We start from the raw sequence: 56,499 nt of genomic DNA on the forward strand, positions 1-56,499 counted from the left end.
AAAAAATAAACAGGAAATATATAACATGCAAAAGAAAAATAACATTGAAAAAAATTGAGAAAAAGCACTAAGGAAAAAATAATGTGTTTAAATATCATTGAATAAGTTAGACTCTTTTAGAAAAATGAACAATTTCTGGCACAGATTTTCATCATCAGCTTTCAGATGAGCATATTTAAAGTCACTGCCTAATATATTTTCTACTTTTGATTTGTATAGTATGCATGAGTCCAGTATATGTTGAATGGTTACATCTGTATCACAAGTTGGGCATTTTTTCAGAGATTTTTCTGAGAAGAGTGAGCTGTGTGTAAATGTCAGGGCTTCAAACCCGTACCCGTACCCGTACCCAAATACCCGAATACCCGAATACCCGAACAAAAATCCAACAATTTCTGTACCCAAACCCGTACCCGTACCCGAAAAATGAAATGAGGAATACCCGAACCTGTACCAGTACCCGATAGAGACTATTCTGAACCCAAATACCCGAAAATACCTGATAGATCGGGTACAGTTCGGGTATTTCGCCTAAAATACCCGAACCCATACCTGTACCCGAACGTTTAAAATTTTCATACCCGTACCCGATACCCGTACCCGATTCTCTGAGAAATAAATCTGTACCCGTACCCGATACCCGTACCCGAAAACGTTCCGGTTTGAAGCCCTGGTAAATGTGGTGTGGCCTATGCGGATTCTAGCTAAAATTACTTCTTCTCTCCTGCTTAAGCGATATGAGGTGACTGGATTTGGTGGTATGATGTTTTTGTACGATTGAGTTTTTTCTTTGATAGCATTCAAGTTGGCAGAATCAATAATTTTTAATTATATAGATTGTTAAGACTTGCGTATCAATTGGCCTCTAAATTAGGAAATTCCAAATTGTATTTTGGAGCTCTCGTGTCTTCCAAACTATGAAAAATCTTATTAATTTTTGGAGCTTTCGTGACCTTTGAATTTACATAACTTCCAATTTGATTTTTGGAGCTTGCAGGGCCTCCAAATTATGAAATTTAAAATTTATTTTTGGAGCTTGCATTTCTTCCAAATTGAAAAATTTTGAATCATTTTTCAGACATCGCATTGCCTTTAGAATATGTATGATGAATTCAAATGAATTTTTGGAGCCGGTAGGGTCTCATATCACAAAATTTCAATTTGCATTTTGCAGTTTTGCGAAGCCAGACAAGCGGGCAAACGACATTGAGAGGCTCGATAGGCAGACAGACGACATCAGAATACTAGACAGGTAGGTCAATGACCTCGAGAGTTCAAACAGCCAGAAGACCTTGAGAGACCAAAAAGTCAGGTCGATGACCTACAGTGGACAGATCATCCTTGAGAAGCCGAGCAGATGGGTCAATGATCTTGAGAGGTCAAACACGCGGGTCAGTGACCTTATGATGCCGTGACAGGTAGACAGACGACCTTGGAAAGCGAGACAGGTACGTTTCAAACTTCCTCGAAAGGACAGACTACATCGGGGGAGTAGATAGGTAGGTCAGTGACCTTAAGAGGCCAGACACGCAGGTCAATGACCTTAAGAGTCAAAACAAACAGACAGACAAACAATCGGTTCATAATATACTGTTGTTTTTTTTTAATATTTCATTTTTCAAAAATTTAAAAATTTGGTCAAAAATTCCTCTTCAAACTCGTACCCCTGGTATTTCGTGGTAACCACCTCAAACGGTTGTAAGGGTATTTAATGAACCTCAACTCAAGTTTTAGGCCCTATAATCCATATTTTGGCCTTTCCAGAGTGATTCGAAGTTTTTTTCGAAAATTGGAAAACTCGCTGGAGGAATTATGGTTAAAAAAAATAGTAATTGCTCATTAGTGAGAATTGAAATTGAAAGAATTATTTACGTAGCTTGTCTTTGCTCGAGAAAATTTTCGTTTTATGAAAAGTGTTGAAAATCGCCCTTAAAATGGTTTTTTATTTTTTATTTTTCGCATTTTCAAAAATTTGTCAAGAATTCAAAAATGACTTGTTTAAATTGAAAGTGCCAGTTCAAAACATTCCCTGATTATTAGGTTCAGAGATCAGAGATGGTAATACAATTATTTTAGATGTTTCAATTTTTAAGAATTCTTTCAGGTTTTTTTCTTTCAATTTAGCGCCAATCTTGAGAATAATTTTCAAAATTCAATCTTTTTAGAAGGAAAAAATAAATAAGAAGTTTTATTGATTAAAAAAAAATATAGAAATAATCAAATATGTACCTACAAAATTTCAAAAAAATAAAAAAAATACACAGCATAGAAAAGTTGGGAAGAAGCAGCATTTTTGGGAGCATATTTTTTCAAATATTTCACGTTTTGAGAGTTTTTTTCAAATAAAAATTTTTTAGGCTGAAATATTTCAATTTTTATGAAGGATGAATAAATACAAATTTTAAAGTTCAATTAAAAAACTGTGGGATGCAGCACCTTCCTCAACCAACATCCTGTATGACAATTTCAGCGAAATTAGACATTTTCGATTATTTTTTTTCAGCTTCAAGCTTGTTGTGGGTACATTTTTCCAAGTTGAAAAATTATAAAAATAGGTAGATTAGGTACCTCTATTTTTTGACGTGCTGAGTCACTAAAGGTGATTGTAAGTCACACTGGAATTCTTATCGATGTTTTAAAAATTCTAATTCTTTAAAAATTTTCTAAAATCCATAATTTTTTTTAAAAATTTACAATTAAGCTATTTTTAGAGAAAAGGTCCAAAAATTGACCAACAAACTCAATTTTCACATACCTTACATACTTTTTTCAGGATATTAAAAAAAATAGGCATGTCTAATTTCGCTGAAATTTCAATATAATATAGAAATAGATATGATGTCTTATTCGAGATTTTTCGAGTTAATATTAGTCTAGACATGAATATTTTAGACGCATAAATTCGACTTGATGTTAATTAAATTGCCTAAACTTGGAACTCGAAGGCAGTATCTTATCTATTGAAAATTTTCAACGTATTTTCAATTTCTAAATTAGTGTATGTCGATGAAATTGCCTGCGTAAACTTGATTTTTTGAATAATTTTTTTTTCGAAAATAAGAAATACTTTTTATGACTCTTTTTTCGACTAATTTAAGATCGACTCTCTCAAACCAGGCACCAAATTTGGATTCACTGGACTGCAACTTTGTGCACTCTTCTTAATCTCTACACATTTCGATATTGAGACACATTATGTAATCACAATCACAGATTGATAAGAGAAGCAATAATGACGTCATTTTTTCGCTGCAAGGTTGTTTTGTTTTGCATCCATTCAACGTGTTATTCATTGTCAGTGATGTTTCATTTGTCGATTATGACTTGGAGGGAAATTTCGTTACATGCACTTTATTCATTTCGTGATTCATTTAATTACATATTTAAAGAAAAACAGCGATGGGAAAAAAATGTATCAATATTGTAAAAATTTTCCATGAAATTTGTAAACATAAAGAGGTATCTGGTAAACACTTATGAGAAATTATTTTTTAGAAATTTACCTACATCTAAATAGGTACCAAATCGCTAATAAAAGACGTACGAGGAGTACGTATAAACCATTAGTAGTAAAAAAATGAGAAAATCTAAATACACAAAACTCTGTTTCTTATAAAAATAAATTACTGTACAATACGAGTACATCAGAATTCAAAACTATTAGATTAAATCTAACGCTTGACATAAGCAAGTACCTATATACCTATTATGTATTACAAATATCACAAAAATAAAATAAAATTCTTAAAAAACGTATAAAAATTACACCTAGATGCTCGATCAACAGAGCGAATAAAATTTACAGCGTAAAAATAGGAACCAGTCGATTTAAAGTAAATTATGGTATCGTACTCGTAGTTTTCGTTTCTTCTTTACAATCGATGGCAATATCGTTATCATCAACATCGACATTTTGTCTTCTTAATTTCGACGGTACCAAAGCGTTAATCAAGGAACCTATTAGCAGTACACCAGCCATCGTTGAAGTGACATTAATATCAGAAAAATTCGCGTCCGTCATGTATCTGAATGCATTTGTGAATATTATTCCACAAACGTGTGATGCCAGAAGCAGGCACGAAGATGATATGCATTCGGAAACTGGATATGTGATTTCTATTCCCAGCTGTACAGCTACACAGTAGTAACCAATTTGAGAAAATCTGTGGGATGAAAAAGAGCAAAAAATTAGCATATCTTACTCGCACAATAGTCAATAGATCAAGAAATGGAAAATAAGTTAGTACTTAATGTTAACTTGAAAGTTTATGGGTCGAAATATCTTCATAATTTTACTTCAAACCATCTTCCCTCTTTTCCTCAAAAAACAGAGTTCAAAATTTTTTTGGTCAATTTTTGTACGTTTCCTCTAAATTTTTGAAATATCGCCGAAAACTCCAGTATGACTTGAATTCACATCTAGTCGACTCAGCACATCAAAAAAAAGGAGGCAAATCTGATTTTAGCTTTGCAATTTGATTGAACAAAATTTTGTTTAAATTGTAATTCTCCAAACTTTTCTAAAGGCTCCAATAAAACTGCTGAGAATGACTTGAAATCACTTTCAATCCATTTGGAATGTCAAAAATAGGGCTCATCAAATTCCGTCTTTCTAGCTTAATCGCGTAAAATTTCAATTTTTGTCACCCTAGTTCCAAAGTTTGATTTTTAAAAATTCTTAAAACCGAAAAAATTGAACTGCAGCACCTACAATTTTGACTGGTGGAATATTTTGTAGAATTTAGCTTCATTTGGACCAAACTTTTGGTGGTGGTGGAGGGAGGGAGGTGATTCACAGGAAATTGTTTGAGAAAAAAAACTGACACTTGATCGAACTAAGCGTCTCAAAATGAGTAAAAATACAAAACGTCATTATTCACTTGTTTTTTTTTATTTTTAATTTTTTCATTCTAATCAAAATTTGAGATCAATGTGCCCTTCAGAGATGTTGAGATCCTATTTTAAAAAATTGGCAATGTGATTTTTTCAAATTTTTAAATGTTAGGTTACAAGGGAACCTTTCAAGATGTGCGTCTTCAATTTGAATGGGACCTCTATCTTTAAACAGAACATAATTTGAAATCCCACAATTAAGATTTCAGTAGCCCAAATTAATTTTTCGATTTCTGACAAATTTTTAAAAATCCAAAATTGACTATTTTTGACCATTTATGCTTTTTTTTTAAATGTGCACATTTATTCAGTAAAAATGATGAAAATTAGTCCATGAATTAATTTCAACTCCCATCGAACCAATTCTCACCATTTCTTACCATTCTCGAGCCTCCAGCACAATTTTTAATTTTTCCAGAATTTTTGAAATTCTCCATTGGCTTAAATGTGGATGAACTCGTTGAACAGGTCGAGAATAGGTTACAATGGCTCGATTTTTAGTAACCGGAGAAATTTAAAATTTCGCTGGAGACTCCAGAATTGTTGAAAATGGTAAAATTTGGTTTGGAGGAGTTGATATACTTGTATTTGTTCCAAGACTAAATTTTATTATTTTTTCTGAATTAATTTACCAAGTAAGTAATATTAAAAAAAAAAAAAACAAATTGTTAAAAATCGCCAATTTTTGATTTTCAAAAACCCACCAAAAAAATCGAAAAATCGAAAAATCAAATTTGAATTGCTGAAATTTTGATTGAAGGGGAGGGGGAGGGGTTCAGACCATGCTCTAGCCAAAAATTCCGATTCCGTTTAAATCAGGGGTAGATTTCTCGAAAGGTCAGTTCATTTGGTCTTGAAAGTTCAGGGTTGAGCTCAGATTTTAATTACCCACCTATGCATTGATTTTGAACACTTTTTTCCATGTTATTTTGTAAACTCCTCTTCTCTGAGAGATTTGCTGTGAGTTCAACACGTTCAATGGTTAGAGCTTTCAAATTTGAGCAGTTTTACAAGAAATTCGAAATTTTTAAAAATTACTAGAACGACCATAACTCTTTGAAGGATTAGGATGGAACTGGGATGTTATTCTATTGGAATTTTGATTTTTGAGAGAATATAGAAGGACTTGACTTGATTTTTGGTTTGGAATCTGTTCGAAGCAGGGCTATTTTTAGCTTATTTTATTTTTAATAGGTACTTTTAGAAGTGAAATTATTTTTTTTAAAAGGCTTATTGCATCAAAAAATTATGCTACGGTCACATTGATTGAAATGTTTTCAAGAGAAATTTTTCGTCGTTCGCAAAAAATTTAGGAAAAATTAAAAAAATTATTTTTTCGTGTTCTTTTCTATTTTTTGAAAAAATCGCAGAAAGGAGAATTGGTTTGGAAGATTTTTTCGAACCAGAAATATCCACATATTGAATCCATTAGGTATCACTAAATATTTATATCACTTTTTTTTAGATTATTTTACTAGGTAGGTACATAATGTGTAATTTTTTTCTGTACTTCGTAGCTTGACTTCAATTTCAGTTCATTTCAAAAGAGATTTTTTCTCGTCTTTAAGCAGGTTTCAATTTAGTATGAAATCCAACTTGATTTTTTTATATTTTCTGTATTTTTTTCAAGCGAAGTTTTTCAATTTTTGTACACTTGGTAGTATGCAATTGTTAACTAACGTGAGGTAGATAACCTCTGATATCAATGATATCATAGGACATGGTATTTTTGGTAAGGTACTTACCCAATTAAAATACACGAAACGTAAACGAGGGCCAAGCTACCCGATCGAAGTGTGAAAATGAACGAGATCATGGAAACGATAGCCATGAAGTAAATTCCCAAAGTTGTTTCTCTGTGAAAAACAAACAATATAACAATTAACAAGTTAATATTGCGACTAATCAGGTAGGTAAATCAAATTTTTTTTTGCAAATCAAACAAATCATAAGTTTGTCAACTTACTTGTACTTATGGCTTCTGTCTAAGTAATATCCTGCCGTAACTGACCCAACGATACCACTGAGCATGATGAGGAATCCGAGACTACCCACGTGGTACTCTTGGCCCTATTAAAAAATCATAATTTTTAATTAAATGGAACAATTTTGAATTAAAATGCAGTTTCACAGCCACTCACCGGAAAATAAATCAAGAATCTCGAATTGAACAATGTCATGAACGTATTGAAAGCGCCGTTATTTATTCCATATGCAATCATCATTAAAATGAATCCTTTTTTTCGGAACAGGATCCTTAGATCGTTGATGATGTTACTTTGTTCGCTAGCTTTTTGTTGCATGGCGTCAGCAGCACTTGGTGGAGTCTTAGGTCGTTCTTTAAAGTCTGTAATGAGTTAAATAGGTGTAATGTATAGGCACACGTGAAGTAGATAAAAATATAAACGCTTCGAGAGTTGTATTAAGATAAGTAATTCTGTTATCTATACTCACATACTAATACTGATAACATAATGAGAGATGCAGTTCCAGCTATGATAGCGTTGAGTAAAATTAATCTACTACGAATACGAGGGATTGTAGTATTCTCTACTAATAACGCCGGAAGATAGAATCCCACAGCAGATCCAAACTATAAATAAAAATGAAAACATATTATAATGTTCGTAAGGTGTTCATCCTCAAACCTTCATCTTGACAAAATATAAATAAGTACCTGATCACCAAAAACAGCCAAGGAACAAGCAAAAGACACCTCATTAGGACCGAACCATACACCGGTCACTCTGGCAGCCAGACCAAAGGCTAATACTTGAGATACAGCTCCAACCGATTGACCAAATAATGCGAAAGCAAATCTATCCTGGGCAAATGATGCGTATAGCTTGATCCATGATCCTAGACATAGACCAGCGCTCGTCAGCACCATGCTTTTTCTGATACCCTGTGGGAAAAGATGAATAGGTAATTAAAATTGACAATGAAGAAAAATTTTTCATAATCTGTAATCTGGCTATTTGCTGATACCAATTAAAGGTCGTGATTTTGTTTTATTACATAATTTACTCGGTATAAGTATCTATAATTAACTTATAAAATGTAGCCAAGTATCCAATTGAGCGTTCTTACAACGAGTCATTTGTAAATGAGCATATCAAAAGGTTATCAATGAGACGTCGAATAATAAATGTCTCGTATACTTGGAAAAAGTGATACGATGCATGGTTAAAACACCTGTCGTTTTATTCAGCAAAATTGGTATTTTTTTTCATTCAGTCAACAAATAACAAATTTTTGGTTGCACCTCCTTCCCCCCTAAAAAATTTTAATACTTGATTTTTTTTTTGGTTGAAAAATCCACTCGTACTAAGTTCAAAGTATAAAATGATGTAACTTCCGTATTATAGGTACCTATACACATTTGAAATTTGTTCTATATTTTTTTTTATCGATGATGAATAATTTCATCGCATTATTTAAAATACCTACACAGCGTATCTAATTAGAAAATTTGCGTTTTTGTACAAACGTGTATAGGTATGTATACCTAAGTCACGTGATTATTTCTAGGTAAGTATGGATTAAAATGAATGCCAAAATTAACTAATTGATGTAAGTTAATCTATATTATTTTAATTTTTTAGAGACAATTTAATCAATTCCTGCACTATGAACAGTCCGCATTTCCGTTGATAAAAATTCGCGTCCGCGTAGATCAAAAGAAAATAATTCTTAATGAGCGGGTTTGTTTTGAACTTCAGGTGCCAAAAAGTTGAGAGGGTTATTGATGAACCTTTTCATTCATTGTATAGTTTTGGCTGACTCTTGATATTTTTTTTCCTTCAAGGTTGCTTATACTAATTTATCTAATATTATGACGGACGATTGATAAATAGGATTCACCTGATCAAAAATTTAAATGATGAAATTTTGATTCGATTTTTTGAATGAAAATGTAGCAGAAAACGTTTGAATCAAATTTGAAAATGTTTCTTAAAACGAATCATAGTTTTTCCCCCTCATCGTGAATCGTGAATATAATATGCACATTTTGAATTTGTTTTGGCTTGGTGGAAGAAATGAACAGTTTTTTCCCAAGGGATGAAACCATGATACAAAGACGTTGAAAAAATAACCAAGTAGATAGGTAGCAATTGTGCTCCTGATGATCATCTCCCTCCTCGTTTTATTATTCCCTTCAATCTGGCCATAAATTGAATGTACATATTATAATGTTCTTGAAATTCAACCTTTCCGCTCTACAATGATTTTTTTGCGGAAGGGGAAAGAGAGTTGATCAACTCCAATTGAGGAGAAAGTCAGAGAAAAGATGCCCACAAATCATAAATAAACTTATATTGGCTTTACAAAATTTTTAGAAATTTGGAAAAATCATAAATTTAGAGTTTAATTTTCAAAAGCTATACCCATCTGACGAAATATCTGCTTGATTTTATGAACAAAAAATAGATAGGTACCTACCTTGGTGCCTGTTTTGATTTTTTTAAAACAACTAACGAATGACAGAAACTTGACAAGGAAACTTTTTGAACTGCATGGCACCCCCTTCCCCCTTGAAACGAAACCAACTAAAGAGAAAGAGCATCTTTCAAATGTTCCAAAACCTCAATATGTAACCAAGATTTTATGACCTAGAGTTTATTTTTGGATTTTTGAGTTTTTTAACGAATTTTTGAACATTTAGAAAATTTAAAAAAGCTGTTTCTTATGGTGATTTTTAAACTTTTTCCTGAAATGAAAATATTCTAACGCAATAAGCGAACCAATGTGAATAATTTTGGGCCATTCTGAAGCGTTCATAGACTTTTCAGTATTTTTTACAGAAATTTCAGATCACTCTGAAGGGTCACAAATGAACTTTGGAACCGATAACTTTGGCAGGTGCTTATTGGGCGCCTACTGGAAAGTTTTAGTCGGTCACCTTCCCGAAAAAGTGAAAAAAATCATGTAAATTTTCCAAGAAGATTTGAACTGTCTTGTGAGTTGAGTTGAATTGAAGAAATTATTCGTATTGGTTCATTTTTCTCAAAAAAATATTTTTATATACATATATATTATGAAAAATGTTGAAAATCATTTTTAAATATTTTCAATTTATCAATTTTTCAAAATTTTCCAAATATTCAAAAATCAACTTTAGCGCCTGAAATTTTGGTCAAGGGTCGTGTTCATTTTCAACTAGCTTGGTTTCGTTCAAATCAGAGAATGCAGGTTCAAAAGGTTCTCTTGCGAGTTGAAAATTTGTAAAAAAATAATAGATAATAATAATAGGTAGGTAATGATAATTATTCCTAAGTCAGAAACTCAAAATTTTTAAAAAGATAGCATTTAAAATTTTAAAAAATCACTAACGTTTCAAATGTGACCATTTTTTGGAAAATTCATTTTCAGAAGCTATTCATATTTGACCCCCCCCCCCTTCCTCCTCTTCCCCTCACAACCAGTAATATTTCGAATTTGAGCTAAATAGGTATGGGTATGTAAGCTTGTACTTGAAGCTAAATCGAAAGTGCATGAAAAAATACATCACCAGCCAGAAACAGTGTAAACTAATTTCAATACGCTAGGGAGTCGACTGTAAGTACATTTCAAGTCGTTTCGGAGCATCCAGCGACTTTTTGGAAATTACTGGAGCCCCCAGCAGATATTTCAATGCTTGAAATTTCCATAAAAATTTACCAAACAGAGTTGGAAATCCAAAATTGACTGTGTACTCCAATTTCAATACGCTATATCAAGTCGACTGCAGGTTGGTTCAAGTCATTTTGGAGCCTCAGGTATCCTTTTGAAAATCACTAGAGCCTCCAACAGATTTTAGAAACTTAAAATTTCATTAAAGGAAGTTGGAAAGCAAAAATTCACTCTATAAACTAATTTCAGTACCTATGCTATGAAGTTGACTACCGGTAGATTTCAAGACGTTTTGAAGCCTCCAGCGACTTTTTGGAAATTACAGGAGCCTCCGGCAGATATTTCAATGCTTGAAATTTCCATAAAATTTCACCAAACAGAGACACCTTATTTTTGACATTATTCTGAGGTGAATCGCAGGCAGTTTCAATCCGTTTTAGAGTGTACAACAGATTTTTAGAAACTTATGTTTTTCAAAAAATGCCACAAAATCTATTCCTTTTTATGAAATTTTGCAGAAATTACACTTTTCAAAAATTTACTGGAGGCTCCCGTAATTTACGAAAACTCGCTGAAGGCTCCAAAACGACTTGAAATGTACTTACAGTCGACTCCCTAGCGTATTGAAATTAGTTTACAGAATAAATTTTAGCTTTCCAACTGTTTTTAATGAAATTTTGTGGAAATTTCAAGTTTCAAAAATCTACTGGAGGCTCCAAGAATTTTCAAAAAGTCGCTGGTGGCCACAAAATGACTCAAACCTACCAGCAGTTGACTTAAAAGCGTGTTTAAATTAGATTGCAGCGTGAATTTCCACATTCCAACTTCATTTGATGAAATTTTGTGGAAATTTAAAGTTTCAAAAATCTACTGGAGGCTCCAGAACTGCTCAAAGCGGTTTGAAATTGTTTCCAATCGATTTGGCAGGTCGAAAATGAGGTATGTCCCAAATTTCAGCTTTATAGCTCAATTTGGTAAAATTTTGTTTTTTGTTCTCATTTTTGGCCTCAATTTGATTTTCAAAAATTCACCAAAAATCGAAAAATATATTTCAACTGAACTGGCCATCCTTATAAGAAATTTGACGTAGAATAATTTTAGTGCAATCACTTTTTTCCCTCCGACCCTTCATTTCGGCGATATAGCCAAAACACGTAGATTGACAAAGGTTAATGACCTTTTGCGGGGGTTGCAGACAAGTTGCAGAGTGCAACTTTGGTCAAAATATTTTCGAGTCTACCGTGAATCGAGTTCACGTTTTAAAACGCCGATTTTCATTTTTAAAACAATTTTCATAAAATTGACAACTTTACCCCCTCCTCAGTAAGGGTGAAATCGCCATTTTGGGAAAAGCTGGACTGATCATGCTGATAGGAAATTTAGCGTAGAACAATTTTTGTTCGAACATTTTTCCTCTCGGACCCTTCATTTTGGCGATACAGCTGAAAACCCTGTATCGGCAAAGGTTAATGACCTCTTGCGGGGGTAGCACTCAAGTTGCGGGGTGCAACTTTTGATGGGTTGTTTTAGAGACCAATCTGAACAAATAATGTGAAGTTCAGCTTGCCCCCAATTTTTTCGAGGTTCGACTAAAAATTTTGCTAAAATGACTGTACTTACTATTAGGTGAATTTTTGATATTTTTTTTCATTTTGATTATCAAAAATTTACCAGAAACCAAAAAATCCACTTCAGCACCTGAAATTTCTGGATGGTGATGTGATATATTTAAGCCCTTTTTGGAGCCTCCGCCCATATTTGGAAACTTCGGGGGTTTTCAGATTTTCAAATAAAACATGTAATAAATGCGAGAACCTAAATTTAATTTGGGCGGTTTTTATGGTTTGTTTTTTTTTGTTGTTTTTTTTTTTTTTTTTTGAAAATCTAGACCTTTCAAAATACAACTAAAGGCTCCAGAAAGGACATAAACCCACCTTCAATCGACTAATCATTGTTATAATTAGGGTATACAAAAAATTTCAACTTCTCAACTCCATTGGGGTGAAATTTTATGAAAATCTCAACTTTCAAAAATCTGCTCGAGGCTCCAGAATTACTCGAAATGGTTCTAGAAATCACTTTCAATCATATAGAGCGTCGAAAATGAGGTAACATATCAAATTTCAGCTTTCTAGACCATTTCGAGATTTTTTTCATGTTAGCTAAAAAATCTAAAAATTTTCAAAAATTGAAAAATGCACTTCAGTTCCTGAAATTTTGGTTGATGAAGTATTTTTGCATGCTCTAGTCAATTTAGCATCGTCCAGATCGAAATTTTTTCATACCTCGCTTATTTGTATACCTACTTCTTCTACTTACACCAACAATGGCACATTCAACTAAAACGTGATAATGATTCATTTTTATCAACTCTTACAAACTCTTCAAAATTTTTAACAGAACTTTCATTGTTTGTAATCAAAACAACGCTCGTCTTTGTCAATATCTGAAACATTACTTTAGTGTATGACCCAATCTATTCGAATACCTTGTCTTTAGGCACCTAGCAAACAGGAAATTGTGTATTTTTGGACCCGTCTGAAAGGGAATCTCAATCTCATTCACTAAGTTCATTAAAAAAGGTACCTACCTACTTAGTTTTGTTCCTACTTTTGTTCTAGAAGAATAAATAGCTAACTATACTTACATCACCCTTTAATCAATAAAATGATTCTCAGAATTCACGCAAATGTATAAGTAATTATACGTTTGAGTACGTAGATATCTCTTACTCGAGACAGGAATTCTGATTATTTACATAGGTACCTATCTCTTGCACGATGTACCTACGATTCGCAGATTTTCAATATTTAATCTACATATTTCACATTATACCTATTATTTGTCATTTATGAAAATTTCATAATCAATTTATCGACAGTTATTTAATAGTTTTGAAGAGATATAATTATATTAAACCACTTTATCTTTTCTATGTATAATTACGTTGTTCTTTCTTTTTGCGTATAGGTATGTAATATCACTTTCTTATTCACCTATATTACGCGTTATTACCGTCGAAATTCGTAATGAGAATGGTCACTGTGTTAAATGTAGCCTATCGTTTATTTTTATTTTATCTATGTACTCAATTTTTTTTTTTTTTTGGTAAGCATCACGCGATGAATTGAAAGAAACATCTAATTGCCAAATTGGTTTTTTATGAATTACTAAAATATGTACCTACGATAAAAAAAATCAAAAATGTACTCACTATTTTTTCCAATAGCCATAAAGCTGGAAACACCAAAGGTAGATAGGCCACCATGTAAACGGTCATCGTCCAATCAACGGCGCTGGGTTCGATATCATAGTATTTTACTACGACGTTGTTAATTATCACGTATTGACCCCATTGGAACGAATTCGAGAACGTATACAGGATGAAAATGCTCAAAATTAGCCATCTAATCTTGTACAATTTGTACTCGGCGATGAAAGTCTTCGCTTCGCATTTGGTCGCTGGTGCATTTTTCATATCAGTCATCGTGATGATTGGTGCAACTATTCAAATATGACGAGTTATGCGGTACAATTGTAGGTAGGTAGGTAAATACACGACGATCGAATCGGTATGGTAGTTGCGTAGGTAATAAAATTCGAATTTAACGAGCTGATTGAATATTCGTCGTACTGCTTGTGTTGATCCCAATATACGTTAAATACTCATTACATTATTTCGTGGTAGAATCTGAAAAATTAAAACTCGATTAGTATATTATCAACGTGTTAATACGATTAAGCTTTTCAGAGGGGTATTAAAATGCGAAATAATGTCGCTCAAGTTGTACCTACGAGTACTTATCGAAAAGAATGCAACTTATTTTTGTAGGTACCTATGTATATAGGGTACTCGTAAATTATATTACCTATGAAATGTGAGAAATTAATATTGTAGGGTTTTCGAACTTTTTCCAAATACCTGTTTGGCAATTTATGGATATTTTTTGATCGAATTCGGTTAGATTAAGTAAAAAGCAAGGTTGGTTCAAAAATATTTATTTTGAGTACTCCTAAAAACATGACAGTTCAGTAACTAAAAGAAAATCTCCTGTTAGAACTCGACATTGTTAAAAAATTTGAACTTGTACAAGTAATTCATTGTCATTTCAGAAGAACCTGTCGAGATTGATTACATTAAATGTGTAAGTACTCGTACCTACTTAGTAGATAACATCAAATTTTCAACCAGGTTTAAATCTGATTCGAACATTAGATAGGTAGTTAATATTATAATGATGTAATTGTTGTTTGATTTAAAAAAAGTGTAGCAACCATCTCAAAAGGATTAATATTCTCATTGTTTTGGACTCGTATGTGTTTTTTAAACATTGTTTTCGAGTAGTGTTTTTTACAAATCGTACTTACAGGTGATAAAAAATACGTCAGTGTCATGATTTTTATCGAAGTGATTAGATTTTGAGGATAGGTAGGTAAATTCCCCCTCCCCATTGCGTATCAGGATGGCTTATTGAAACTACTTCAATAAAATCCTAATTTTTTTTAGATTTTTTTTTAGAATTGAAACTTTTTGACATGAAAATGTTTTTTTGCTGGATGTCCAAAATTTTATATGTATCACCTACTTTTTTACAAAGCTATTAAACTTCTTTTCAGTTTTTAACATTTTTTCATTAGGAGTTTTTAAATACCATCTTCATCTTCAATATTGCCCATTTTTTTGCAAGGATTTTTTTCATTTTCTTGAAAATATTTTCTGTTTTTTTCAAGTTTTGAAAATCAGTGTTTCATATATTGTTCAATTGGGTATTTCAATTTTTAATGTTATGATTATGAATCTTTCACACTTTTTTTTTTATTGTAGCTCACTTTTCAACTTTTTAGATTTTTTTGCTCGAGCTTTTCATGATATTTTTTTCAAAATTTTATGTTTTATTTTATTTAATTTTTTTTTGAGAATTATTGTAAATTCGCAGACGTTCGTTTTAGTTAATTTGGATTCGTTTAAATTTTTTTTCATACATTTTTTCATTCTATTTTAGTTGTGAAATTTTTTGCTCGAGTTTTTATCGTCATCTTTTTTGGAAAATTTCTTCTTTTTGGTGATTGAACTTTTGAAAATTCTTTTCCCAACATCTTTTAGAAAATTCTCTATTTTTGATTGCTTTCAATTTTGTTTTGGAATTCTTTTCAAATATTAGCCCAGTTTTTCAGTTTCTTTGATGGCTCTTCATGTTCTCGAATTTTAACAATATCAAGTATTTTTTTCGACTTATTTTTTTAGTTTTTCAAACATTTCTTGTTATCTTTGAGACTGACTTTCCAAGTTCTATTTTTTTTAAATTTTGTTTCTGTTGCCTCTTTCAAAAAACATTTGTATTATTTTCGCTCTTTTTTCATCATACATAGACTACTTTTTTGATGACTCATTTCATTCAAAAGCAAATCCTCCAAGTTTCTGAATTTTTTATTTATCCTCACGTCGTCTTTTTTTTTTAATTTTTCATTTAAAGTTTTTTTTTGATTTTTTCCACTATTTTCCTATTTAAGTATTTTTTTATTTTTTCACCTGTTTTTTCATTTTTGTTTTTTAAAGTGTTATTTTTCGAGCTTTTTCATTATTTTTTTTTTGTAGTTTGGGTACAACCTTTCAATTTTTCTGTTTTTCAACATTTTTTTCAGCAAACTGTCTACAGTTCTTAAGTCTGAAAAATTTATCATCTGTAGAGTCTAAATTTTCTTCACTACTTGTGTCAATCATTCCCTCAATTTCTTGGAATTGACGTTTCTTAATTTACGTAGGTAGGTACCTATTCTTTTTTTTGTATGAGTTTTCAATGTCTTTATTCAATATCTGATTTCTTTCATTTTTAAGAATTATCTTCAATAATACCGCAGGCAATGAACATATTTTTTCATTCTTTCAATTTTTCAGTTTTTTTTTCAAAAATTAACTTTCAAGTCTTCTTTAAATTATTGGATTTTTGCGAAATCATTTTGGTTTAGTTTTGTTTGGTTGACTTGTCGTGTTCTTGTTTTTACTCGGTTTTCCTTTCAATTCTTGACATTTCCTGAGTTCGTTTTGAATTTTTTTTTTTTTGGAGCAAAGTGAACGAATGCGAATGATTTCTTCAATTCTACTCCCTACATCCACAACTACTAGTTTTGGCCCATTCTGGAGCCTCCAGCAATTTTTTTTAATGAGAGGGTGTTTCGAAAATATGTTGTCTTGTGTGTCTACTTGAAAACAAACGCAATTTGACTTTTTTTTGGAGCCTCTAGCGAGTTTTCAAATTTCTCCAGGAATTTAAAATTGCTCTTGGAAGGTCCAAAATGTCTTAAAAACGGTTGTTTTCAAGTCGGGTGGTTATTTTTGAGTTTGTTTTTAACGTTTCCACAAAAATTTGAAGTTTTTGGAGGAACTGGAAAAATCGCTAGAGACTCCAGAAGTGGACCAAAATTAATATTTACGAGTATGATGTCTGCTTGTTGATACATGGGAGTTGAATTGAAGAAATTGAGTATATACATAGGCTCACATTAGGTACCTAAATAAAAGATTTCCTCTTTGAAACTGGTTTTTTTTTTCAATTCAAAAATAATTCGCCAAAATAATGAACTTCACTTAGGACCTGAAATTTCAGTTGCAGAGGTTTTATGACATGTGTCTCGTATGAACCATATTTTTTGGAAGGGGGTGGGAACGTGAAAAATCCATTTTTGGAGATATCTTACCCCTTCCCTTCTCGTTGAATTCCCACATTTAAAAAAAGTTCAACAATTAAGCTTTTTTAAAGGGTAGGTATAAAACATAAAAAAAGTTGTGTAAAATATCACTTGGACTAGTTTTGGTACCTACATAGGTTACTCATTATTTGTTATCGTCGAATATCTACGTATTTTGTATGTACCTATTAATTGAATAAAAATTAACTGTGTCATTGCACAAACCTTTTTGTCAAAAAAAAAAAAACAGGAAACACATTTGAAATAATTTGAATGGTTTAGAAAGGAATTTTTAACCATTCAACCACATTTCCAGCTTCACCACCGATTTAAACCAATAGCCCGACTAACAAAACCACCTATCAGTCGTCTTACAGAATTTCAATTTAATGAACCATATTTCGAACTTATGACCCTGCAGAATTCAAATTATTTCTATATTCAACGTGTAGTACCATTTGCGATATATAATTGGTGTACGTCTAGGTAGTAATATTTTCTGGAAATTAAATGTAATTAAAATTAGGTACCTATTTTTTTTTTTTTTTTTTTTTTTTTTTTAATTTATCAAACGATATCTTTTTTGTCCTGTTTTTTAAACGCAGGTTTCTGATTTTGTTAAAATAAATTTGTATTTATTGAATACGAACCCCTTTTCTAATATGAAGATAAATATTTTTTATTTCAATTATTAAAGTGGATCGTTACCATTGTCGATTTTTTTCATCCATACTTCACAACAAAATGTCCATTTCTTAACAATTATCGAGAAAAAAAAATATGTATTGTATCTGCCGATATTTAGCTGTACGTACACGGTTTAAAAGTATATGTAGGTAACGCTAGGTACTTTTCCCATTCGAAAATAGGATGAATTCGTCGCGAGTATACTTAGTTTGCCTTCCTGGAGAAGCATTTTTTCCCTTTAGATTCCATAAATTCCTCGGTATGCGGTTCGTCATTTAATTCAAGTTCTTTAAGCACTTTATATACTCCTATCACGATCGTTATGGAATTTTTATTTAGGTATCGTTAAAAAAAAAAAAATTCATTCGCTTTACAGAATTTTTCAACTATGCCAAAATGTTAGAAGATATCAATCGATTATTTGCAATCTCGAATTACGAATTGACAAAAAAATAATAATACGTACTAAATGCACCAATTACTTACTAACCTAGTTACTGTAATTTATATTCGAATTATCTGTGAGCTAATTTTCCTGCAAAGATGTAGGTATCTCTATATACCTACATTGAAATTTCGTGCAATTGTAATCCTCACAAGTTTAATTTCTAACAACGATGATTGACATTCTTATAGTATGTCAGTTTTGTAAATCAATACAGGAGGATCGGGGTTTACACTGTATGAATAAGATTTATGAGTGTGTAGTCCCCCAAATCGTATGTAATTTGATACTGGATGACTGCAGCGAGTATATTTCGAGAAACATTCGCAAAATACGGTGGGAGGCGATTAATTTTGTCTTAGCGAGCTTCGAAATGTTTTCTCATTTTTTCCAAATGCAAATACGTAAAATAAAACATTTGTATTTTGTAGGTATATCGATTTATTTTCGAACAAAAATCTAAATTATTTTCTTCTGGGTTCTCCTCCTATTTAAATAAATAGGTAAGTAAGTATTTTGTCGAAGACAATGTAGGTACTATTTACCTACTCGTACCAAAATTTTGAATTTCTCAAAATCATTTACATAAAATAGGTACCTAGTCTGCAAATGCCAGTGTCAAATACATACCTTCATCAATTCCTAACCTTATCTAATACTCGTTTTTCGCGAAATTAACACTCCTAAAATTTACTCCCACAAGTACACAATTATATTAAATACATAATTTGAAAATCATTTTGTAGAGGGCTCCGAAGCCTTCAAACCTTCATAACATGGGTTAGTATTTTATATCGACCTATGTATAAGTATATGGACTAGATATGAAATACTAGCCTTTTTCTGGTGGGTTGATTATTAATGTTTGACATTCCTTCACGCATTCATATCACTATATACGCGTTTGTCTTTTATGACCTATTTGCATGATGATTTCATCCTACAGTGTACTTGGTGGGTATTTTTTGGGTTTTCTATCTTCGTTCTAATTTTTTAAATTTCAGCTTTTTTTTGATAATAATTTATAAACAGGTGATTTAAGAATGAATATCTGATTGGAAAATTGCAGAAAGGGCTGGGAGACAAAAAATCAAGAGTAAAGTGTGTAGTAAGTCGTTAATTATTCATAATCCGCGGTATCAATTTTGATAAGATATAAGCTAGGTGAGTACTGAAATACACGCCTGAGATAAAAATGTACGTAAAACCACAGCATGATAATTGAACAATGTTGTCAATTTGAAACCGTCTGGCTCACACTTTTACTTTGTTCCAGTGAAGCTAGATTCCTCCTCATTTTGATTTTAAAATAAAAAGAAACTGAAAAGTTGAGGAAAAAGCTACAAAAAAAAGGTAAGATAACTGATTTGTAAATTTTCAACCGCTCAGTAGACTCCCAAAAGTGCAGGCTATTTTCCCAAAAACAGGTTAGGTAGGAGCTAAAACGAAAAAACATGGAGTTTTTCGGAAATGTCCTCTCTTTGAGGACCCATTTCTTCCCCTTAGGGACACCTTCGGAGCTAAAACTTTCTCTAACAAGGGAACCTCTTGAGATGTCCGCCTCCGATTTGAACGGGACCACGATTTTTGGAAATAGCATGTTCTAGAACCCCCAAAAACAAATTTTCAGCAGCCCAAGTTCATTTTTCGATTTTTGGCGAATTTTTAAAATTCCAAAATTGACTATTTTGGTGATTTATGCTTTTTTTTAAAAAAGTACGTACTTGATCAATAAAAATGTTCAAAATAAATCCTAAAACTGATATTAACCCCCCCAAATCCAAATTTCGCCATTTCCAGCCATTCTGGAGCCTCCAGTGCAATTTTTCAATTTCTCCAGAATTTTCAATTTGCTCCAGAAGGCGTGAATATGAAGTTGGGCAGCTAAAAATCGAGTTGTATGTTATACTCGACCTGTTTAACGAATTTATCCACATTTGAGCCGATTCTGGAGCGGACACCTCAAGAGTGGTTTTTTGACCAGCTTTTTTTCAAAATAAAAATATTCAAAAATCAAAAATTTCTCGTTTGCGAGAAAATTTTCGAAATTTGCGCGAATCGCAGTACTTTGTCATGAACTAATCCCACGAGGACAAATTTCGCCATTTCCAGCCATTCTGGAGGCTCCAGCGCGATTTTTCAATTTCTCCAGAATCTTCAATTTACTCCAGAAGACGTAAATATGAAGTTGGGCAGCTAAAAATCGAGTTGTGTGTTATACTCGAACTGTTTAACGAATTTATTCACATTTGAACCGATTCTGGAACGGACATCTCAAGAGTGGTTTTTTGACCAGCTTTTTTCATAATAAAAATATCCAAAAATTAAAGGGAGGCCCAAGAAAGGCTGGAAATGGCGAAATTCGCTCTCGTGTGGTTAATTAAAGACGAAATACAGCGACTCGCGCAAATTTCAAAAATTTTCTCACAAACGGGAAATTTTTGATATTTGAATATTTTTATTTTGAATAAAAGCCTGGTCAAAAAACCACTCTTGAGGTGTCCGCTCCAGAATCGGCTCAAATGTGGATAAATTCGTTAAACATGTCGAGTATAACTCACAACTCGATTTTTAGCTGCCCAACTTCATATTCACGCCTTCTGGAGTGAATTGAAGATTCTGGAGAAATTGAAAAATCATCGCGCTGGAGCCTCCAGAATGGCTGGAAATGGCGAAATTTGCCCTCGTGGGATTAGTTCATGATAAAATACTGCGATTCGCGCAAATTTCGAAAATTTTCTCGCAAAAGAGAAATTTTTGATTTTTGAATATTTTTATTTTGAATAAAACCCTGGTCAAAAAACCACTCTTGAGATGTCCGCTCCAGAATCGGCTCAAATGTGGATAAATTCGTTAAACATGTCGAGTATAACTCACAGCTCGATTTTTAGCTGCCCAACTTCATATTCACGTCTTCTGGAGCAAATTGAAAATTCTGGAGAAATTGAAAAATCACGCTGGAGCCTCCAGAATAGCTGGAAATGGCGTAATTCGCCCTCGTGGGCTTAGTTTATAACAAAATACTGCAATTCGCGCAAATTTCAAAAATTTTCTCGCAAACGAAAAATTTTTGATTTTTGAATATTTTTATTTTGAAAAAAAGCTGGTCAAAAACCCACTCTTGAGGTGTCTGCTCCAGAATCGGCTCAAATGTGGATAAATTCGTTAAATATGTTGAGTATAACTCACAACTCGATTTTTAGCTGCCCAACTTCATATTCACGCCTTCTAGCTGGAGCAAATTCAAAATTCTGCAGAAATTGAAAAATAGCACTGGACGCTCCAGAATGGCTGGAAATGGTGAAATTTGGATTTGAGGTGTTAATATCAGTTTTTGGACTTATTTTGAACATTTTTTTCTGATCAAGTACGTACTTTTTTTAAAAAAAAGCATAAATCACCAAAGTAGTCAATTTTGGATTTTCAAAAATTCGCCAAAAATCGAAAAATGAACTTGGGCAGCTGAAAATTTGGATTTGTAGGTTTTAGAACATGCTCTTTCCAAAAATTGCGGTCCCGTTCAAATCGGAAGTGGACACCTCAAGAGATTCCCTTGTTAGAATTTAAGAAAAATCGTCATTTAAATTCTAAAATTTTGAAACCAAAAAAATCAAACTCTTCACGTAAAAACATTATGTTTTCACCTATCAAAATACGAATTTTTGAAAGCTTTTCCCTCGCAATAAATTTGGGCTAATTTGTTTCTTTTTTACAAAACAAAAAATTCCAAGTTTGAGGCTTCTAAAAATTGTGCATGGAAAACGAAAAATTTTTTAAAGTTGTGATAGGCTATAATAGGACCTACCTATAATTTCAACTGGCAGAATTGTTTTCTCATCTTTCGTATTATTCGCCAAAATTGGTATTTTTTTCTCACATCAGTCGACAAATTTTCGGTCACACCCCCCTCCCCCTTAAATAAAACCTTCAGTTTCATCTCATGGTCTGAAAAATCGAACACTGCACATTTTTCTGATAGGTACTTACCTACACATTTTAATAGTAATCTTCACTCGAATACTTGAGATAAAAAATATGCATAGGTACTTGTTAAAGGTGAAAACGAGCCTTACTTATCTTCAAATCGTACTATACAAGGTATAAATATTTAATATAAAAATTAATAGCTCATAATCGTCACGAAAACTGTCGAGACTATGCTTTGTACAGATATCATTGCGCAAGGCGAACGTGCATCTTTGAAAAGAAAGGGCGATATTGGGCACGAAATTCCTTATTTCTTAAATTTCTCGACCCATCATTCATAACGACTCTCATTTCTGGATGTTGCTTTACAGTAGTGATTATCGTTACAGGCTGAAATTGCTGTAATTTATTAATTGTTTACTTATTGTTATAATTTTGTGAAGTTTTTTTTGTTTTTTAATCTCCAGAAAGATACCTATAATTATTTTATAAAGAATTTGTTTCCAGCTCTTCTTGTAATTAGAATTCTCGAGGTGAGTGCTTAGTTTTAAAAATCAGTAGATATTTTTAGTACAGATTTAAGTTTAATTGTTTAATTAAATAAGCCTTAACTTTTTTTTTTCGTTTATATTATTGACATCGAAGGTGATTTTTTATTGTTATAATTTGGTTCATATTTGAACATTTCGGAAATAAAAAAAAAATAATACTTTTCGGCTACTTCCACTCGTTATTAATTTTATTAAACGATACCTATCTATTTAATTTGCATTCATCGTAGTAAAATATAAATTAAAATAGGCCAAATATAAAAGTTTAAACCAAAAAAAAAGGAATGAAAACGAATTAAAGATAATTGAACATTTTTCAGATTTTGTTCCATCCACTGAATGTTTTAATTAAGATTGAATACCTATTTCGCGATTCAATATACCTAACTTTGTTTACTACCTTGAATGCGAAATTAAACTGTTGATTCTTGTTACAACATCGACGAGTTTTTTCCTTCGTTGATACATACGAATTTTTGGTGTTAGTGAAATTATTCGGAAAATGGAAGTTGCTGTAGGCAGGTATAATTTTCCACATGATTTAATAACCAAAAGAAAATCATTGTGAAGAAAATATACATAAAAAATATCCTTATTCAAGAAATCAATACAAAGTTAATTTTTTATTTAAAAAAAAAAAAAAAAACTGCGCATTTGTAAAATTTTTATATTTTTTTGGTAAAAATTCGAGTATTTTTTAATGAAATAATCCTGTGAGTAATTTTAGTACAATCTTTGAAATATTATCAACAATAATGCTTATTGTATTTAAAAAAAAAAAAAAAAAAAAAAAAAAAGAATTATGATTCAAACGATAATTTGATATAAACAATTATACGAAATTAATTTGTAAGATGACTTTCGCAGGTATTATAATTAAAAATAATTTAAAAATACCTTACATTCGCATTCCTTTAATTTCTTTCTAATCTAATCCTCAATAATTTTGTAACCGCTCAAAATTAAATTCTCGCCGTCATTTTCACCATCTTGTAAACGAAATATATTCAGTTAGAAGATCCCTCCTTCGCAACTTGCAGCGCGAATCAACTTTTAAGCAGCGCAAAAATGATGATATTAATAAAGTCTCGAATTCCTCTTCTAATGGAAGTGTTCGCGTCTTCGCGATGAAATTATTTCGCAGATATTTCAAATTGACCGTTGTAAAAACAATTGAAATATAATATAGGCAGGTAATAAGTATACCTTCGTAAGTATAAATATTGATAATCTAAATAAGGGATTTATAAACCACGTCAACATTAACTCAGGCAATATAATTGTGAAAAATACATCATTTTATAAAGATCCATTTGAAACAAATTATATCATTGCGACAAAACATCAATTATCAGAGATCAACATTTAAGCATATGTGTCAGACAGGACTGCTTTAAATGAATTTTCACACGTAGAAAGTTTTGGACATAGTATATCCGCAATGTATCTTTTATTTATGGAAACTTTGATATATAGCATTAAAATAGGTAGAGTTATTGTAATACTTAGTTTAGTTTGAACTTGATTTACGAGGCGAAAAAAAAAGAAAAAAAAAGTTGAAACTAATTTTTGTTAGAAAGCTGCTGAAAAAGTGAAAACGTATTTTTGTTTCAATTCTATATACGTAGGTAGCACCTACGAGTATTTAAAATAATTCCTGCATGTGTAAAAGTTGCTTATTAATTTTTTATGCATAGGACGAGGGTTAGGTACTTACCTATTTACCATTCATAATAGCATTTTTCATACAGATTCGAACTTCATATATTATGTACATACAAGATGCATTTAATTTTGTTCTTACAACTAAGTATGTACCTATCTTAGAGATATTTACCAACATGTTTTGCATTTTCACCAAAGAATTATAAGCTAAGTAAGTTTTAAAAACCCGCATGTCCAAAACTCTTGAAATAGCAGCGAAATACAACAAATAGGTACCAATTACCACATACCTACACTTGTCGTATCCACTAAATAATGAATACAGAAAAACCTTATCATTTTCCATCTTCAACCTTTCGTTCAATTTTATGAATGAGGAGGATAAATAGGAAAGAAATTCACATACTTGACTCGCTCGTTTCTTTGAATTTCTAATTTTCTCCACCACTTGGATAAGTACTACGTTTCTCTCGTCTTGATGGAAAAAATCAAGTCTATTGAACAATGTAATTCGATTCTGCTTGTAAAACCGATCGCGATATTGAATTCTGCCAACTACATAATTGCCACGACGAATTCGTCTTTTCCCTCGGATATGGTAAAATATGATTTAAATAAAAATTGTTTTAATTAAAATGATAAATGTACTCCAATAATATGGAATACTTATCTACCATCCTACCATTTTTTTTTCTTTTTTATTACAAGTACATTAAGTATGAGCATCTTATTGAACATTTGACTGAAATATAAATTTTATTTGCTGAAAATTAAATTCTAGTACAATTCGCTGAGTTATGAGTAGAGACCTTCTAATTTTGGCACCATAAATTGGCATTTATGTTCTCAATAATTTTTGCTCTCATTTGAACACATCATAAAGAACAAAAAATTTTCAATAAGCCGAAGTGCCTAAATGTGGCCACCTTGAGGGTTTTTTTTGTTGATAAAAATAATGCAACCTGGAGACTTGGAATTTTTCCGCTTAGGGCTATTTTATTATTGCCACCCGTTCAATTTTTTCGATAAAATATCAATTTTCAATTAGGTGGAAGGAGGGGGGGGGGGTCGCAGAGCTGTTGAGAGCCATAATACGAGCCCATAGCAAATGTCATTTGGCTATTCCCATCTGTAGAGGTGAAACTAAACATTTTTGGAGGGGGGAGAGGGGTACTTACTATGCTCAAAAGTGACTTTTTTAAAATATAGCAGGAATCCAGAAGTAGTAAGTGCCCAAAAATTCCCAAAAAGGGCCACTTGAAAAATAAAGAACAAAATTTCACTAATGAATTGATCTAGAAAGCTGAAAGTTTGTATGAACCCTATTTTCGACCCACCAAATCGATTAGAAACAGTTTCAATGAGTTTTGAGCAGTTCTGGAGCCTTCAGTAAATTTTTTTAAACTTTGAGATTTTCTGATTTTGAATTTTTAATGTATTTTCTTCAAAGTCCTATAAACAAATTTTTGCTTCTGGAATTATCACTTTCGAGAAACGAGCAATCGAATGTTAGAGTCCAACTGGTAAAAAGCGTTAAGTTGGCTGGCATTTTTGCTACCAAAAAAATTCGGTTTGCTTTTAGTAGATATGGGTCTGAAATTTCAGAAAAATTTTTAAAATGGCTCCGACGCAAATAAATTTTTTTATAATTTAGTTTTGGGCCCTTTCGCCATTGGGGTGCTACAAGTCCCTTAAGTGTGATTTTTGGGCAAATTTAACATAAAAATGGCTTCGCAGGCGTCATCAAGTCGGTGACGTAATAAAAATCATACTTTTTTACGCCCTATAAAAGTTCAGAGTCCCCAAAAAAGAAGATTCAACACCCCCTCCCCCTCAAAAAAACCACAGAATTTAATTTATTTTACCTACAAATTCGACAGATGGCAAGGAAACTTTTTTATATCACGACAGAAATGGAATAAGCATGAGTCATATTCAAATTTCAAGGGGATTTTGGATTTCGAAAAATTTTCATTTTGGATTTTTTGAAATTTCGGTTGAATTATAAAAGCTTATTTTATTTCTACGCAGTATCAAAAATTTTTAGCAGGAAAATACACTGAAATTTGAGATTTTGACCCCTCAAGGAAATTTATTTTTGGAATTTGATCTTTAAAATTTAGTAATTCCTAAATTTTTACATGCATTTTATTTTCCTTCTCAAATTTCAAAATATTTAATCTCAATTTTAAATTTTTCAAAATTGAATTTTTTAAAATTGAAAACCAAGCAATATTTATTTGACTCTTTCTCATTCCAACTCTGTTCTGATGTCAAAATTGTTCCTTGTAAGCTGAAGAACTAATTATTGAAAAATGAGACTATTCGTAAAATGTTTCTTTCAAATTTTTTCTTTGTGAGTTCTGAAAAAAAAATCAGTAGGTAGAAATAAATTGGAAAAATTTTCACATGATGAAATTTTATAGCAAACCATCAACTTGGTCTCTCGTTTTCATCTAAATCTTTGGATTTGGCGTTAGAAAATCAACACATGGTAATCGTTTTGAGAAAATTGAGATGATCATCAATTTCCCAAGTGATTAATGACTTGAATCTGTTTGAAAAAGTTGAAAAATTCAGCTGTATTTTCAACTCATTTTTGAAGGGAATCAAATAAAGAGCTGACTGAAATTCAACTCTGAGGTCGAGTTGAGAAAAGAAACTCTTTGCCCAGCCCTGCTTCCCGAATGTGCTAAATTTTTGGGGATAAAAATAGTAGGAAAATGGTCTGTTTTCCACCTTGAATGAAGGAGATGACCTGGGATGCTGAAATTTGGATTATGTTGTCACTTTGAAGGTACTTAAGTACATAATTTTGACTTTTTTTCTTCATCAATTTTGGTCTTTTTTGTAGTAGGTACCTACTCTGAAAAAAATGACCTTTCTGCAATTTTCAATTTTGAGCCTTCTCCACTCCAAAGGTCAAATTTGGATTCAAAAAAACTTCATTATTCAAATTTGGCCCCTTTTTACCCATCAGAGCAGATGCCAGGTCAATAATTTTGGCCCGAGAGAACATTTTTTTTACCGTTTAAAAATAATGACTCATTAATTCAGTACCTAATTTTGTTCGTTAAACATCATTACCTATTTTAAAAAGTAAAAATATGAAATGTTTCAGGCCTAACACAGTAAACAACCATTATGAACACCGAAGAATTTCGTAAATATGGAAAAGAAATGGTCGACTTCATATGCGAATATTTAGAAACAATCAGAGATCGCAGAGTAACACCTTCGGTTAACCCGGGCTGGTTGAAGAATGAAATTCCTTCAGAAGCACCATATCATCCAGAATCATTCGACGATATCATGAAAGATATAGAAGATAAAATTATGCCAGGGGTGAGTATACCTATCTGAGTATCACCATCGGTATCGATATATTTATTTTATCTATCGAACATCTATTAAATTTAATTTTAAAATTCGACAGAAAAAATTTTCGAGTATTTTTCTAATTAAAATCGAGAGGAAAAGATGTTGCTAGTGCGTTATCGTGCTTTTCATAAAGAAAAGAATGGTATTTCTATCAGTACAATGGTAAAATGATAGGAAAGGACTTCGTTAAAATGGCAACCATCGACTATCTCCCTCTTTCTTTTCAATTACAGCTGCCATTTTCAAAAGTCTTTCAACAGGAAACTCATTAACCTGTTACCCTTATTCCAATTACAATAACCATAGATGAAACGCAGACCTTTTACGATGGCTTTCATTTCTTAGTGTATGGAGATTTAAAATGCCCACTCACAATTTTGAACAATGATACTAGCTATACATCTGTCTTAGAGATTGTCAATTGAACGACGCGAAAAAGTGGAAATTTTCATGAACGAGACGACCTAATTTTAGAACCAGATACGAGTATTCTTTGATTTTTCATTCATAAAGTATAGGTATAGTATTAAATGCCTGGTACGAGTAGGTAGGTAATGTGTTGAAATCGAACACCTATACCTACTCAGAAAAATTCAACAACTTAGTCCCTTCCCTCTGACTTCATTTTCTTAATTATTTTGTGAATATTAGGTACAAAACCCAAATGATACAAGTTTTTAATCACTTCCTCAAATGCAAACTAATGAAGCACTCATATAAGGTGTCAATAAAATCGTACCTATTAAAACAAATATGCCTTTTTTTATATAGGCAATACCTACCTTATATTTCTATAACACATCGCTCTCAAAAAGGGCAAGAATTTTACACTTATGAAATATTTTTTTTGTGTGTAACAGGTTACACATTGGCAACATCCGCATTTTCACGCTTATTTTCCTTCGGGCAATTCGTATCCTTCGATTTTAGGAGATATGCTATCTGACGCTATTGGATGTATCGGATTTTCATGGGTAATATACTAGAAAGTTGAAAATATTGAAAAGAAATATTTTTAGGTACTTACTAAAGACCCTCTGTATTCTTCAGACAGAACTTTCATAAATTAATAGGTACCTACCTAATTTAGGTAAATTTTCTAGATACCTACCTATTCAAAAATGATGAATTGCTACAATTTATATGTAGATAGGTAAAAAATTAATCAAAAACTGAATAATGAAGAATACAAAGGTCTATACGTAGGTATCTACCTAGTTTGATAATTATCAATATTTTTTCAAATTGGAATTTTTCAGGCTGCTAGTCCATCATGCACCGAATTAGAAACGATAGTATTAGACTGGTTAGGTAAAATTGAATACAATAACAACGTTTTTTTGTTTTGTTTATTTAACCAAAAATTAACAACACAATATCAATTTACAGGCAAAGCTATAGGTCTACCAGATGATTTTCTGTCAATGCCACCCAAATTAATTGAAAATGAAGAAAATCATTGTGAAGATGAGAAAGAATATAGCAACGTTCCAATGATGCCAAAAGGAGGAGGAGCATTACAAGTAAGATAAATGTACCAATATTATGTAAGTAATATTTTATTTTTAAAATGTATCGCTGCAACTTCTCTTTTTTGGATAGACTTAGGTACTTGAGAAAAGTTAGGCTCGATCAGTATAGAAAGGAATTCATGCCTTTGCCCCCTCAAAGAGCATAATATGAAATTAGCAGGTCAAAAATGGCGAATCTATCCCTCGCTGGGATTTAAAAATTAACCTGTGAAAGTTGCTCCTTGTGGTCCAAAATCTACACTAAAATTTTCAGACTGCTGGACCATCTCGAATTCCTCCAAAAGGGGTGAAATTGATATTCAAGTGTCCGTTATTTACCAATCGTAAAACGAGGTCGAGTGGTCGAGGGCCAAAAAGCTGTAGAAATTTTATTATTTAAGCAGCAAATTTAAAAAACAATAATTTTTCAAAATTTAAAATTTCAAAAGAGATGAAAAACATCTGATAATGTTGCAAAACCGATTTTCTGGATTCGATATTTTTTATTTCAATACCGATTAGCTTTTCATATAACTTTTAATTTTGGATGGTAAAAGGAAATTAACCCAAGTGAAGCGATGGCTCAAGATTTTAATATTGCATAATTCAAGAAGTTAGGCAATTAGCAATATAATTTAATATTTTAAATGCGAGGCAATTTCTCCTACTTTAAAATTTTTTGAAATTTGGTTGAATTTATAGATTATCAAGATCAATATACTTATACTAGAAAAAAATCGAAATTTTGGGCAACTCACGTCAAAAGACACTGAAATAATGCATAATTATTTCCATTCTCAAATCTCAAATAAATAGTAAACGACTTGTGAAATTTTTAACGATTTTTGTGCTCCCCCTCCCCTTTGTTGTTGGTTCAATAATTGACAAAAAATCTCTAAGCTAAAATGAAGATTTTAAACATTCAGTGTATCCTAAAATTTTCTCTTTTCTCCGTCAGAATTCAGATAAATAGTCCCATTTCTCAAGAAAAAAACTTCCTCTGGTCCCCAAACTATTTTTCTTCTTCTTAAGGAGTCACCAGAAGTCGAAAAAAAATCAATAAAAATATAATAAATTTTGGTAATCAATGTCAGTGACATTTTTTTGAAAATTTTCCATTTCTGTGTCATAATTTCTTGGAAATTAACTCCTCAATTCCTCAAATATTGGCCTCTTGCATGTCTAGAGGAAAATGATTGAATCTGATCAATTCTGATCTGACCGGATCTGTTCAGACTGGATCAGATTCAGTAGAGCGGACCACATCTGATCAGATCTGACCAGATGTGATTTGATCTGTTTGGACCTGATCAGATTCAATTTTTTTCTCTGGGTAGAGCCTATAAAAATTGAGAAAAAAATATTAAGAAATAAAAATCTGTCATCGAAGTCTGAAATTTTTTTTTGAAATACTTAAATACTTTCTTATGTGGTCAGAATCTTTCTAATTAATCCAATTTTAGGAAAAATCATCCAAAAATATTTTTAAAAATCATCAATATTGAAGATTGCAACAATTTTTAAAAATTTTTCATTTCATCGTCAAAATGATTCTAAATAAGCTCCCTTTCAAGAAAAAACTTTCCTTGACACAATCATACTTATTATTCGTTTTGGATATGGAAGGGGTGGGTGTTACAAAAGGAACGATTGCTTCGGGAACTGGAAGTTTTTTTTGAAAAGGTGCTCATTCATAGAAATTCAAGCACAAAAATCGGTTTTTTTCCAGTTTGCCTCATTTTGAGGGCCATATGGGGGGGGGAAGAAAGTTGAGCTTCTCAGGAGACCGAGAGAGGATTTTGTAAAGATCAATATTTCTGCGAAATGATTATATTTTTGAGTATTAAGTGAAAGTCTACAGAGGACAAAAAATGGCGAAAACTCATTTTCTGTAAGTTTTTAATTTTTTTGACCATGTTGCACAGACTTTTGAGCCTTGAAAAAGTATAGAATACCTTATAGGGTAGACCTAATTTTTTAAAAAGAATTCACTCAGATTCAGCCGAAGTTCCTCAATTTTTTTCACAAATTTTCATTCCTCCCTCCCTCCTTCCCTCCTCATCATAAAAAACAAGACTTTCCAATATGGGGGGAAAATATTCACACCATTATGTACTGATTTAGTGCCTATTTTCTATTTCTGTAAAAGTTTTAACATTTTTGAGCCATCCCCTCTAGAGATGTAAAATATTGGATGTAAGCACATGTGACCATTATTATTCTGGTTAGAATAGAAGAGGAGTGGAGCCGACTTCAATTTGAAATTTTTTTGAGGTGGTTTTACAATATTTTCAACGATTGATTTGGTGAATTTTGAACAGTTTGTTGAGAGGAAATCTGTCATTCCTTCTTCTAGTAGCACCTTACATTAACTATTTTTGAAAATTCAACATCAGAAACTTGTTACAGGGTTCGGCGAGCGAATGTGTGTTTGCTTGTATGGTTGCTGCAAGAGCCCAAGCAATTAAAAGATTAAAAACGATGCATCCGTTTGTCGAAGAAGGTGTACTGCTATCCAAATTGATGGCCTACTGCTCAAAAGAAGCACATTCATGCGTCGAAAAAGGAGCGATGATGGCTTTTGTGAAGTTGAAAATTTTAGAACCAGATGAAAAAAACAGCTTGAGAGGCATAACATTAAAACAGGTAGAATTCATTTAAATATTACAAAGTATAGAAGTACCTAAATGCAAAATATATGTTAGACTAGGACAGATCGCGAAAAAATGGGAGGATTTTGACTAAATTCGGTAGAGACAATTCTGCGTTGAAAGTCACTCAGAAAAAATTTTACTTCAGGAGGTGCACATGGAGGAATCATAGAGGTCCTCAAAGAGATGTCTTTTCTGAATTTTAGGTCATTAATTACTGCCAATTTCAAAAAACTGAAAAAATTTGATGAGATTTTGAGATATTTTTTTTCTATGTAGATTTTTTGAAATTGGCAATAATGACCGAAAAATATTTTCCTTCCAAGGGTACATAATATGTATTTCCAGATCTAAAAAAATTTCTGAGTAACTTTTGACTGAAATTAAAGGTCACCACTAAAAATTTGGTCAAAATCCTCTGACTTTTTTTTTGCAATTGGGTAAGTATGGTAGGTATAGTTAGTCTAATAAAAATGAGCATTTATCTGTAAATCATAATGACTGAAATGTTTCATATTACAGGCAATGGACCAAGACGAAGCCATGGGATTAATTCCATTTTTCGTTTCGACCACATTGGGCACAACATCATGTTGCTCTTTCGACAATCTACTCGAAATCGGAGTAGTTTGTCAACAATTCCCAACAGTATGGTTGCACGTCGACGCTTCTTACGCAGGAAGCGCTTTCATTTGCCCCGAATTTCGCGGACTATTAAACGGAATCGAATACGCCGATTCATTCAACTTGAATCCAAATAAATGGCTATTGACAAATTTCGATTGCTCGTGCATGTGGGTAAAAGATAGAATCAAATTAACATCAGCTTTAGTCGTCGATCCTGTATATTTACAACATGGTTACGCCGGAGCGATCGATTACCGCCATTGGGGTGTGCCATTGAGTAGGAGATTCAGGTCTTTGAAGCTATGGTTCGTTTTGAGAAATTATGGAATATCTGGATTACAAAAATACATCAGACGTCAATGTCAATTAGCTAAAAAATTCGAATCTTTTGTTCTCGCTGATAAAAATTTCGAAATCACGAATGACGTCAAGGTTTGTATCACTGTGAAATTTTCTATAATCGAATAGGTGCCTATCGTAACAGGCAGGTGAAAATAAATTATGTATTTTTCAGTTAGGCTTGGTGTGTTTTCGTTTGAAAAATGATCCATCGAACAGACTCAACAAAAAGCTCTTGGAATTGATCAACGAATCGGGAAAAATTCACATGGTACCAGCAACCATACATGGGAAATTTGTTATTAGGTTTTGTGTAGTTGCTCAGCATGCAACTGAAGGAGATATGGGTGAGTTAAGCATTTTTTAAATTTTTAAACTCGGAAGTCGGAATTAAAATTATTTATCTATAAAACCGTTTCGATATTTCAGAATATGCTTGGAGAGTAATTAAAGAACTAAGTGCTGAAATATTGTACACCGAGGGTGAACAAATCATCGAAAGGAATGAGGTAAAAAAATTCCTTAAACTTGAAAAATCTGTTTTTTTGTTTCAATTATTTTTTGTTGTATTTTTTCAAAGGAACAATCCGACGAAGTATTCGAATTACAAGAACGTAAAAAGAAAGATCTGGCATACAAGAGGTCATTTTTCGTACGAATGGTCAGTGATCCCAAAATTTATAATCCAAAAATTGCTGGAGCATCTCCAGGGTCTCGTCGTCATACTCATGTCAGTTCCTTAGAGGATGATTATGAACGACATAAACGGTCGTTAGATATTGAGGAGGAAGAAGAGGAAGAGGAAGAAGAACTCGCGACGCCAACGTTAGTAAACACACTTACTAAAACATCAGTCTATATTTAATGGACATTTCGTTTTTCTATTCTATTACTCGTACCTAAAATAGTGAACTATTTGAACTACGAGTACGTATTAAGGGCAGTGTGTCTTATTTTTATATACTCGATGGAAAATTTTACTTCGATTTTTTTTCACCCTCGCTGTATCCTTTCAAGTGGTTACCTTAGGTTGCTCGAGTGAGTTTGAGGTGTTCGTCCCCGATTTAAACGGGGCTATGATTTTTGAAAACGAACATGACCTGAACTTCCATAACCAAAATTTCAGCTGGTTGAATTCATTTTTCGATTTTGGGGGAATTTTTGAAAATTCAAACTTTTTTATGGAAATTAGTCCCTGCCTATTGTAAGCTCCCTCAAACTGAATATCACTATTTTTGACCATTCTGAAGCCTCCAGCCTGATTTTCGATTTCTCCAAAACCTTAAAATTTCTCCAAAGGGCGTAGAAATCAATTTGGGCAGCTGAAAATCAGATTGTGGTTTATCTTCGACGTGTTCCACGAGTCTGTATACACATTTGAGCCTATTTTCAGAGTTATTTGAGAGGAAAAAATTCAAAAAAATTTGATTGTAGGTACAAGTAGTTACTTAGGGATATTCTTGAAATTGCATGAATGGCTGTATCTGATCTATAACACGCCCTTTGAATCCTAATTTCACCATTTCGAGCCTTTCTGGACCCTCCAGCGCGATTTCTGGTTATTCCAGAATTTTTTTAATTTCCCCAGACGTTGAATATACGTCGAGTATAGGCCACAACTCGATTTTTAGTTGCTAAAATTAATTTCTACGCTTTCTGGAAAAATTTTAAAACTCTGGAGAAATCGAGAATCACGATAGAGGCTCCAGAGTGGCTCAAAATTGTAGAATTTGGATTCAAACGGTTGTTTCGAGACAAGATACAGTTTTTTGTGCTAATTTTAAAAAATTTTCCACGAACAGAAAAGTTTTGATTTTTAAAATTTTTTTCTTACACCTTCTGAAATATTCTGATAAAAAAATGAAGCACGCACTAAAGATATATCCGCCTGAAAGTCGATTCAAATGTGGATAAATCCGTTAAACAGGTCGAAGTTAAGCCTTCAACTCGATTTTTAGCGTCCCAAAGTTGATTTAGACGCTTTCTGGAGAAATTGAAAATCGTTCAGGAGGCTCCAGAATGACCGAAAATGGCAAACTTCTGTTTGAGAGACTAATTTCCATAATTTTTACTAAATAAAAATAAGTAGGGTAAGTATGTATATCTATAGGAATTATAAAAAAACATAAATCATCAAAAATGACTAATTTCGATATTTCAAAAAATCGCTAAAAGTCGATTATTAACCATTTTCCGTACCTGAAATTTTGGTTGTGTGGGAGGGTGGGGGGTTGCAGACCATGTTCTTTTCAAAAAATCGTAGTCTCGTTTAAAATTCAAATCGAAGGTGAAGGTGGGCACCTCAAGAAATTCTTTCGCACAGAAAAATATTTGAAAAATTGATTTTTGCATTTTTATATTCTAATTCCTCAAGTCCATCTACAGTATGACACAAAAGTAGTGCTAGGTGGCTTTTATTTCTAAGTAGAAAGAGCCAACGAAATGAATGAAGCGGCGTTGAGCAGGGAAAAATAAGGGCTTTCAAAAGCGACCTTGAAAATTTCAGGCACAAGCATAGGGTGCCCACAAATTGAAAACCCGGTTTGGTCAAAAAATTCAAACTGGTTTTTATTGACGCAATGTGTTCTACACAATAGGTAAGGCGACAAAAACGTGATATGAATTTTTTTAAACCGGTTCATTAATTTGCAACCAGTTAACAAAAAATGCCCAAAAATTGTATGTAGATAGAGAAAAAAGCTTGAAACAAAAGTTGTAGAGCGTGAAAAATTACACACTTCTGTCCAATCACATTTTGAACCCGGTTGATTGGTTCGCATTTAGCGAACAGTTTTTGACAATCACCTAAAAATTGAAAATGGAAAAAAAAATCTTGAAACAAAAGTTGTAGAATATGAAAAATTGAACCATTTTCGGTGATCAGATTTTGAAATCGGTTCAGTCATTTGCAACCAGTCATCAAAAATTAACTAAAAATTGGAGATCAAGAAAAAAATTTGAAACAAAAGTTGTAGGGCGTGAAAAATGACACCATTCTGTTTAATCATATTTTGAAACAGGTTCATTGGTACACATTTAGCAACCAGTTTTTAACAATCACCCAAAAATTAAAGATAGAAAAAAAACTTGAAATAAAAGTTGTATGAGCGTGAAAAATTGAACCATTTTTGCTGATTGTATTTTGAAAATGGCTAATTAATTGGCGAACCAGGTAACTTTTGATGGCTTGCTGCGAATTAATGAACTGGTTTCAAAATCTGATTAGCAAATATAGCTCAATTTTTCACACTCTACAACTTATGTTTCAAACTTTTTTCTCTATCTCCAATTTCCAGGTGATTTTCAAAAACATGGTTGCTAAATACAAACTAATGAACCGGTTTCGATTCATTCTGAAACCGGTTTATTGGTTTGCATGTTGATGAACCGGTTTCAGAAAATTTATATCACGTTTTTGTCGCCTTAGTATAGAATACATTGCGCCAATAAAAACCAATTTGAATTTTTTGACTAAACCGGTTTTTCAATTTGTGGACAGTGGACACTCTGTGCAATGTGCATGGGCCTGAAATTTTCAAGGTCGCTTTTGAAAGCCCTTATTTTTCCCTACTCAGCGCCGCTTCATTCATCTTGCTAGCTCTTTCCACTTAGAAATAAAAGCCACCGAGCACTACTTTTGTGTCATACTGTATATTCTAGCTTTTCAGGGTTTTCCAACTTTTGGGGCCTGTATTGTCCTATGTAGGAGACCGAGGAGGCTATTGAAAAGTGGGTGATTTGGTACACTATGACGTTGTAAATTTTTTCAATTTTTTTTTTCAACTCAAATATGTAGGTACCTACCCAATTCTTCTGATTTTTTCCAACCTTGGTATTATTAAATTGTGGAATGATGGTAGTCTTTTTATTATTATTTTTTTTTGAGGGAGGACATTCAGAAAGAGTTTTGGCCAGAAATGTATAATTTCAAAAAAAAAAAGATGGAGACCATTTTTTCTATTTTTTTAACTTTGGGAGTCTTATCCATATGAAGGGGCCAACAATGTTGAGGGGTTGTATAAAAAAAATTCAGACTTCAATTTTTGATGTTTTTTAAATTAAGGGGAGAATCCCTCCATTGCTCCATTATTTTGATTTTTAATTTCATTTTAGGTAAGTATGTACTTGTGTATTTCTTTGTTCAAAAAAAAAAAAAAGACATTGGAGGCTTTTTTTAAATAAAAAGCTCAGTATTGTTTGGAATGACTGAGGGGGTTTCATTCTTGAAAAGAAAGTCATTTAGAAGGAATCAACCATGAAAAACTTTTTAAAAATTTGTAAAGACTTGTATTTTTCTGGTTTTTTTTGTTTTTTTAAAAATTTTTTACAACTTTTGGAAAACTTATAACATGATTGCAGGAAGGCCAATATGATTAAGGAAACCATAAGTATGGGTTTTCTTGAAAATAGAGTTGTTTTGGAAAATTTGGGCACAGAAATGGGAAATTTTCTAAAATTGTTCGCCGATTTTAATTTATTGCATTTTTCTTGATTTTTTTCAACTTTGGAGGGTAAACACAGCTTGAAAGATTGGGAACAATTTTTTATTGAAAACGTGGTTGTTTAGAAAACCTTTGACATAGAAATATAAATTTTGGATAAGTTGAATTTTTTCATTTTTTTTTTATTTTTTTTCAATTTGAGGAGGCTTCCTCGCGGTTATTATTTTTACATCAGGGTAAAATAAACATCACACAAGGCAACAGCTTGAGGAGATGGGAGGTGAAAAATTCTAACTCACCAAATTGAAACGTAATAAATTTTATCTTTTACTTATTTTTATTGTTATTTGTTTGCGCAGAAGTGCTTCATGGATCAGCTGGCCGTTGGCATTCTTGTTTCAAGGAGTGTTTGATGAAAATTCTGGCAAAACTAGCGACGTCCCTGTGAGGTTAGTTTTTCTAGGAGATAAGTACCATTAGTTGAATACCCACCTACATAAAATGCTCGACTAAAAACAACAATATTTTGAACGTTTCAGATTCAGACACTTAGCAGCCAAAGTACATTTCAAATCAAAACGAGAAAATAATGCTCGAAAATCACCTTCGCCAGAACGATTCGCCATCGAGGAAGAAAAATCGCCTAAAAATTCACCATCCCATAGTAAAAGGAAACATTTATCACAACATAATCATCAGACGAAATGAATCAGAAAATAATTTATTTTAAAAACTGCGACGAAAAAAAATCTGAATCCTGCCAAATGTTGTATAACGTTAAGAGATACCTATTTAAACACAGCTTATTGATACATACAATGCTAGTATATACAGTCAGTTTAAAAATAGAACGATTCCATAATTAGGTATTTCATTATCGAGTGTATCTGCTAATTAAGAGTAAACGTTTAAAAACGAATATTACGTATTTATAAAAAAAAAAAAATACAAAATAATAAGCATTTCAGATTGATTATGGTACGTATTTTTATTTTTATTCTTTTTTTTTTTTTTTTTTTTTTTTTTTTTAAATCAAAAATTATTATTTTTAAAAAAATGGATAGGTATTAATTATTGATCAATTCCGTCGCAAATGATGGTCTGTTTTAATAAATCTTCATAATTTCCTCGATTTCTAATCACAGAGATTCTATTCCCATTGATTAAAACTTCAGCCGGAAGTAATCTGGAATTATAAGTATTGCACATCGAACCACCGTAAGCTCCCACGTCACAAACGCACACCAAATCTCCATTTTTCAATCTCTGGATGGAATAATCTTTGGCAAAAGTATCGCTGGTTTCGCAAACTGGTCCAACTATATCGACAGTTTCAATCGGTAAAGATGGGTCTTTTTTAGCGGGTATAATTTGATGTAGACTTCCGTAGACTGCAGGACGAACAAAATCATTCATACCAGCGTCGATGATGACGTGAGATACAAAATCGTTGGATTTTCTGTACAGTACTTGAGATAATAATACGGCTGTATTTGCGATAATGGACCTTCCAGGTTCGCAGATGAATTCGCAATCGAGTCCACTCAAATTGTCGCGTAGAAGTTTCGCGTATTCTGCGATCGGAGGTGCTTCTTTGTTATGGGCATAAGATACTCCTAATCCTCCTCCTAGATCAATTCTTCTGATGTTATGCCCCAAACTGTTCAATTTCACTCGGGCATCTTTCATGTAATTGACTAATTTCAAAAATATCTCCAACGAGCATATCTGCGAGCCTATATGAGCCGAAACTCCGCACAATTTCACATTAGGTAACGTTTTGAAATCGATTTTTTCCAGTATTTCCATCGGTATACCGAATTTATTCTTATATAATCCGGTAGAAATTTTGTAATTGGTTTTAGCATCGATATCAGGACTCAGTCTGGCCACTACCATCGCACATGTACCCATATCTGAGGCGATTGTGTTTATCTGCTTGAGTTCTTCGATGCTTTCGAAGTTGAGCTGGTGAACTTTGACTGTGAGAGCGTATCTGATTTCTGAAGCTGTTTTACCTACTCCAGAAAAGACGATTTTTTCAGGCGGTATTCCAGCAGCTAATGCTAATCGAATCTCACCCTCTGAAACGACATCAGCGCCTCCTCCCAGTTGTCCGATGATTTTCAGGATGGATAGGTTTGAGTTTGATTTTACAGCGAAGCAGATCAGAAATCCGGGAAGTGATTGATAGAACGAGTTGAAATTATCGCGAATTGTTTTCAGCGAATAACAGTACGTAGGGGTGTTGATTTTTTTCGCGATTTCGTCTACTTTTACATCTTCTATGTACAATTCGTTATCTCGGTAAGTAAACGCCATGGTTGAAAAGATTGCCTGAGCTGCGAGTATTGATAAGTAATTTGTGAAGCGCGCACCACGAAACAGATATGAAACCGAACAACACAACGTAAGAGACTGGCTGAATGTGATTTTTGAAAAAGTGAAATTAAGAATTAGATGGAATGTTTAACGTTTTGTTGATAAAAATTTAATATACCATCTCTAATGGTGATTGATAATTGATTAGTCTAACATCTCGTTTCTTGGTATTGTTCATTCAACCGTTTTCATTATTAAAATTATGTGATAACACGAATATTACTATTCTCAGAAGTATTAGTCTTGAAAGTTGAATGTCAGGTCACGTGATGTGCTTACCTACCTACTTAATTTGGAAGCAGTTAAGTGCCTCTACCTCTACCTCCTACGCAAAAAACATTCAAGTTACATTCGAACTTGATTCTCCATAAATGTATGTAGGTACCTAATTATTTTCGAAAATGGTAATTTTTATAGACTAAATTGAGCTGAAACCAGTCATGGAACATTCTATTGATAAATGTGAGGTAAGATTTATTAATTATTTTCGGCTGATTGTGGTTCATATTAGTAGTTCATGAATATTAAATTTTTTGAAAAAATTAAATTTCAAAGTAGGTATCGAGTTTGAATATTGCTGGGATTGAGTGGGTAGGTGAGTAAGCCTAATTGCAAGTTGAAAAGGCAAAACGCCTCGCACATGTTTGGAAGGGAAAAGTCCCTATTACATTAAAATGGACTGCAGAAAGAAAAAAAAAAACTTGGATTTTGATTTTGACCAAATTTGAAAGTTACACAGAAAAAATCTTAGCTCCGGAGTCCGAAGGGGTCTCTGGAGGAGAAATTTGGATTACTCAAAGTCGAATTATTTACCTACGTCGTTATTAACCGTAATTCTCGAACTCGACTGATTTCTTTCGTTCATTCGCAAAGTCAATGAAAATTTGAATTTTGATCAATTAATTTAATACTTTTTTTTTTTCGATTGCGTTTATTTCATCAGCACGAAAAAACACGATTTTAAAAAAAAAATGTCCCCTCATTTGAAAACTTCTATATTCCTTCCATGAGCATCTCCAGAGCTAAGAAAATTTCTGAAAAACTTTATACATTTAACTCAAGAAGAATGTCTTTTTTCTGCCACGTTAAGCTTTCTATTGGAATAGGTATTAAAATTTTATTTATCAACTGTTATTGACAGTTTGAAGATGATTTGATCAGAATCGACATACCTATCATTCGAGAATGACTGTAGACTGAATAATTATTAAACCAAAGCCAACGAAAGGGATAAGGTAAAATTTGACTTGTCCAAATTCACCAATAAACATGGAATACCTACCTACCAGTATTATTTGTTCATTGAATGAATTTCTTAAAGGTTATTCGAAGCTGACTTTTTCAATCCCTTTGATCTTTTCATTTGAGTTTCTAATGTCCCTAATTCAATTTTTTGAATTATTTTCATTTTTTTCAGAATTATTTTCAATTATTACAAATTGCATCTTTTTAATTTCTTCAATTTTTAGAATTTTTTAAAAAATTGCTTTTTTGGATTTTTGAAAAGTTGTTTGTAATTTTTTCATTTTTGTTAGCTTACTTATTGATGATTCTTTTTAAAAAATTCTCATCATGATTTTTTTCATTTTTTTTGAACATTATTTTCAGTTTTTAGAACTGTTTTTCAGTTGGGTTAGATCTATTTTACATTTTTCGCCAAATTTGTTTCCTCATTTTGAACTTTTTAAGAATTTTTTTTCCATTTTTTTTTTTTACAAATTTTTCAGTTTTTTCAGTACATTTTCTTGAAGATGACCTTTTTCAAGTTCTTAAAAATTCTTTATTTTCTTTGAGATGGCTTTTTTAAGAAAAAAAAAAAACATTTTTTCAGTTTTTGAATTAAAAAAAAATTGCACATGACAAGTTTATTTGTTTTTTTTGCACATCAACGATGTTTTCAGGTTTTTTGAATTTTTTACCTATTTTTTTGTTCATCCATTTTTCGACGTTTAAATTTAGAAAAAAAAACTAGTCAAGTATAACTTTGTAAAATAATATAGGCCAATCTCATTGTTACCAACTATTTCAAAAGTATTTGAAAAACTATTGATTAAAAGAATGCTTCCTTGGGTTGGTGAAAATCTACCCCTCCACCAGTTTGGATTTTGGAGAATACATTATATTCGACCATTGACCAGGTTCATCGGGTAGTTACCATCATCGAAAATGCATTGGAGGAGAAAAGGTTTTGCTCAGCAGTGTTTTTGGATGTTGCAAAGGCATTTGATACAGTCTGGCACAGTGATGCATGGAAACTTACCGCGGTAACTTACCCGAGAACTTACCGGTAAGTTACTGGTAAGTTACCATGACATAAATTACCATAAGTTACCGTGGTAATTTATAAATTTTCAACAGAAATGTTGACATGGGTAATTTTTGATGTTTGCATGTACTGCTGTAGCTGTCTAGATACAACAAATTACAATTTGTACTCTCTAAATTTAAAAGAGTCAAATTTTACTGTATAGCACTTAACAGTGGGGTATGACAACATTCTGGCTTCTTAAAAACTATAGTTTTTGACTGGATTTTCATTTTTCAGTAAATAATTTTCTGATCTGATCAGTCAAATCAAAATTCAAAAGTGAATTATTTACTGAACTGATCAGTCAAATCAAAATTCAAAAGTGAATTATTCAGTGAACTGATCAGTCAAAAATGAATTATTATTTATTTAGGTAGGTAGGTACTGTGTTGATCAGTCAAAAACTACTGTGATCAGCTTGGTCAGCAGTAAAAATTTTAAATAACTGACTTTTGTAGTACTTTTTCACTGTTTATTTCAGTGATGACATTTTGGATTTTGCCTTCTTAACAGTGAAATTTGACTGTTTCAAATTTAGAGAGTAGGTAGAGGTACATACCTACTTCTTGTGAGATGACCTATAAATAACAAATTGTAAAATCAAAAAAAAAAAATGAATTGTGAGGTAAAAAAGCTATAAATTTTAATTTTGTTGAACCTCTTGATACAAAGCACACTATTACTTGACTACTTCAATACCTAACCTAGATAGGTACCTATTACAAATCTTCAAAAGTGTTCGTTTTTTTTTGTTTGATTGATTTGAATGCTTTGTAGTTTGAACTTGAACTTGAGAAATGATTGGTGTTGAGATTGAGAAAACTTTTTTTTTTTTGCCTTAATTGGCTTAATTTCATTCTTGCAACTGGTTAATGCAGTTCTCTTCTCAGTTCTCTTTTTGTAATAGAAAATGCTGGTATTGCTGGTGCACTCTGATTGGGAATTTTTTGGTAATTGAAAGCAAGGGACAGCAATTTTCGCATTGCCCAAGCCCAAAGGCGCAAAAATGGGACATCTACACAAGTCCCTACCCATTTCTGTCAGTTGTTGGATGTTATGGATAATTTCAAGGTAACCTTCATCTCAATTCTGATGTTCAGAACCATTTCAGTGAAAATTTATAAGTTACTTAAATTACCGGTAACTTACCGGTAAGTTACTGGTAAGTTACCCAATTATAAATTACCGGTAACTAACCATCACTGGTCTGGCACAAAGGACTATAATTTACAAGTTATCAACAATTCTTTCAGGCAACCTTTGTTGATTGATTGAGTCATATTTGAAGGAGAGGCGATTTAGAGTCAGTCATGAAGAGGCCTTGTCACAATTTGGCGAGATCCAAGCAGGAGCACCACAAGGTAGTGTACTTGGCCCCCTCCTATATCTGCTATATACTCAAGATCTCCCTACTGATGATACTATTACCACAGCAACATTTGTAAGGTGCACCGGGGGAAGTTGGAATTCGGGGTAAGTTAGAACACTTGCTCTAGTGCCTACAGGTTTATATCTGGCGAAGTGCCACTAAAGGTGATTTGAGGGTACTACCCCTACTTCATCACGGCATACAAATTTTCGGGATTCAGTTTCATTTTAGATGTCTTTGGTTCAATTGTATTTTGTTGTTGTTTTGAACTTATTTTAAATTTGGTCTAAAATACAGACTTTCTATTTCTTAGTTTTTCGCATATAACGGACGAACCGTGCGTCCTAGTGAAAATCTGATGAGAGTGATCTCAAAGAGAATTAAATTCTCTACAATTTTGGGTCTGTGCAATTTTTCTAGGACGCTCCGTTTGTGATCTACACCTCTGCAAAGTTTTGCCTGTTCTGACTTCCCCCAATTGGGGTAAGTCAGGCCAGTTTATATTTATTCCACTGAGCGAAAGCTACTGTGTCAATCGCGCTCAAATTTTTACCATAGGTGAAGAACCCTTATGGGAACCTACATAATAAATTTGATCCATATTGGTTCATTAGAAGGGGAGTAACAGCTGGTCAAAGTTGAAATTGCGAAAAATCATTCTGACTTGCCCCGGTGCACCTTAGATGATACTGCAGTCTTGGCTTTGAGCAGAGACCAGACCAGTGCCAGCAACATACTGCAAAAATAACTAGAAAAAATTTACAATTGGCAAGAAAGTGAAGAATTGCCCTGAATCATCAAAAGTTGAGGCACGTGCTCTTCACTCTTTGTCATGCCAACAGCTCGATGAGGGTTCATGTTGCAGGCAAACCAATACCACAGGCTGACTCAGCTAAATACCTGGGAATGCACTTGCACTCCAGATTATCATGGAAGGTCCATGTGAAAACGAAGTCCAACCAGATGAAGAAAAAGGTGCGGCAACTATGTTGGCTAATTGGAAGGTACTCAGAACTGGACCTAAGCTGCAAAATCCTGGTCTACAAGCAGATTAACTGACCAATCTGGACTATGGTCTGGTACTAGTGGTGCGAAAAGTATCGATACCCATTCGATACTATCAATACCTTGCAGAAGTATCGAAAGTATTGATACATCACGGCAATACTCGATTAATAGCCGAAAATTCTCCTTTCCTTCCAACAAAGCGTGGCATTTTGGCAAAAAAAAAAAAAAAAATTACTGAGTGAATTCGAAATTGTGATGGGATGCCATTGTTTTCCTCTTTTTTAACATTTTAACAGAAAGAAAGAGAAACAGTTTCATTTTTTATCAATTTGCATACTGTTTTCAAATGTTTTTAATTGAGTTCTTTATTCATTTTAGTGGTATCAATACCATTCGATACTATCGATACTTTCTGCAAAAATATTCGATACTATCGATACCAAATTTCGTCGATACTTCGCACCACTATCTGGTACTACGAGGCTGTGCAAAAAGGTCTAATTGCCAGGTAAGTGATACAGAGAAGGCAAAATGTCATACTGAGAATGATAGTGAATGCATGCAGATTCTCACATAATGATGATATCCATGCTGAGTTGAGTATTCCTTAATGTGGATGAAGTATGTGAATGTTATGCGGATGCCCATGAGAAGCGCCTACCTACACAGCCGCATCAACAGCAAAGCAATCCAGCTGCTGCACCCTCATGACCCTCTGTACTGAGGCTTTGCAGAAGCAAGCCTTTGGATTATAGTTAGAACTACTTATAGTAGGGATCCTGTCAATGGGCTGTGACCCCCCCCCCCCCGTAAAATTTTCTCCTGAGAACTAATACTAATTTATGATTAATCACGTAAGATTGTACTCTCTTTGTTGTAAAAAAGAAGAAGTATAACTTTACAAGTCCCTAAATTTCTCGCATATTTGACATTTGCGCGCAAAATTGTACTTTTTTTCAAGCAAGTTGAACAAACCTTTTGATTTTTGAGTTGAAGTTTTGGTTTCAAGTGGTTTTTCTTTTAAATTTTAGCCATTCTTCTCGGTTTATTTTGCAATTTTTATTTTTTCCACTTCTGTTTTTTTTTGTTGTTTTCTTCACATTCTTTAGTTTTTTAAGAGTATTGTATTTTTTTTTAGGTTTTTTCGTTTTTGTTTTTTTGTTGCTTTTTTCTCTATGTTTCGCTTTCTTTCGTAGGTAGGTATTTCAATAAATTGTTATTGTATGTATTTCCAACTACATTTATTCTGATTCATTAATTTTATTTTTTTATTCTTTTTATCGCATTTCAATTTTTTCATGTTATTAATTATTTTTCACTTTTTTTTTCTAATTTGACCATTAAATCGTTTAGGTAAGTACCTAATTCTTGTCATTGGATTTTTTAGCCCTTGTATCTTCTTGTTGGATTTCTTTTCTCGTAATGTTTAGCCCTAATTTCCATTTTTTCCCAGTTGCTTAAAGTGTGACTTGTGTAGGTAAATACGTATTTTTTCTTCTTTTTTTTTTGTAAAAAAAAACTTGTAACCCCAATCCCCCTTTTATTTTCAAATTTATGGCGACAAAAAAAATGAAAAAAGAGCTCTTTCTATTCATAAATATGTACCTAGGTACTAGATAAGTAGGTACCCTACTTACTATGAAATCAAAGTTCAGGAATTACCGATCAATGATGTAAAAGAAGATTGTCTCTTTCCTTGGAAATTTTTATAAACTCGAAAAAACCAAACAAATATTTGTACCATGATGGAAAAATTGAACGTAGGTACATATAAATGTTTGCGATCAACGATTATTTTTCAAAAGCTTATCACAATAGGTAATGAAGCTTATCATATCTAAGCACTCGTATATCAAACACAGACATCTTTACTTAAATGTACCTAATGCATGATTTTTTTTTTTCAACGAAATTTACGAGCTAATTTTTAAAAATTATACTCTCACGAGGTTGTAAGTTTCATTGAACCGTGAATCTGAGTTGCTGATTCTGATAAAAGAAACGTGATCGATTTGTCATAATAAAGTTTCGATTCGATTTTTATTACCGTTGCGCTGGGTTGATTTGATACCCAAATAGCGCGTGCCCATGTGTTGAGAATAATTAACATACCTGGCATGTTTGATAAAAGCTTGGATAATTTATGATTGTTGTATGAATTATACAGTACTCGTAAAATTAATTGAGTTTAAAAAAGGCAAATTACCTGGCTGATTAAACGATGATTTTTTTTTTGCTAAGTACCTATGCGTAGAATTTTAAAGGTGGGTACGAGTAGGTATATAGTGGGAATGAAGGGACTAGGGAGTAGGGAAGGGATGAAACTGGGCCCAGTTTGCGCGTATTTTCTTTGAAAGTATCTAATTAATAAATTATTTCACTGATTTGTGGAGTATTTTTTTCAATTTTTTTATTTGGTTTGTTTACTTGAATGTTCTAAAATCAGTCAATCTCAATGTCTGAAATTTTAAAGATAATATATTCTATGAAAAATTCGTTCGAAGGGAAAAATGGGACAAATTTGCCCATTTTTGGGCAAATTATAAGATAAATTCCCAATAATCACTTTTATTCTCACGAGGATTTAAAAAAGATAGCAGGTATAATCTTTAGATTGCCCAAAAATTGAAAATATTGAAAATTTTTTAAATCATGTTTATTGTGCTTCACTCATTTTTCCCCTCCACTTCAATGAGAATTGATTCAAATCACGAAAATCAAAATTTTTCCTCGTTTTAAAAAATGGGAAGGGAGGGGAAATTCGTCGTAATCATTTTTAGGTGAAAAATTACATCATAGTTATACGTATTATCAAGTACGTATTGAATGAGAAAAAAATTTGTTTCCAATTCAGTTCGTTAAAATGCACCGTTTCGTGTTTTTAATTATTTTAAAATAGGTAGTAATTTTCCATATTTTCTGAGAGAAAAATTGATAATTTTCCTATTTATCCAATATTATAATTTCATCACTTGAGCAATGAGTTTTCAAAACACCTCAAAATAAATGAACACATATTGAAAATCACAAATTAAAATAATAAAGTTGGATGATCATTCAAATTAAACCTCTCAATTATTTAAAAAAAAAAAAAAAAACAAACAAAAAATCAACTCACCTCAACTACAACTTCGACGACTTCGACTTGAAACGCTTGATAAAATCGCAAAATATTTCGGATTTCTTGGTAAAATTCAAATATAAAATCATCTTGAAACACGTGAACGCGTTTAAATTTTAGAAACACATTTTGAAAAACACGAATCGAGTACAAAAGCACACTGTAGATGTAATACGAATAAACCGAATAAAATAGATTAAAACGTATTAATCAACTTTCCTTGTCGAACTTGGTTTACGATATGATGTTATGAAGAAATGCACCGATTAAAGTTAAGAATGGTTAAAAGGTTGTACCCTAATCAATGGTGTGATTATTGAATTGTATATTTCCGTCAGAAAGCGACTGATTTTACCGAAATTTTTGCGTATCTACAATTAATTTACCTAATCAGTTCAAAGAATTTAGCTTATCTCGGACGTTTTAGCGTAAGGTACCTATCGAATTTTTAAATCATACAAATTTGTTTTAATTTTATCCGGCTGTAAATAATAAGTACGCAAAATTAACACGTCGTGAAATTAGATACATCACCTATCGAGATAATTTTTATTAGTACAGTATAGATTTTCACAGTGTCGAACTCGTAAGCAAATGATATTGATACTTTAAGTTTGTACGGAAGATTTTCTGAAATTTATAATGAGCTTCGGGGAAAATGCAAACATTGATTTATTCTTATTTTTAATTTTTTCTTTGAATTACATACTAAGTCATAAAATTTAAATGTCAGGAAATTGACGCAAACGAAAAAAATTGACCTAAAACTGTTTAGAAAACTATTCAAAGAAATTACATATCAACTTTCTGATCAGCATTTAAAAAAAAAAAAAAAAAGTTTAGACTGCTTTTGGACGTAATTTTGAATTCTATCATGTTTATTGGTGTTTTTCTACGTTTGAATCAATTTTAAGAAGATTCAAAGACAATTTTTACTTCGAGTTTACCTTCAGGCAATTTCAGGATACTTTTTGTGTAATTTTCAGATAATTTTAACCCAACTTAATGTACAGTTTTTGGTTAGATTTTGTGCCATTTGAAATAATTTCAAGATGATTTTATCAATCTACTTCAATAGTATTTTCTAATTTTAAAACAATATTTTGATTTTCTGATTGTTTTATAAAATTATCTCAATTTGTTTCAAGATGTTTGTAGTTACCCATATCCAATCCTAGGATTTAAAAAAATGGTTGTAGTATTCTTCGTTCAATCAAAATAAAAAATAATATTAAAAAAAAAATAGCAAAAAGCACATCATCAGTATTACGTTGGTAGCAGGTACCTATTTGAATAATTATTATCTCACAAAGGGAGATAAATTTTTACAATTTGCTGTATTGTTTCACACTTCTCCAACGTAATATGATATTTTTCCTTGAATTTTTCGTCAATTATCGAGGCAAAATGGAACTATAGAAAGAAGAAAATACTTTTACATGTTTTGCTGGCGCCATAATAACTGATATTACGCGCTTACAAAATAGGTAGGTACGCTTGGAATTAAAAACAAATAACCCGATAAAGTTATGAGTATTTAATGTGCATGGCGTAAATTTACGCGTAGGTAGCTAGATAGGTAGGTAGGTAGGTACTATGAAATTACGATGTTGCTTTGCTATTTAGCTGACGCAATTATGATGGTAGTCTACTCGTATCGATGCAAGGCATTCAAATTTCTATCAATAAAAAATTAAATCACGTCATTTTTTCAGTTTAATGATAATCGCACAGTAGAAGATACTTTTGCGACTGATTTTTGAACTCCTTAAAAAAAAGCAAAATAGAAAGTTTTATTTCCAATACATTTTTTGTACATTTAGCTCACTTTCAACGAGACTTCCGAAATTTCTGTATTTTTTCACAGGCACTTATATTTTTCTAATTTTTCACAAACTTTCATTCTTCGTTTTGAAAATTTTAGTAATTTTTTGATAATTTTACGCAAATTTGTTCATAATTACAAGTCATTACAAATAACTGAAGCTACCTAATTCGTTCGCGAATGATTTGATTAGAGCCAACATTCGATCGCGAATGAATGAAATGAATCACCAATAAATGAAACCATGATGAAAAATTACACCATCAAATTTGACATTACAAATCTACCAACAAAAATCTGAGTTAATTCGTTCGCGAATGATTCGCTCGGAAACGACGAATCGTTCGAAAATAACCGAATCACTTTAGAAATCAAATCAGATGAATAATAATACACCATACCAAAAATAAAACGAAAATTGCGAATGATTCATTCGCGAACGACTTACTCAAACAAGAGAATCGCCCGCGAACGACTTATTCCAACAAGAGAATTGTTCGCGAACGACTTACTCAAACAAGAGAATCGTTCGCGAACGAATGAATCTCTAAAAAATCAAATTAAGTACAGATGACATCATGAAATTTCGCACTTTCACAATGTTAATCCTATCATATCAAGAACTCAATTCAATTCGTTCGCGAACGATTTGCTCTGAGTTGGCAAATCGTTCGAGAACGACTGAATCACTGCTAATGTAAATCAAGTCCAGAGAATGAATGACGTGGGAAAATGTGACTTTTTTGAATTTTGAATCCATTAATAAGAATTAGGGATGATTCGTTCGCGAACGACTTACTCAGACCAGAAAAATCGTTCGCGAATGAATAAATCTTTGAAAAATCAAATTAAGTACAGATAACATCATGAAATTTCACACTTTCACTGTGTTAATTAATCCTATCATATCAAGAACTGAATTCAATTCGTTCGCGAACGATTTGCCCTGAATTGGAAAATCGTTCGCGAACGACTGAATCATTGTTAAGTCAAATCCAGTGAATGAAAGACGTGGAAAAATTTGACTTTTTTGAATCCATTAATAAGAATTAAGGATGATTCGTTCGTGAACGATTGACTCAGCTGAGAAAAATCGTTCGCGAACGAATGAATCACTGAAAAATCAAATTAGTTGTAGATTATATGACAAAACTTGGAAGCTAGTCCTAGTTCTGTTAATTCTATCATGGAACAATGAACATGGAAAAGTTGACTCACTTCCTTCGCGAATGATTTAATCAAAATCGACTAATCATTCGAGAACGACCGAATAATTACTAAATCAGATCCAGAGAAAATGCACGTGGCAAAATTTGACTTTTTTTTTAATCCATGGATAAGGATTGATGGGTGATTTGTTCGCGACTGATTCACTTAGGGGTATGAAAAATCATTCGCAAGTGGATGGATCATTGATAAATTAAAGTAGGTAGGTGAAACAATTATTATTCACAGAGAAAAATCGAAATTTGATCAATGGAGGGGAAATGTTCAAGGGGTTCAAATTTAGAGAGTACAGCATGTTATTGTCAACTTTTCGAATCAGCTGGTGGTAGATTCCAACCATTCTAGAGCTTTTAGAAAAATTTCCTGTGATCAGACAGGTTCCCTTCGTGGAATTTTTCAACAAAAAAAATGGACGAAGAACGAATTCTTGGTTTTTCCACAATTTGATCAAATTTTGAGTTGAAAAAAAAAGTAATAGAAAATACAGGCCTTCGAATCACCAAAAATTCTCCTGAATCAAAAAATGAAATTCAGCTTATGAAATGTTGTCTGATGCTGTATTTTCAGATGCTCTCTCGAATTAGTTTTTTTCAGTCAAGAAAATTTCCTGTCGGTTAAAATTGTCTGACTTTTTAGAAAAAATTAAAAATTAAAAAAAATATCCAACAAATTGAGAACCACTGAAAATAAATTTCAATTCAGATCGCGTTTGAAAATATGGAGAAAAATAACGATCCACCCAAGTACCTACCTTTTTCATGGGATCATTATCAAAAAACAAAATGGTGAAAAATTTGTGTTCTGCTTACCTCTCGTTCATGATTCGTTTCCAACGTCATCGTCATCGTCATCATACATAAAACGACACCCACTCAGCATGAACGTAAGATAAATTGCCTACACGAGATAACAAGGAATTTCATAACCTGTAAGAAAAGTACGAAAAACATTTCAACTTATTCTATTTTTATTATCAATTCATTTCACTAGCACAAGTTGCATAATTAGGAAAGAAAAAATTGTCAGAAATGATTTTTTAGGGTTTCGTAGAAAACGAAAAAAATTCCTACATTAATTTCTGAAAGGGTAATGTCTTCTGGTACAAGATTGGGAATTTCATCGTTATAGCTCAGTAATTTACTCATCTTTATGTATTAGTAAATTGGCTCGAAGCCTACATTCTACATCTGTTGGCATTTAACGAGTAGGTAGGAACTTAATGATATTCAAGTACATGTAAGTACTTTTTCCAATTTTATTAAAAGTGAAAAAAAATTTTCATATAAAAATTAGCAGTTTTGTCTGAGTACGACAAAGGAAAAATAGATGAAACGTAAAAAAATGCACACTAAACAAAAAATGCACTATATAGCACGGTATTGGCAAATAATTCGTCAACATGTTGTCTTTTACTTGGTTTATGATGAACATGGGCTCGATTCTGGACATCTGCCAGACTTTATTTTCAACCAACCGCAGATGCTTTCATCACATTGTGTGATTTATAAGAAAAAAAACTATTGTAATGTTATATTTGCACTTACGTAAAAACTTTCCACTAATTTAAAAAGAAAAAAAAATAGCTTTCGCCTGTCTAAAGTGTTTGAAAGGATATATGGACATCTCCATACATTTGCTCGATAGCATCGATAATGTACGTAAATTGGCAAGTTTTTTAGGGTGGGAAATACATTTCGTACGTCCAAAGTAAGTAGGTAATAAAGATATAACTTTGAAAAATAGACCTTTATTCTGGAACATGGGCATGCGGTTTTTAGCTAGCAAAGCTTTTATTGCGGGAAATTTCCGAAAGAGGTCGGCTGAATAATCCTTGTACGTTACCGCATCCAACTTATTTCTATAATTTTATTTTGAGCGGAAACCCATCGCAATAAAACTTATTTATATGTAGGTTCCTGTGTATTTGGTTTCAATTTTTGTGACAAGAAATTGCCTGAATTTAGTCTTAATTTTCCATCAATTATTTCTTCTGTATGGCCTCATTGTCCAAGTCATCAATTCAGCAGCCGAGTAAATTCTGGTAAAATACATGACTCGTGCATTATGTTGATGATGTAAGAATCGTGCATTATTTGTGTGTAAAGATGAAAAAAATAATGCTTGTGCGTAGCGAATTTTTGAGTAATTGGACAACATAGGTCTCTCAAATCAATCTTAATTTCTACGCTTTCATTTAATTGAAAAATTTCCGAAAATTTACTAATTTTGTTAATTAACCTTGACCTTTTAATAGAAAATATAGTTTGCTGAATACGACTTATTTTGAAGGTTTTTAAATGAGAAAAAAATTGTCTTTCTTAATGAGAGTAAGTAATACTGAATAGGTAGCTTTTATAAAATTTTTCATACTTACTCGTACGTGTTCGTATAAAATATTTTTTTTTAAAATGATAAACGAAACAAAATGAATGGTAAATTACGAGGAAATTACTCACTTAACTAGGAAACCTCTCGAGGTATGGGTGTCTGCCCAAAACTTCTATTGCGCTGACGTGCGTCACGCTAATCTGTTCGACACTGGTCCATGCGACGACGCTGACCTGCATCATGCTGACTTTTGAAAACTTGGGGAAAAAATTGTTCAAATTCTTCATAATGTCTGACTTCATTTCTGAAAGTTTGAAAAAAAAAATGCGGGATAAATCCTCGTCGTTAAGTTAAACATTTAAAAATAAAAATGATGAATCTCTAAAACTTGAAAAAAATCACTATCATTCTAATCTTTGAAATTTTTACTTGTATTAAAGTGGACTTTTAGATAGCAAATCTGACTTATAAGAACTTGAAACAAAATTAGGTACTAAACTACTGAGAAGCTCAATAGATATGTAGACAGACGACCCCTTGAGAAGTCAGACAGGTAGATAAACCACCATGAGAAAGTGCACAGGTACTTTAAAATTTTATTAAAATAATTAATTTTAATTAGGTAAATAAATTTAATTTTATTAATTATAATTCATGTAATATTATTTAATTAATCTATGGGTACCTTGATTTAATACATATAAATTATTTAAATAAACATAAAAAAAAATTATGTAATCTTGAGAGAGTGCAGACAGACGGGTCAATGACCTCAAGAGGCTGAATGGATAGAAAAATTATCTTTGAAAGCCATCCTAACGGGTCAGAGATATCAGAGATCAGGTAGGCTAGTAGACGACCTGGCGAGGCTAGATAGGTAAATCAGTGACCTTGAGAATACAGACAGGCAGGCGACAGACAATTCAATGATCTTACAAGAACCGACAACCAAACAGATGACCTTGGGAAGCCAGACATACGGGTCAATGACTCTAAAGACAGACAACCTTAGGGAGCAAGATAGACGACCTCAATGACCTTAAGAGACTGTATGGACAGATAGATGGACAGACAGACAGACAGACAGACAGACAGACAGACAGACAGACAGACGACCTTGGGAAGCCAGACAAACGCGTCAAGGACCTTATTAAGAGGCTAGACAGGCAGGCAGATAACTTTGGGATGCCAGACAGACAGTTAATGACTTTAAGAGGCCAGACAAGAATACAGACAACCTTGGGATGCCACACAGACAGTTCAATGACCTTAAGAGGCCAGACAAGAAGATAGACAACCTTGGGATGCCAGACAGACAGTCCAATGACCTTAAGAGGCCAGACAAGAATACAGACAACCTTGGGATGCCACACAGACAGTTCAATGACCTTAAGAGGCCAGACAAGAAGATAGACAACCTTGGGATGCCGGACAGACAGTCAGTCCAATGGCCTTAAGAGGCCAGGCAAGAAGACAGACAACCTTGGGATGCCACACAGACAGTTCAATGACCTTAAGAGGTCAGACAAGATGCCAGACAGCCAGTTCAATGACCTTAAGAGGCCAGACAAGAAGACAGACAACCTTGAGAAGCCAGACAGATGCAACAAATTACCTTAAGAGGACAGAAAAATATACTCACCACCTTTGGAAACCCAACAGGTGGGTCAATGACCTCAACAGGATAGACATACACAGACGACCTTGGGAAGTCAGACAGGCACACAGACAACTTCAAGACGCCAAACAGACAAGCAGACACATAGACGATCTCGAGATGCTAGACAGATAGGTCAGTGACCTTGAGAGTACAGATACACCGGTCAATGACCTGAAGATGCCAATCAGATGACCTTGGAAAGCCAGACAGACAACTCAATTGCCTGAAAATTTGGTTCGGATGGTCGTCCAATGCAAAATTGAAAGGACAATTAAATTTTCAAAATGCTCTAGCGCCTCAAGTTTTGAGATTAGGCAAACTAATACATATAACCCAACCTGTACATCATTGAAATGCTCTCGAATGCTCTATAAAACAGGCCTTGTTCATATTTTGATCATGTTTAAAATTATTCAAGCCACTTTAACGAATTTAAAATGTTAATCAATCGTAGCTCCTTCAATTTCAAAGATAGACTAAAACTGATCATACATTTTCCACACTTCTTCCAAAATTCTTTAAAATAATACAATCAGATACAATTTATGTATTTGAAATATTTGAAGAATCATGTAACCTTATCAATATGAAATATCCAATAAATTCGCTCCTTCAGTGTTTAGACTTTGGAGTAGGCAACCCAACTTACACTAATGCAGTTTGGGTTGCTGTACACAGGAAAAAAATTAGACACGTGTCCTGAAACACTTGGTATATCATAGGTTGACTCAAGCCAGCTTCGAAATTCAAGACTGAGGGTGAGGAGGGGAGAACACTCATCCATCTGTGACCTCGTCAATGGTTTTTCATCGAAATTACAGAATATTGAACCAATTGAAAACGTCAAGCGACGATTTTCCGTCAAAAGCTCCAAAAAAAAATTAGATAAAAATGCTAAAAATTGACCAACATTATTAATTATGACTGCAACAGTGAATTAAAATTGAATTTTATTTTTATATCAATAGGTATGTACCTAAGCATCAACATGAGATTGCTTACGTACACAGCTTCAGTTTTATGTCTTCTTTTTACGTAATGCAAGTACATCGAAGATCTCCTGAATACGAGCACAATTAATCTTACGAGTACATTTTTACGTTTTCATTTAATTATAAGAAATCATCGAGTGATGGCGTTTCATCATTTTGTAAATAGACACTCAACTCAATTAGGTATATTGATATAAATTGCGATGAATTACGTTTGCAAAAATAAACGAGTGCAATTTCCCAATATCTTCAAATACCTACTACGTATTGGAAAAATACAATAACCAGCGAAATCCTCCAAATCACAGTCAACTGAGCACTCAAATGGTGGAAAAAATACCTCGTATGATTGAAATACTTGGGTAGATAAGTAGCGAATAACTCGAGTTTAGAATGTGTTTTCGAGCATACGAGTATACAAATTTGAAAGCATGTTAAAAATATGAACTCTACTCGACGTAAACACACAGTTCCTAGATTTACGTACGGAAATAGGCTTGAAAGCTCGACTTTCGTTTTCCACATCCACAACAAGAGTATAGGCTACGTTATGGTACACAGAACGTTGAAAGTGTAGCAAAATTTTACGTGTATTACACACGATTGCGGTGATTTGATTTAAGTAGGTAAGACACTTGGCGTTTTATCAAACCTTAAATGTTGCATGCTGTTTGTGTAATAAAATAAAACAACCTATCCCATGTGTCTTTCGGTCAAGGGCGTTTCTTTACTCATCCTATAGTCTGTCTCTGTCTCCATGCACCTAACGTAAGCTGTGGCCAGCTGCGGTGAAAAAAAATTGGTAATGAGGAAAACGCGAAGTAAAAATAATAAAATTGTCGCGAATTAAAAGGTAGGTA

General features: G+C 32.6%; 3 protein-coding genes across 3 annotated transcripts; 1 reads left to right on the forward strand and 2 right to left on the reverse strand.

Moving 5' to 3' along the window:
- Positions 1 to 3,400: 3,400 nt before the first annotated feature.
- LOC135842107 (heme transporter FLVCR2-like) lies at positions 3,401 to 47,874 on the reverse strand. The gene is made up of 8 exons (XM_065359465.1): positions 47,605 to 47,874; positions 13,721 to 14,197; positions 7,571 to 7,798; positions 7,348 to 7,486; positions 7,035 to 7,240; positions 6,860 to 6,963; positions 6,639 to 6,749; positions 3,401 to 4,163 (listed from the first exon to the last, which is right to left on the reverse strand). The coding sequence occupies exons 2-8, from the start codon at positions 13,991 to 13,993 to the stop codon at positions 3,839 to 3,841; spliced, it is 1,386 nt and encodes a 461-aa protein (XP_065215537.1). The 5' UTR covers positions 13,994 to 14,197; positions 47,605 to 47,874; the 3' UTR covers positions 3,401 to 3,838.
- Tdc2 (Tyrosine decarboxylase 2) lies at positions 22,473 to 38,442 on the forward strand. The gene is made up of 12 exons (XM_065359464.1): positions 22,473 to 22,785; positions 27,590 to 27,813; positions 28,710 to 28,823; positions 29,109 to 29,160; positions 29,239 to 29,372; positions 31,770 to 32,006; positions 32,534 to 33,070; positions 33,153 to 33,324; positions 33,407 to 33,486; positions 33,558 to 33,802; positions 37,779 to 37,868; positions 37,959 to 38,442. The coding sequence occupies exons 2-12, from the start codon at positions 27,613 to 27,615 to the stop codon at positions 38,125 to 38,127; spliced, it is 2,031 nt and encodes a 676-aa protein (XP_065215536.1). The 5' UTR covers positions 22,473 to 22,785; positions 27,590 to 27,612; the 3' UTR covers positions 38,128 to 38,442.
- On the reverse strand, positions 38,465 to 40,332 carry LOC135842108 (diaminopimelate decarboxylase-like). Its single transcript, XM_065359466.1, has one exon. The coding sequence runs from the start codon at positions 39,739 to 39,741 to the stop codon at positions 38,491 to 38,493; it is 1,251 nt and encodes a 416-aa protein (XP_065215538.1). The 5' UTR covers positions 39,742 to 40,332; the 3' UTR covers positions 38,465 to 38,490.
- Positions 47,875 to 56,499: the final 8,625 nt, after the last annotated feature.

Source organism: Planococcus citri, chromosome 3, assembly GCF_950023065.1.
Source record: "Planococcus citri chromosome 3, ihPlaCitr1.1, whole genome shotgun sequence".
In the NCBI taxonomy this organism is placed as follows: Eukaryota; Metazoa; Arthropoda; class Insecta; order Hemiptera; family Pseudococcidae; genus Planococcus; species Planococcus citri.

Coding starts and splice junctions, on each gene's coding strand:
- LOC135842107 (XM_065359465.1), bottom strand. CDS start 13,993: ATGACTGATATGAAAAATGCACCAGCGACCAAATGCGAAGCGAAGACT. Junction 7,241..7,347: donor TATGTTATCAGTATTAGTAT/GTGAGTATAGAT, acceptor AACTCATTACAG/ACTTTAAAGAACGACCTAAG. Junction 6,750..6,859: donor GACAGAAGCCATAAGTACAA/GTAAGTTGACAA, acceptor TGTTTTTCACAG/AGAAACAACTTTGGGAATTT.
- Tdc2 (XM_065359464.1), top strand. CDS start 27,613: ATGAACACCGAAGAATTTCGTAAATATGGAAAAGAAATGGTCGACTTC. Junction 27,814..28,709: donor AAGATAAAATTATGCCAGGG/GTGAGTATACCT, acceptor TGTGTGTAACAG/GTTACACATTGGCAACATCC. Junction 33,071..33,152: donor AAATCACGAATGACGTCAAG/GTTTGTATCACT, acceptor TGTATTTTTCAG/TTAGGCTTGGTGTGTTTTCG.
- LOC135842108 (XM_065359466.1), bottom strand. CDS start 39,741: ATGGCGTTTACTTACCGAGATAACGAATTGTACATAGAAGATGTAAAA.